Raw genomic sequence first — 72089 nt, 5'->3', positions numbered from 1 at the left:
TTCTTCAAATTTTGCTTTAAGACAGCTTTTTATATTTTTAAACTTTTGTTTTAATTTCTGATATGAGCTAAGAGTTTCTGACAAGCATGATTCTAGATCAGATCGAGAGAATTCAGAAAATACCTCTTCAGATTCTTCATCTGAGCTGCTCCTGGATGTGGTAGCCATAAATGCCACATTTTCCTGTTCATCAGAGTCAGATTCTGATGAGCCAGATTCACTATCATCCCAGGTAGCCATTAATCCTTTCTTTGTTCTGAAGGTATTTTTCTTGAAGCTTTCTTTTCTAGAATTGTCTTTCTTTAGCTTGGGGCATTCATTCCTGTAGTGACCTGTTTCTTTACATTCATAACAAGTAATATCTTTGTTAGTTTTACCTTTTGAGGTTGATTCTGATCGATCCCCTTTGGGTCTTGGTCTTCTGAAGTTGTTGTTCCTCTTTTTCCAGAGTTGTTTAACTCTTCTGGTTAGGAGGGACAATTCTTCTTCATCATCAGAATCTTCTGGTTCAGAGTCATCAGCATCTTCAGTTTCTGCCTGGAAGGCTTTGGTTCTGTCAGATTTGCGTCTTTCAGATCTGGACTTTAATGCTACAGACTTGTTCTTCTTCTGAGGTTCATCTTCCTCTAGTTCTATCTCATGGCTTCTGAGAGAACTGACAAGCTCTTCAAGACTGATATTGTTCAGATCCTTAGACAGCTTCAGAGCAGTGACCATGGGTCTCCACTTCTTTGGCAAGCTTCTGACTATCTTTTTGACATGGTCTGCAGTTGTGTATCCTTTGTCTAGAACCTTGAGACCTGCAATCAGAGTTTGGAATCTAGAGAACATTGCCTCTATAGCTTCATCATCTTCCATTTTGAAAGCTTCATATTTCTGGATAAGCGCCAGAGCCTTTGTCTCTTTGACCTGAGAGTTTCCTTCATGAGTCATCCTCAGAGAGTCAAGTATGTCTTTGGCTGTTTCTCTGTTGGTGATCTTTTCATACTCGTTGTAAGATATAGCATTGAGGAGTATGGTTCTGGCCTTGTGATGATTTTTGAAAACTCGCTTCTGATCATCTGACATCTTACTTCTGGGAACTTCAGCTCCATCCTCTGTGACAGGAGGTTTGTATCCATCTGTGACAATGTCCCAGAGATCAGCATCATAGCCTAGAAAGAAGCTTTCGATTCTATCTTTCTAGTAATCGAATTTCTCTCCATCAAAGACAGGAGGCTTAGCATTATAACTATCCTTTTCATTTGTGTGGGCCATAGTTTTTCTCGTTCTGGATCTCTCTACACTGTTAAGTGTTTGATTAGAAAATCAATAACAGAGCCGGAGCTCTGATACCAATTGAAGGTGAGAAAAACAAGAAAGGGGGGTTTGAATTGTTTTGGAAAAATAAGCGCTTTTTCAAAATGAAAATCACACAAGGATTTTATACTGGTTCGCTTATAACACAAAGCTACTCCAGTCCACCCGGCCAAGGTGATTTCGCCTTCAACAAGGACTTAATCCACTAATCTTGAAAGATTGTTTACAAACAACGTCTAAGAGAAAGATCTCTTAGTCCTCTCAAGTATACAGACTACACAAAGTCACTTGAGGAAAATAAAACAATAGATGAAAGACAATGTAATCTAGAGTGCTTCTAAGATAAGCAAATATTACAATAGTAAGAACAAAGTGTTTCACGTACTAAGCAAAAGCTTCGTGAAGATTGAGAGAGTAAAACGTGTTTATGTGTGTTGATGTTTCAGTAAAATCTTGTTGTGTTCTCAATGTTGATTTGCAGTCCTTTATATAGAAGAGAAGGGTCCGTTGAAAAATCATAGCAGATAATAACTCTTGAATAATAATTAGTGCCATGACTTATGTTGCTTGTTGCCAAAACAACTTTCTCTCCTTGAATGACTACTTTCCAAAAATAGTTCCTTTCCATTTGAATTTGGAGTTAACGTCTCTTTCTGTATTAGGAAATCCATTTCCATAACTTTATTTGAAGTTAACGTTACTCTTCCTTATTTAGCAATTCCATAATCAGAGTCTTTGTGTTTCTGGAGATCTTGGAATCTTGCTATCTAACTTCTGATGTTGATCTCTTTTGAGTTCTGATGGTTTCTTCAGATAGCGCTGAGAATTTCTGGAGTTTGACATACGTTGTTCAGAGTCAGAACTTCTAGAGCGTACTTCTTGTTCAGATGCTTCTGATATTTTGCTGTTTTGCTCAGAGTTAGACTTTCTTGAACGTGTTTCTACTTCAGATGCTTCTGGTCTTCTGATAATTTGTATCTGATATGATTATGTATCTGATGATTTCTTCCTTCTTTCCTTAGAACTCTGCACACTTAGAAACTTTTCGTTAGGGTGCCATTTTTGGTTTCATCCTTTGTTATCATCAAAATCATGGAATCTGTTGTAGAACAATTTTTGTTCTTACACTTCAGACCAAACGGCATGACCTTGTAGCAGAAGGTGCCCCATGGGGTTATGAAGGTTGTCTTCTCCATGTCTTCTGGTGCCATCCTGATTTGATTATAGCCAGAAAAGCCATCCATGAAGGAGAATACCGAGAACTGAGTGTTATCCACCAAAACATCGATGTGAGGTAATGGGAAATCGTCTTTGGGACTAGCTCTGTTCAGATCCCGGTAGTCAACACACATCCGTACCTTTCCATCCTTCTTAGGTACGGGAACGATATTTGCAACTCATGGCGGATAATTGGTAACTGCTAGAAACCCTGCATCCAACTGCTTTTGCACTTCTTCTTTTATCTTGACAACCATCTCTGGTCTCGTTCTTCTGAGCTTCTGCTTGACCGGAGGACAACCCTCTTTGAGAGGCAAACGGTGTACTACAATGTCTGTGTCCAGCCCTGGCATGTCCTGATAAGACCAGGCGAAGATGTCAACATACTCTTGTAGCAATCCAATCAGCCCTTTCTTCACATCATCTTCCAAAGCAGCCCCTATCTTGATTTCTCTCTTGGCGTCCTCGGTGCCAAGATTAATCACTTCGGTAGACTCTTGATGTGGTTGAATGACCCTTTCCTCCTGTTTTAACAGCCTGGCAAGTTCTTCAGGGAGTTCACAGTCTTCATCACCCTCTCCTTTAGATTGAAAGATTGGATTTTCAAAGTCGAAGCGAGCCATAGCAGAACTGTTATCAATAGGATTCGGTGATGTGCATCTGCATGAGTGATGGTATGTGCTTATGAGTGTGAACAGTGAGTGAAAACTAAACAAAACATTGCCAAATATCTTTTTTGATTTTTTGGTTTTTTGAAAACTGCAAAAATAGAAAGATAGTGAACAAAATTTTTTAATGCAAAAAGACGTCCTTTATTTATGATAAAAATGCAGGTAGTCACATAGATGAGCCCTACAATGAGTCATTACGCCCTGGGCGGAACGTAAGACTTGGACATGCATGAATAAACAAAGAAAAATCACTCCTCCAGAAAAGTGACTTGGACAATCTCTTCAGAAGACCAATTGTTGATGACTTCACCCGGGATCCTCGGACGCACCCAGTTGTCAATGTCGCAATCACTATCCCCATCTTCTTCGTTGATTACAGAGATCTGGCCAGCATTCTCAAACTCCTCTTCAACAGACTCTTGGGCATATAGGTCTTCAGCTTGGAGGATACCATTGTCAAGCAAGGCCTGGATACCCTGCTGCAGCTTCAAACAACTTTTGCTCTGTGTAGCACAACCAAAACAACCATTCCCACAACCGGGGAAAACATGGGCCCTCAACAAGTAGTCTTTAATCTCCAACAGCGGAGTCTTCAGCTTCAACACATCTTTGACGGACTTGGCTTCTTCTTCCACCATGTTAACATTTGCACCACCATGCTGCGGCATGGGATTGTTGACGACATTAGGAGCCGGTGCAAAGTTGATGGCCTTCGAATCAATGAGGTCCTGAACTACATGCTTAAAAGCTTTGCAGTTCTCAATATTATGGCCAGGTGCCCCAGAGTGGAAGTTACAACTAGCGTTGGCATCATAACCCACTGGAAGCCTACCAATGGGAGGAGCCAGAGTGCGTAACTGCACAAGTTGTAGTTGTTGAAAGCTAGGAAGCAACTGAGCATACGACATTAGAAGAGTGTCGAAACGCCTGTCCATCGCCTTTTGCCTCTGTTGATAGGCGGGCCTGTTACCCTGCTGCTGTTGTTGGTACTGAGTTGGTTGACGTTGTGGTTGTTGTTGTTATAGTGGTGTTGTAGCCGGAATAGTCACAACCGCAACATAAGGCTGCTGATGGTGATAATTTTGGAAGTTGTTTCTTCTGATACCCCTGCTTTGATATGAAGACAAATAATTGGCATCCCCCTCTCTCCTCTTCTTCCCTCCGATGAACGACTGCTTCACCCCTGAAGATGATCCAACTCCATTCTGGATTTTTCACGTCTTCAAATAGTTCTCCACCCTCTCACCGGTAGAGACTACATCAGCAAAGTTGGAGGCGTTGTAACCCACCAGGCGCTCCAAGTAAGATCCAGGCAGAGTATTCATGAACATGTTGGCCATCTCCTTCTCCAACATAGGAGGTTGAACACGGGAAGCTGTCTCTCTCCAGTGTTGAGCATATTCATTGAAGCATTCATTGCTTTTGAGAGACAGGTTCTAAAGTTGGGTTCTGTCCGGTGCCATATCAGCATTGTACTGATACTGCTTTACAAAGGCCTCAGCCAAGTCCCTCCAGCAATGGATGTGAGCTCTGTCCAGCCTCATATACCATTCCAGGGATGCCCCAGCTAGGCTATTCTGGAAGAAATACATAAGCAGCTTCTCGTCTTCGAAGTATGCAACCATCTTACGGAAGTAGGCTTGCACATGTGTCTTTGGGCAAGAGTTGCCATTGTATTTGTCAAACACTGGAACTTTGAATTTAGGTGGCACCCTCACACCTAGGACCAGCCCCAAATCAGCAACGTCTACCCCCAAAGCATTATGTCCTTCTACAACCTTCAGCCTCTTCTCCAATCTCCTAAACATGGGGTCCATGACATGGCCCATGCCCAAGTCCTCTTGCATCAAAGTGAATTGATCCTCCTGATCATCATGAATGGGTTGTTGATCAGGGTTAGCACGTGGGATCGGGACAGGCTCCGGTCCACTAGGTCCGTTAACTTCTCCAACTGGAGGATCAGTTACCGTCTCTGGTTGATTAGTGGTGGAATTCCTCTGCATCATCTGTCTTAGCTCTTGCTGTCCTTGAGCTACTCCCTGAACCACATCCATGAATTGGTTCATGCGGATTCTCATCTCGGCGAGTTCTGCTTGTAGGCCTTCCATTGCTCTCTGTTGGTTTCTGCGGGTACCGTACCGGTGAATTCCTGAGTCAGCTATCCTGCTAGTGGAACACCAAACAACTAAGAACACTGTGGCGGTACCTGTTATGCAAGACATGGTGATGGATATGCAAATGCAATGACATGTTTATCAATTCCAAAGGGCATTCTACCCCCTTGATTCCAGTCTCACATTTGATAAACAGTGTAAGAAGAAAACCCCGACTAGAATCAAGAAGATATAAACCCCTGGGAATAGATAAACATGTGTTAATTGATATGAATGCAAAATGATGTGATGCAATGCAGTGACATGGAAATCAGGACTGCTGTATCTGCGTGAACATCTGTCCGGTTGCATTGTCTGAAGAGAAACCCACTGAAGAATATAATACAAGATCAAAACTCTGCTCCAGAAAACCGGGTTGGTTGGAGGTTAAGATTTCCTGAATTTAGCCCGCCCCTCACTGGTAGGTTCTAAGAACAGAAGTTTGTCAGCTTCAGCCCTTCAGTCGAATAATATGTTTACCACTGAAGGTTTGGCATTATTACGAGACAAAAGACCTCCACTGACTCCCTTCAACGGGTCATCCTAATAGCAAGTTCCCAGCCTCGGGGTCCTCGGATTGAGCAGCGAGAATGCGTCCACCAGAGCTAACATAAACGCGTCTCGGAGGAGAGGCCTCGACTGAGTTCTCAGGAAATGGTCACCAGAGTCGATAATTCCTAGAGGAACATCTGTCGTTATGGAACTACCATAGGACAGAATATATCCAAAGAAACCTCGTCTGGGTGTGGGTCTTCATGAACGACTTAACGTAGCAACATGCCACGCAAGCCTCATGACTATCCACTCTAACACCTATGTGTACGCTCAAGCCTGGGTAGTGGGCTTATCTCTCATAGAACATCCCATCCCAACAAACAACCAACCCAACAGCAGATACAGCATATGTACATAATGCAATAAGGTAAAGCAGGTAAATGCTGGAAAATAAATAACTGTACAAAAGAAAAAACACCCAACAAACAAGAGACCTACAAAAGCTAGGAGGGAATCGCTTAGGGAAACCGGGTCCCCAGCAGAGTCGCCAGCTGTCGCAACCATGCGAAAAAAAACAACCGGCGAAAAAAGAAAAATGACAGAAGAGTCGCCACCGTGCGTTATTTATCCTAAAGGAGGGAAAGGAAACGCTCGAAGTAAACCTGGAGAAAGGAAAGGAAAAGACAAGGTCTCGCAACCAAATCTTGGGTTCGGGAGTCGATTATGCGAAGGGAAGGTATTAGCACCCCTACGCATCTGTAGTACTCTACGGGATCCACTCTTGTTGTTCTTGTCTAAAGGGTGTGTGTTTATCTAATGTACTATTTACTAAAAGAGGGTCAAAAGAAAATGACTCGCACGGATGTCAAATCCACTGCATACGTATCTCATCTGAATATGAGAATCAGAGTCTTCGTAGCTCGACTACCTATGGGTTAAGGATAAGTATGCTCGGTAAGACGTCGCGTCTTATGCCTACGTATCTCATCTGGGATGAGAATCAGAGCAAACCGTAGTTCGGCTAACTACGGGAACAAGGGTCTCGATTGCAACTAGGGCAAGAGAAATGGAAGTTCTCGATCGCAACGAGGGCGAGAGAAAAGAATCGCAACGAGGGCGAAAACAAGAAAAGATTAGTTGTTAGTTGTTAGTCAAAAACAAAGAAAGAAAAGAAAAGAAAGAACTCGGCAAGACATCGCATCTTGTACCTACGTATCTCATATGGAATGAGAATCAGAGTTGTCGCAGTTCGACTAACTACGGGAACAAGGGTCTCGATTGCAACTAGGGCAAGAGAAAGGGAAAGTCTTAATCGCAACGAGGGCGAGAGAAAAGTATCGCAACGAGGGCGAAAGCAAACAAGGATTAGTTGTTAGTCAAAACTCGGCAAGACATCGCATCTTGTGCCTACGTATCTCATCTGAACATGAGAATCAGAGTTGTCGTAGTTCGACTAACTACGGGTTGCCATCTGAACATGGACTTACAAAGGAGGACACCGGTTGTGTCAAAGGAGAGTGGGCAATGTGTTCACGTCCTAGCAGCAGGTGTCGCAGCTCGCTGAATCGAGTCTTAGGCAGTTACCTCTTTGCAATAGAACAGACTATATGCCACAGGATCGGAGACGCACGGAAAGGTCTAAAGGTGGGGAAGCTCTTCCTTAGAGTTGTCATGCAATGTGAACCTATGTCTTAGGATTTACAAATGGGAACATCTACCTAATGTTAGCATGCAAAGAAGAATAAGGGAATTCTACCTATGTTATCATACAAAGAATGAGGGAATTCTACCTATGTTATCATACAAAAGAATAAGGGAATTCTACCTATGTTATCATACAAAAGAATATGGGAATTCTACCTATGTTATCATACAAAGGATTCTACCTAATGGGTGCTACCTAAACGGAACAAGAATCGACTAATGGAGCAAGGAAAGGAACCAGGGATAAGGGTGGATGGCGATGCACGAAGCAATCGACTTACAGATGGTAGATGGCGATGCATGAAGCAATCGACTTACAAGAGAAATGGCGATGCATGAAGCAATCGACTTACAAAAGGATGGATGAATACGTGTTGGTTCTGTTAAGTTTTGAAAATAATTACTCGACGTTGGATCGAGGTTTTGATCTTGTTTTGAAATGATTATCGTATATTCATTTTAATTCTTGTATTAACAGATGAATAAAGAATGAAAGAATAAGCATTATACATTTCACGGGAGAGGGGTACATTTGTTATGAATGGGGATTGTTCATGGCAATCAAACAATAGAAATATGTGCCTCATACAACATACAAGTAGGCAACAGTTATCAATCAATAAGATAAATAAACAGGTATATAATCAAATCAAATAATCAAATAATGAAATGAATGAGCATTAGACAATGCATGAGAAGTATAAACATGTTAAACATGTGAAAGAATTCTTTAACTTGAATTAACTTTTAATGATAGCAAATTGTGTGATCATCATCCAAATTGGTTGTGCATTGCATTACATGATATATTTGTGTTCTTACTTTGTAATTCATCCCATTCTATTGTTGCATAACCACACATATAAGCCTACATTGAAAATTTCCTTTAAAATAACAATTAAAATGCATTTTATGTCAGTATGTATCAATACATGACCCTTTGCATCGATACATGTAGCCTGTGATTAATCACAAAACAATTCTTGTTCAGTATGCATCGATACATACGAACCATGCATCAATACATGGAAGGCCAAAAACTCTGTGCATCGATACACACGACACCTGCATCGATACATGACTACTTGAGTCAGCCTGTGCATCGATACATACGCATTGGGCATCGATACATATTAGTGTAAAATTCACATGCATCGATACACACGATTCCTGCATCGATACATGATTAATTAATTTCACCAAAAATCTATACAACTTACAGTATGCATCGATACACACTTCTATGTATCAATACACAGAGTTGTTTTAAGTCATAACAGCAACTGTTTCTTGAAGGATATAAATACAGGTTTCAACAGCAGGTGGTAAACACGAATTCATTGAGGGAAAACAATTGAACACAGATCAAAAGCAGTGTTGGAGCAATTGTTTTGTGAGCACATAGAAACCTGAAAGAGACTTCATCTTCTTCATCTTCTCAATCACTCTTCTTCAAGAACATTTACACATAACAATTCTTGTTCTTTGGATTAAAGAAGCATTGAGATAACGTTCAGTGGTACGATCAAGGATCTAGCTGTGGGTTGCAGTGGAACGATCGAGGATCTAGCTGAGTCGAAGATTGAAGGGGGTTTCTAGGAAAAACCTACTGGTTTGTCCTTCAAGAACTGGTGTGTTCTTGAGGGTTTTGGAGTCACATTTGCAGAACAGATTCAGCCGCAGCGTTGCGTTTGGAGATCGGGGGATTTCGCAAGCAGGTCGTGGAACCGGTGAATTGTTTGCAACTTTGTGCAGGAAAATCTTGATCGAGCTCAGATCAAGTGAAGGTTTATACAAGAAGAGGTTCTTGGAGTTTAGAAATTCTGTCTTTGTATCAAAACCTTGTATCAACGGATTCGGCAATAATTGATAATCAAAAGTTCTCAATTTCATTTGAAATTGAGAGGGAGACGTACCCACACGCGAGGACGACGTGGGGAACTTCCTTAACAAATCTCTGCGTATCGTACTCTTACCTTAATCTTCTTTACGTTTCAAAACTATTTTGCAATTTCTGTTAGTGTGTGGTGATTGATCATATTTCTGGACAGCAGTGATAATAAAACCTTTAGTCATACACCATTGCTATTTATCATCAAACACTCACACACCAACTGTTTGACAAAACGGTTAACTTGATTGTGTTCATTGGAAATAGTATTTGAGGATAAGCGCATTCAATCTGTTAAAATTCTGTGTGTATTATTTCTGTCATTCTCATTAAAATCCAGCAACTGTACTTGCGTGTCCGGCTTTCTAGTAGCAGTTCAGAATAGACGGAAGTCGATTCGGGACTGCTTTTTCCGCTGTTTTTGAAAACTCTGATTAAACGTTAAATCCGCTAATTTTAAAGAGGTGATCTATTCACCCCCCTCTCGATCACTAGCCACACCGTCTAACAAGTGGTATCAGAGCGCCGGTTCGCTGGTGCTCTGTGGCTGCCTGTAACAGTATGGATTCTGAACCAAAGGGGGCGTATAATAGAGCGCCTATTTTCAACGGTGAAAACTATGGCTACTGGAAAGACTGCATGCGAGTTCATATAAATTCTGTGGATAGGTTAGTATGGGCTGCCATTGAAAATGGTTCGTTTCAAATTACAATGACTAATGCGGCTGGCGCCATAGTACCTAAACCAGAAGATGATTGGAATGAGAAAGATGAAAAAAAGTGGTCGTGTGATTGGAGAGCTCGAAACATGTTAATTTCAGCACTTGGTGTTGATGAGTATTATCGAGTATCACATTGCACGACAGCTAAAGAAATGTGGGACGCTTTAGAAGTTGCCCATGAGGGTACTACTGAAGTAAAACAGTCCCGCATTAACACACTCAATCAAGAGTTTGAACTCTTTTGCATGAAACAAGGAGAATCCATCTCCGACATGCAAAAGAGATTCACCCATCTAACTAACCGATTGAATGCTCTTGGAAAACCTATTTCCAATGAAATTGCTACTAATAAAATTCTCAGGTGTCTAAGCAGGGAGTGGCAACCTAAAGTTACAGCAATCAAGGAAGCCAACGATCTTACAAGACTTACGATTACAACACTGTTTGGAAAGCTGGAAGAACATCAGCAAGCTTTGGAAAGTCTTGAAAAATATGAGAATAAAAGTAAGAAGGAAAAGGAGAAGAAAAGAGACAAAGAGGGAGAGAAGAAGCCAATAGCTCTTGTGGCTTCTAGCTCTAAGTCCTCACGAAAAGAGCAAAGCGACAATGATTCAAGTAGTGACAAAGACTCGGATGATGAGGAAATGGGACTGTTTGTAAGGAGATACAATAGATTCATTCGAAAGAATGGAGTCAAGCATTCCGACAAAAATCTCATGAAGTTTCGAAGACAATCCATAAATTCGAAACAAGAAGAAAACAAGAAGAGTAGAGGAAGAGGATCATGCTTTAATTGTGGTAAATCCGGACACTTTAAAACGGACTGCCCTATGAAGTATAAGGACCAAAGAAAAGACTCACCAAAAGGGTACAGCAAGCAAAGAAGAGCGTATATTGCATGGGAAAGTGATAGTGATTCATCAAGCACACAAAGCTCAAGTGATAATGATGAAGCTGCAAATCTGTGCCTTATGGCTCACACAAAAATTCAGTCCTACCACAAGAAGAAAAGCAATGACAAAAAGGTAAAACAAGCCTATTTCAATAACTTCTCCTCTATGTCTTTTTCGGAATTAAAAATAGCTTTTGAAAAACTGCATAACGAAGCTGTAGATGCTTTTAAACGACTTGCTTCCGACAAACATATCTTCTCTTTTTGGAAGGTAAAGTAAACAAAGCTGAAATTGATTTAGAAGCATTGAAAACTAGTATTGCAGAAAATTCAAAAACTACTAACATTGACGGATGTAGTAGAGTTAGGTATTGTGACGCTTGTTATGTTTGGCAAAAAGAGGTAAACACTCTTAAGGTCAAACTAGAGAAAGCGCTACAACCTAAAATTACTTATGCCGTTGACCCCAAGTTGTTTAAGAAGTCATTGAATCCTCCATATGCAAAATACTCTTTTATTTTAAAGGATTCAATGAACAAGAAACAACAAACACATCATCATGGTTTATGTCATTATTGTTGTCATGCTGGCCATACCATTGAGAAATGCAAATTTAGGAGATTTCTAGTCCCTAAAGGTATTTATCAATGGAAGCCAAAAGGCAACCATGTTAACACTTACCCTCTTGGACCCAATGAAAATTGGGGACCAACTTCTCTCTTTTGATGTTGTAGGATGAGTGCCTTGCCTCCGTAGATAGAAGGTGGTTTCTTGACAGCGGCTGCTCAAGGCACATGACCGGTGACATATCACTTTTTATAGATTTCAAGGCAAAGAAAAAGGGATATGTTACTTATGGAGACAACAACAAAGGAGCTATACTCGGCAAAGGTAGTGTAGGTAATCCCTCCACCACTACTATTTCAAATGTCCATTTAGTTGAGGGACTTAAACACAATTTGTTAAGCATAAGTCAACTATGCGACATGGGCTATAAAGTTTCGTTTACAAAAACTTGTTGCATAATTGAACATGCTGAACAAAACATTGTGTTTAAGGGTGTAAGAGTAAACAACGTCTATATGCTTGACTTGTTTGATGTACCGTTAACAAATACTAAATGTCTAGTCACCTTGAATGATGATTCTTGGCTTTGGCATAGACGTTTAGCTCATGTTAACTTCGATTTGCTAAACAAGGTTGTATCTAAGGATCTAGTAGTTGGTCTACCAAAAATAAAATTTTCAAAAGACCACCTATGTGACGCGTGCCAAATGGGAAAGCAAACAAGGGTGTCTTTTAAATCTAAAATGTAATTTCAACTTCACGACCCCTTGAGCTTCTCCATATGGACCTCTTTGGACCTTCTAGGACAAAGAGCCTAGGTGGAAACTACTATGGCTTTGTAATAGTTGATGACTACTCTAGATTCACTTGGACTATATTCCTTCATAGCAAAGATGAAACTTTTTCTGCTTTTAAAAATTTTGCAAATCTGTCCCAAACAAAATGAATTCCAAAATAGTTACAATTCGTAGCGATCATGGTGGTGAGTTTCAAAATTATCACTTTGAGAAGTTTTGTGACAAGTATGGCATTGAGCATAACTTTTCAGCCCCTCGCACTCCACAACAAAATGGCGTTGTGGAGCGTAAAAATCGTGTTTTAGAGGAGTTGGCAAGAACAATGCTTAATGAGGGTGGATTACCAAAATACTTTTGGGCTGATGCTGTTAGCACAGCCTGTTATGTCCTAAACAGAATCTTAATTCGCCCTATTTGAACAAAACTCCTTATGAACTTTTGAAAGGAAGAAAACCAAACTTGTCACATCTTCACGTATTCGGTTGTAAATGTTTTGTTTTGAATAACGGTAAGGAAAACATTGGGAAGTTTGATGCAAAAGCGGATGAAGGTATTTTTCTTGGTTACTCAATGTCAAGTAAAGCATATAGAGTGTATAATAAGCGTTTACTTACTGTTGAAGAGTCGGTTCATGTTTCTTTTGATGAGTCTTATCCGAAAAATGTCGGAAAAGGTATTTCTTTTGATGACGCAGGTGTATCTACAGAAGACATACTCAAGGAAGCTGTTGAGGAAATTGATCAGTCCAAAACAGCTGCCCATGAGAAGGAGGAAGATACAAGTCATGAAGAAATTGAGGAAGAAAAGACAGCTGAAGTGAATGATCTTCCAACAGCTTGGAGATCCTCAAAAGACCATCCCATCGACAACATTTTGGGAGACATTTCAAAGGGAGTAATGACCCGGTCTAAGATAAGTAACTTTTGTTCTCACTTCGCGTTTGTTTCACAAGTAGAACCTAAAAATGCCAAAGAGGCCTTGATTGATGAATTTTGGCTAATGGCCATGCAAGAAGAGCTTAATCAATTTAAAAGAAATGATGTTTGGGAACTTGTCCCTCGTCCGCGAGATCATCATATCATAGGCACTAAGTGGGTTTTTAGAAACAAGCTTGACGAAAACAGAGTGATTACTAGGAACAAGGCACGCTTAGTAGCACAAGGATATAACCAAGAGGAGGGCATAGACTATGAGGAAACTTATGCTCCAGTTGCTCGCCTCGAAGCTATACGTCTTTTGCTTGCCTATGCGTGTTCTAAGGATTTTAAGCTTTACCAAATGGACGTAAAGAGTGCCTTTCTTAATGGTGTCATAAATGAAGAAGTATATGTTTCACAACCTCCCGGTTTTGAAAATGCTGAAAATCCAGATCATGTTTACAAATAAAAAGAGCTTTGTATGGTCTTAAACAAGCCCCTCGGGTTTGGTATGAAAGGCTTAGCAAATTCCTAATTGATCATGGATATTCAAGAGGTAAAGTGGACAATACTCTCTTTATTAAACACAAAGGGAAGCACATTCTTTTAGTTCAAGTTTATGTCGACGACATCCTATTTGGTTCAACTAACATACACTTGGTCGAAGAATTTTCTAAGGTTATGCAGGGTGAATTTGAGATGAGTCTAATGGGGGAGCTAAACTACTTCCTAGGACTGCAAATAAAGCAACTTGATGAAGGTACTGCAGTATGTCAAACAAAATACTGCAGAGAACTACTCAAGCGCTTTGGAATGAATGACTCAAAATCAATCGACACTCCAATGCCTACCAACGGAAATCTAGAAAAGGATGAGCACGGTAAGTGTGTAGATGTCAAAAGATTCAGAGGTATGATTGGATCTCTCTTGTATCTTTCTGCTTCTAGACCTGACATCATGTTTAGTGTTTGCATGTGTGCACGCTATCAATCAAATCCTAAAGAATCGCACCTAAAAGCGGTGAAGCGCATATTTAGATATCTTCATGGAACATCTAAATATGGGCTTTGGTATTCTAAAGGAAGTGATTGTAGCCTAGTAGGGTACTCCGATTCTGATTTTGCTGGCTGCAAATCAGATAGGAAAAGTACAAGTGGTACGTGTCACCTATTTTCAAACTCCTTGGTCAGTTGGCACAGCAAAAAGCAAGTTTCTGTGGCTTTGTCAACTGCAGAGGCCGAATACGTTGCAGCCGGTAGTTGTTGCGCTCAGATTTTATGGCTTAAGCAGCAACTACAAGACTTCAACATTCAACTCAAACGTATTCCTATCAAATGTGACAACACTAGTGCCATAAACCTTACTAAAAACCCTGTTTTACACTCACGCACTAAACACATAGAGATTAGACATCATTTCCTTCGCGATCATGTTGAAAAAGAAGACGTTGTCTTTGAGCACGTTGACTCCAAAAATCAGCTTGCTGATATTTTCACTAAACCATTGGCAACGGAACCTTTCTTCAACATACGTCGTGAATTAGGAATCTTAGATCTATCTCATTTGATGTCATAAGCATGTTACATCTTAATTATATTATGCCTCACCGTGTGTGACAAGCACTGTTTTAGATGTCAATTATCCTTCACAAGATCTCTCCAACAGAGGTAATATCAATCCTTTCTACAATTTTCTTATTGATTAGTGATTGTGTATGTTAAAACAAATATGCTTACTCTAGTTGATGTAAAATTTGCTTGAATATACTTCCTGTCTATAATGTGTGTTCATTAACAATCTGATTTCTGAGCAAAATTATCATGACATAGTGCAACTGCATAATCATACTGCATTAAAACTCATTAAAAACCAGTTCAGCATCAGTATGTATCGGCACATACGAAGCCTGCATCGATACATATACTCTGAAATTAAATTTTTTGAAAAACTGCTTCAGTATGCATCGATGCATCTATCGCATGTATCGATACACAAGGCAATTGTAAACACTAGGCATCGACGCATCCATCGCATGTATCGATACACATGACAATTTTGAAATACTTGGCATCGACGCATAACTCTCTGCATCGATACTTACTGCTGTCATCTGAATTAAATGCATTCTTTTCTCTCTCATGCATCGACACATCAGCCAATCATCTCACTTCCTATCTCATTACTTCATCTCATCTGCCCTCAAAAACCCCAAAACCAGTGGCTAACCCTAATCCTTCTCATCTTCACTCTCTCACAAACTTGGTAAAACCCTAAATCTCATATCACCATGCCTCCACGCACCATCCCAGCCAGAGCCAAAGGAAAAGGAAAGGGAAAGGAAGCAGCCGGTACGTCTCAGCAACCACCAGATGTTCCTTCAAATGCCTTAGACATTCTTCATCCTGCCATTGCTGCTGAATTTGAGGAATCATTCAAGGCCAGGTTGGTAATGAAACCTCATATCTTTGATAAAACAGATGTTGTTCATCTGCACCTAAATGAAGTAGTTGAACTGTTACATGCACAAAGACTTGGGTCCTTTCTATCTACAAAAGATGACTATCATGAGGATTTCATCCGGGCCTTTTATGCTGGTTTACAAACTGGTACAGGCTATATGTTCCGGTGTTCTATCGGAGTCAGAACATATACCTTTGAAGCCTGTAATTGGGAAACAGTGTTTCAAATGCCGCTTCCGTCGATGGCTTTCAAGTCCTGGCATGACCTGCATTTTGATCCTGAATTTGACCTGAAGGACTTTACAACTTCTATCCTAAAGATTGATAGACCGTTGAGTGAGGACGAACACGTCACGTCAGGTATGATCAAACAAACTCCGCGTATTCTTCACTGGATCATTACTCACATTCTGCGTCCAACCAACAGTGGCCACTCTCGGTTGGATAGGCCTAGCATACATCTTCTCTACATTCTGCAAAATAAGATTCACTTAAATTGGGCGAACTACTTTGTAAAACGTCTATTTTATGTGCGAGACAGCTCCAAAACTGTGGCGCTAGGGTATGCCTCTCAAGTAATGAAAATTCTCAAGTTTTGGAAAGTTACAATACCTATTGTGCCTCTCCTATCTCCATCTGCAGCTCAAGAATTTGATTCTGCCACTCTATCGCATATGGGATATCGATGGGACAAAGACCGCAAGTGCTTCTACTTTTTTGAAAGAAAATCCAAAACCAGAATTTACAACTTTGACGTGCCTTCGGAACGCATCCATGTTGCTGAAGAACAGCCTGATGAAGAAATGCAAGATGCGCCTGAAACAGATGTGCCTCAAGCTGAGGCCAATACTGGTTGGGGTGAGTGGGTGCCACGAAGGTGGTCTCCCACCAACTACGTACCTGAACCTACAGCCCCTCCATTCGCCGGTGGTACTTCAGCCTCAACACCAAATGCGGACATCACTCACATGCTTCAACAGATGGAAATCGTCAACAAAGAACGCCATGAAGAAGCACGGTACTGGCATGTTCAACAAACTGAATGGCACAACGAGCATCGGGACTGGCATGATGAGCATACACGGATGTATCACAATCAACACGCTTGGCGCCAAGACTTGGTTAAATGGCATCAGGTTTTCTACAACGAAATGTCCGACTTTATGGATGATTGCCGTGAAAACCCTGGGATTATGGACAGCTTTAGAAGCACTGAAGTTCAGAATCGATTTAGGCGATACTCCTTCATGGGCCAAAATCCAGACACAATGCCTCCTCCTCCGCCTCCGCCAAGCTACCGAGATCCTGACAGACATGATGAGGAGTCCTGTGGTGGCAACAATCCAAATTAACCAACCACCCTTTCATCTCACTGCATTTCATCTCATATTGCTCATGTTTTATTTTGTTGCACATTATATGGTTTAGCTTATGTAACTCTTAAACTTGTTCGCACACTTAAAATGCTTTTCAATTTCTGTTTACCTCTATTTGTTATTGCCCTTACTGTTTGAATGATTCTTTGTGAATGATTCTTTAACTTGCAGCTTCTTTCTTTGTGATTGATAGCCTTTTATCCATTTTTGCCATGCCCTGCTTCACTTTCTGCTTGATAACTTTGGTTCTTCCTCTTTTTGATGTTGACAAAGGGGGAGAAAAATGCAGATATGCACAAACTCAGGGGGAGTATCACACATCTTGCAAGAATTTGCCATCATCAAAAAGGGGGAGTTTGTGAAAGAATTCTTTAACTTGAATTAACTTTTAATGATAGCAAATTGTGTGATCATCATCCAAATTGGTTGTGCATTGCATTACATGATATATTTGTGTTCTTACTTTGTAATTCATCCCATTCTATTGTTGCATAACCACACATATAAGCCTACATTGAAAATTTCCTTTAAAATAACAATTAAAATGCATTTTATGTCAGTATGTATCAATACATGACCCTTTGCATCGATACATGTAGCCTGTGATTAATCACAAAACAATTCTTGTTCAGTATGCATCGATACATACGAACCATGCATCAATACATGGAAGGCCAAAAACTCTGTGCATCGATACACACGACACCTGCATCAATACATGACTACTTGAGTCAGCCTGTGCATCGATACATACGCATTGGGCATCGATACATATTAGTGTAAAATTCACATGCATCGATACACACGATTCCTGCATCGATACATGATTAATTAATTTCACCAAAAATCTATACAACTTACAGTATGCATCGATACACACTTCTATGTATCAATACACAGAGTTGTTTTAAGTCATAACAGCAACTGTTTCTTGAAGGATATAAATACAGGTTTCAACAGCAGGTGGTAAACACGAATTCATTGAGGGAAAACAATTGAACACAGATCAAAAGCAGTGTTGGAGCAATTGTTTTGTGAGCACATAGAAACCTGAAAGAGACTTCATCTTCTTCATCTTCTCAATCACTCTTCTTCAAGAACATTTACACATAACAATTCTTGTTCTTTGGATTAAAGAAGCATTGAGATAACGTTCAGTGGTACGATCAAGGATCTAGCTGTGGGTTGCAGTGGAACGATCGAGGATCTAGCTGAGTCGAAGATTGAAGGGGGTTTCTAGGAAAAACCTACTGGTTTGTCCTTCAAGAACTGGTGTGTTCTTGAGGGTTTGGGAGTCACATTTGCAGAACAGATTCAGCCGCAGCGTTGCGTTTGGAGATCGGGGGATTTCGCAAGCAGGTCGTGGAACCGGTGAATTGTTTGCAACTTTGTGCAGGAAAATCTTGATCGAGCTCAGATCAAGTGAAGGTTTATACAAGAAGAGGTTCTTGGAGTTTAGAAATTCTGTCTTTGTATCAAAACCTTGTATCAACGGATTCGGCAATAATTGATAATCAAAAGTTCTCAATTTCATTTGAAATTGAGAGGGAGACGTACCCACACGCGAGGACGACGTGGGGAACTTCCTTAACAAATCTCTGCGTATCGTACTCTTACCTTAATCTTCTTTACGTTTCAAAACTATTTTGCAATTTCTGTTAGTGTGTGGTGATTGATCATATTTCTGGACAGCAGTGATAATAAAACCTTTAGTCATACACCATTGCTGTTTATCATCAAACACTCACACACCAACTGTTTGACAAAACGGTTAACTTGATTGTGTTCATTGGAAATAGTATTTGAGGATAAGCGCATTCAATCTGTTAAAATTCTGTGTGTATTATTTCTGTTATTCTCATTAAAATCCAGCAACTGTACTTGCGTGTCCGGCTTTCTAGTAGCAGTTCAGAATAGACGGAAGTCGATTCGGGACTGCTTTTTCCGCTGTTTTTGAAAACTCTGATTAAACGTTAAATCCGCTAATTTTAAAGAGGTGATCTATTCACCCCCCTCTCGATCACTAGCCACACCGTCTAACAAAACAATCAAACAATAGAAGCATGGATGAAAGACACAGGTATAAAAAGTATCAGATGAATTAGACAAATGCAACTATACACACAAAGAATCACTGAATAATTTAATCGGGAAATGATGCAAGGATCAAATAAAATCAAGATGAATGTCCTCTAATACATAGCATATGAGATGAACAAGGAAGGATCAAAAGATCTCTTCAATTGCCCTAAGCAATCCCTTAAGTCAAACATCAATCATAGAAAAGTCAACTGTAAAGTAAAGTCAACTTAAAAATTATCAAATAAATAGTAAATTAATCAAATAAATTATGAAAAATTAAACTAAGTATGGTGGGGTCAGGACATCATCATCCCCCAAAAAGATTTCAAAAATAAGGAAAATTGGTTATTGAATTAATTGAATCAAAACAAAGGTCAAACCAAAAGTCAAACAACAAGACTAGGTTAGAAATAAATCAAGAATAAATAGTAAATTAATCACAAAAATTATGAAAAATTAAACTAAATAAGGTGGGGTCAGGACATCATCATCCCCCAAAAAGATTTTAAAAATAGTGTGAATTAGTGTATAAATTAATTGAAATAAAACATTAGTCAAATGAAAAGTCAATCAAGCAAACTAGGTCAAAAATAAATCCAAAATAAATTAAAAATGGGAAATAAAATTCCAATAAAAGGTCAGGTTGACCATGAGACATTGGTCAACCCTCATCCCAAAAATCAGAATCTAAAAATAATTTTAAGTCATGAAAATAAAATTAATGAAAAAATGTATGCTTAAAAGAAACACTTGAAATAAATAATTAGAATAAAATATTAACATTAAATAAAATATGAAAATAAAAATTAAATAAATTAAATAAAACATTAAGGAAAGTAAAAAATATTTTTTGGTATTTTTATTAATTAAAAACAAAACAAAATATAAAAATGAATAAAAGGATGGAAATGAAATAAAGTGTGAATAAATGAATTGATGGGCCTTGAGGTGGGGTGCAGGTAGCGCGCAAGCCAGACCCGGTCCGGTAACAATTGCCAGCATGACAGCCAAATATAATGTTCATTTTAATATACTATGTAACGTTGCCTCAATTGGTCAAGTGTTCATTAAACACTAAAAGACAAAATGCAGTGCAGACGGTCACGATTAAAGGAACACACGCGCGATCCAGCGGACACAAGGGCGACACGTGTATATTCCCATGCAGCATGAAAAAAAACGTAAAAGCCATGCACTAAAACGCGAAAACGCAGCCAGCATTCTTCCATCTTCTACACAACATATCTCATGATATAGGGCTCCAAATGAGATGATGTAAAAAGCAAAGTTTGAGTTTGAAACGAGTAGAACACAATGGTATCTTGTTTTATGAAAAATAATGACTTTAACATAGAGAAAAGTGAACAGCAATGGAGACTCATGCACACGGATTCAATAAAAAAAAATGTCACAAACTCCAATTTAATGAACATGCTTCATGTTGAGGGCTTTACAAACAATCATGGTGTGGTATTAACATGGCAAATAAGCATGGAACAAGTCATGGCATAAATGAAAAATAACATGAAATATGGATGGTAAGCATGAAAGAATAGTAATAAACAATGGTAAACATGATGATAAACATGGATATATGGTCATAAAAATGGAGAAGTGAAAGTACCTAGTGGATGCAAGGTCCACTGCCCCTTTGAAGATGGAGGAAAATGGAAAATGAGGTGCTTTGCAAACTTGTGAAATGGAAATGGAATGAGATGGATTTCTTGCTCCTTGCCTTGCTTGCTCTGAACTTTTGCAGCCACCACTACCTCAGATTAGGGTTTTTTGATGTTTAAATATGTAGGATTTGAAATGTTTAAAATGGGCTTAAAGTGTTTGGTTTTGATTATGTGCATAATGAACAAAAAATGTGTAAAAGTGAGGTGTATGAGTAAACTCTAATTGTAGCAAAACTTAAGTGAGTTGACAACAAAAGTACATAAAGCAAATGGTCAAATGAGGAAAAGCAAGGGCTGGTCATTTTTGTGGTCTGACTGGTTTGGCTTGGTCTGGCAAGAAAAAAAGCTCAACAAGGTGACTTTGAGACCTTATAACTTGATGAGTATGTAACCAAATGGCAAGGCAATGCAAACAGTAGGAAGAGGGCATGTAGCTTAACATCTTTCATGTTGAACACAAGTTGAAATGATGAGTGGAAAGAGGTGAAAAATGGCCATAAAGTGCAGGCTCCATAGCTGCAAAATGGTTGGGCCAGTTTGGCCTAAATGCTGTCAAAAAATTCAGTCTATGATACCAACTTTAGATGAGTGTATCTTTCAAACCAATGATCCAAATGGGATGATTCCAAAAGGATGTGAAAGAGCACATAGCAAGGTACAACTATCATGAAGAAAGTATTTTCAAAAGATGCCTTGAAGTGCAAGAAAACTGGCCCATAAGTCTTGACAAATTTTCCAAATTTTGGACTTAGAAAATTTTCTAAGTGTTCTAAAATAATGTCCCACTTTGACCAAGCATAACTGTCTCAATTTTAATCCAAATGAAATAAACTTTATATCTCTAGAAAGCGTGGAACAAGAGGAACAACTTTCATGTTGGAGAAATTTTCAAATGGAGCTTGAATCGTGATGTTGTGCAAAAATCATAAAAACTTGCCCTAAATGGAAAGTCAACTATTTCCAAATTTAGTAACTTTTCAAACTCCTGATTAAATGATGAATCCATGATCCAACCTTGATCAAATTTCACATGTAGGCTCCCTTAGGCATGAATTTTGAGATTCCACTTTCAAAATGTCAGGAGTTGACTTTTCTGGCCCCACAATTGACTTTTCCCAAATTGTCTGATTCTCGATTCCATTGATCAATTGAAGCACCTCTAGTCACTGATGCAGTATGCAATGAGTATGACCTAGTATGATGCTAATGCAATGTGAAATACAATCCCATGCTTCCAAGAAAAATGAATGGTAAATTTTGGGGTATTACATCTCCAAATCCAAATTTACTCTAGTAGCGGTGGAGATATATTTGGCAGTGTTAGGCACACCATCATCATATTCAGTGATCTCGACCATGTTGATCTTGACTGGCTCAACGAATAGAGCTTCCTCCTGGTGGAGGGGGTCAGCATCGATATTTATTTGGCGGCAAACAAATTTCAGCCTGCCTTCTTGAATTGCTTTCTGAACCAGATCCCTAAAAAGATAACAATTAGAGGTATTATGACCAAGATAATTATGATACTTACAAAATCCTCTTTTCTGTCTTTGTTCTAATGGTGGTATTTTAGTACCAGGTGGCACCACCATTTGACCATCTATAACTAACAAATCAAAAATTTCCTCACACTTTGTCACATCAAATGTATAAGTTTTTGAAGGGAATTTTGGATTGTTTTCGACAGGATTTTTCCCTTGTGCAGGAAGTAATAATCGACACTCATAAGCAGATCCTGACTTTAATTCAGCCACGTCAATTTCTAATTCGGTCGATGAGGCATAATCAGCCTTATATATTGGATTTGTCGTGTCATAGTCGACGAACGCTACTTTTTCTTTCTTAGCCTTATTGTGCCTAACCTTTTCTAACCTTAGCCAATTGAGATGTCGAACTCTATCAGCCAATTGTGACATACTCTTTACAAAGGTTAGGTCTATTTTCTTCCTAATGGAATAATCTAACCCCCCAGCAGCCATTTGAACAAGTTCATGTTCTGGTACTTGTGTAAAGCACCTGGCTTTTAATGATCTAAATCTATTCAGATAATCATCAATACTCTCAGCAAACCTTCTCTTAATGCTAGACAATTTTGCCAAACTACTTTTGGAGTGTCCTTCGTAAAACTGTTCATGGGACTTCTTTTCTAGCTTGGCCCATGAATCAATCGAACTTGGGGCCAAAGAAGTGAACCATGTGAAGGCAGCCTTAGTCAGAGAGGAAGGAAAGTTTTTTACTCTCAAACACTCATTATGAGCCAAATCTCCCGACTCTGTTAAATATCTGGCAATATGTTCTATTGTCGACTCGCCAGATTCTCCCCCGAACTTAGTGTATTTAGGCACTTTCATTCCTCTAGGTGCCTCGGTTTGGAGAATTAATTCAGTCAACGGGGAAGCATATAGTGGCTTTTGCAATGTGGCACTCATACCATTCCTAGCCATAATCCTTTCGACAATAGTTATCAAATTATTTTCTACTGCTAAGTCTAATTGTCAATGTGGATCGACAATTTGATCAGCGTTCTGATGTCGGTTAACCAACACCATCTGGTTACGTCCTGCTACTCCTGATTCGACGCCCTAATTTTTTTGGGGTCTATGGATTTGTCCCTCATGGACTGTCTCATCTTATGCTGCCCCTATCTCCACTTGAACAGGAATTGTTTGCTTGACCAGTTGTGCCATTTGTCTAGCCGGTGCCCCCAGAAAGTTACACAAGGTGTCAATTGATTAGCCACCTGCCTATTTATTTCAGCAGATTCCTGTATCACAGGATTAAAGACTGTACCCATTTAATTAGTTAACATATTTACCAACTCATGGTTACTATCATCCATTTGTTGCCTCAACACCGCTATTGAAGTGTTCAACAGCAGCATGGTTCTATTCTGAGTATTATTCCTATTCTGAGCATTGTCCCCTTGCGCTGATCCTTGCAAGGAGGGATTCGTATTTTGAGCATTGTCTGAAAACAATGTTGCATTTGATGTCGACTGATATCCTGGCATTAAGAAATACGGCATTCCATAAAGAGGATATGTGGTGCCAAAGCGAGGCACATAAGGTCTGAACGTCGTTATCATTGATCCTGAACCTCCCGGTGGAGGTAAAGGAATTGATGCTCCAGCCGCACCCGTAGTCGACATCGTTGAGGTTGCACTCGTCATCGGATTCAAAGTTGCAACCTGTGAGACTACTGTTTCCGTAGTGGATAAAGTCAATTGTGGCACTTCATCTGTATTGGAGTTTGACATTTTCACAGTTTCTTGTGGCCTACTATATAGTTTGCCACTTCTAAGTTTCATGCAATTGCGTACCTACACTAGCACTGGTCCCACTGGGCGTGCCATTTTGTTTACTGTTGAAATTGGTAAACAACCGTTGGTCCTCCCTAAGCTTTAAAACTAAGGGTTACTTGCAGGATCGACCAGTTGATCCTAAGACATGTGCTAGTGTGATAGGGTGACTTATTCAATTCGACATACAATTAACTTTGTGAGAAACGGCTTCTGACAAAGTATTGAACAAGCACAGGTTTTTTCCACACGAAATGATAATGATGTTATAGCCTATGGGTGACTCGTGACCGACAGCACTACAACATTCAAAAGACGTACACGACGAACACGCTTTTGGTGAATTCTATTATCGTAATAGAATCAGTGTCGACAGCGTAGACGACAATGTAAAATGATAACTCGAACGTAAATGAAATTAAAATAAAGTGTTCAACGGGAACAATTGAAAAATAAGGAAGTTGCATTGAAATAAATGTGGTGATTCACGTACATAGCACTCTTAAAAACTCTTGCTTCCTCACGCTGGAAATGAGAAGTTTTTTACAAGTGATTATGGTACAAAGTGAACACCCCGAGTCCTCTGTGGTATCTCCCATTTATAATAAACTAAAGAAACTGCCTACAGACAGAACTTCTAAAAATAACAGACGTCGTGTCACACGATCTACAAACTGCTCCATAATTTGGCGCTTATTCTCCCTGTAACTGCTAGTCATTTTGAAGTTCAAACTTCTCTCGCTCAGGTATTTAGGTCGACACCGTATCCTATGTGTTTGACACAACCAAGAATTTCTTAAGTCCCAATATTCAGTTCAGTCGATATAATGGATTTCGACCAAACATGATTCTTCTGTCGGTTGCATCTTCTAGTAACTTTTGGTTTTCTCAGCTCTTGTTTATCTTGGGCTTTCAATCCTTCCCTTGGTGGGGTATAATCCTTAAATCTATAAGGCACTTTCATTGATTACGCCTTCAACATGTCCTATCAATTTCTTGTGGCAATAAAATACCCCCAAGAGATGTCATTTTCGATTGTCGACTTTTTATGAGATAATGGCATCTTTGAGATGTCGACTTGTTCTTTACCGCTTCCACTTCTACTTAGTGGTACACCTGTTTGTCCCACGGTGCTGACGTCATTTAATCATGATAAACATCTCCTTTTTTCCTCGATACACACAAAATCACGTCTCTGTCACTTCACGTCTTTATGACGGAAACGTGTTTACCACCATAACTGCCTCTTCGCCTCCACGTATCTGCAGACGTGGGATAATGGGTGCATGTGTCAAAAAATAAAAAATCAAGCGTTCACTCTTCCTTTTCTTAGGGTTTAACTCTTATAAAACCCTTGTTTCCTCTTCTTCTTTCCTTTTTTCGCCCTCCGCTTCAGTAAACGAAAACAACCTTTCTTCTCCAAACCTCCAACTTCTTCCATGGCTAGCTCAAGCAAAAGCAAAACACTTCCCTCCGCTACGAAGCTCACACAACCACTCATCATTAATGGCAAGGAGTACGTTCCTGAACCTCCCTTTTCTGATAAGAAAGCCAAAATCTGGCGTTCCCAGGTATTAATCCCTTTCTCCCTGTCTGACAAACCTTTAGCATTCTTAGATCCACTTCCAGAAAATCGTCGTCCTGAGATAACCAAGACAAACTCTTTTTTCCCCATCAGTCATCTTTCTGAACCTCTAGTTTCTTCTCAAAAACCTTTCTCCCTCCGTTAAGTCGAAAGGAATTTTAGAACTGCACCTCCCAAGAACTGTCCTAAGTTTTGTGCTTGGATGAATCGTTTAGAAACAGAAAAAATCGACCACTGAAAATAGATAGGTATTTATACCCTTCTGCAGATTGCCCGTTGTGGCCCCCCTCAATCTTGTGGCATGTTGCTGGCTGCCCTCCAATTTTGGGACAGTTCGACCAACTCCTTCCATACCAAATGTGGCATGATTACGCCGACACTCTTGGATATTGCTGCCATTACAGGCTTAAAACCGACCGGCGAAGTCTTCGACTGTGAAGCCGTAGCACCAATCTCTCTAAGGTTTGACGTTGGTGACTCTCGCAAGCCGACATACAATAATTTTATTGATCATCATGCCACATCTTCAGGCCCTGTGACCACTGAAGAACATGTGGCCTTTCTGACTCTTTGGCTGTCTCGTTTTGTGTTCTGCTCTAGATCAATGCAGATAGCCAAACATTTGCTCTTCTGGAAACTCAGCTACACTAAGAGCGTGACATCGCTCTGCGCAAATTAATACTGGCCTCTCTTTATGAGTCTTTATCTGAAGTTGTCTGCCAAGTCAAACTTTTTGACCCTGAGAACTCAATGAAGAAAAATGTCTTGGCCCACAGTCCTTTTTGGTTCCTACAACTATGGTTCAACGCCACTTTTTCTAAAGATATAACGTCTCATGGGATGAGACGGGTTGCGTGTCCCCCAGAAGAATGATACCTTTTTTGGAAGCGACTGATCCCTTTGACGTCCATCGAAAAAACCTCTCTTGACGTCAAGGTGTTTCGTCTCTTGTTTACCATCATGTTGACTCGCGCCGACTTTCACCCTTCTATGGCTCCTTTCAGCAGTCGGACTGAAGGTCCTGAATGGCTCACCAGGGCTTTTCTTTCGACTGAAGATGAGCATAAAAATGAAACCTTTGTTATCTGGAGACGTTTTCTGGTCCCCCAATTTCTGTCGGCTGTAACCTCCGGCACTAACCCTGACCTAGTTGCTTACCAACCCAACTTGGTAGCCAGGCAATTTGGACTTTGTCAGTTTATCCCCAAGTCCTTGTATTCTTCTCTCAGCATACTCATAAACATCCTTTGTGACCAACCCTGCAGTATGATTCAAGAAGATATTGAGGCCCTTTGGGAAAACCGACCAAGGCTCCATTCCATACCATTTCAACCAGCCTTCTTCTGCACCAAGGAATTCGATGATTGGTGGCAGTCATATCTTGCTGCTTACGTTGGTGCTCCTGAAGCCAAATTATCTGAACTAACTCAGGCTCTTGTTTATTTGCAGGCAAAATCGACCAAGTGTAAGGCTCTCCATGCCAAACAAATTCAAGCTTTCCAGAACTATTTCCGAGTTGTGTATCGACCTGATAATCTTCGTCGGACCATCTCTGAGACCGCGTCCGAATTAAAGGAGAAGGTAACCGACAGCTCCCAAAACTTAAAATCCCTAGTTACGCGAAAGACAAGTATCTTTGTGCCCTTCATTTTGGAAACATCAAATTCCCTCCTTTGCCATCTAGACCCTTGGCTTTGGCCTTTGGCAATTCAATTCCAGATTGGTATCATTGTCCCTTTTTAGACGTACAAAATGCTTATAAGAAAAAGGCCGACAGAGTGGTACCGACGAAGCATTATCTGCCCTACTACTCAGGGCCAGTTCATATTGATCCTAAATATGTTAGAGTGCTCGATTCCACACAATTTGGTAACACTTTTCTGGAAAGCTAACATCTCCTTTTATTTGAATTTTGTCGCTTACTTGATTTTCTATGTTTCTTTACAGCAATCCCCATAGACCTTGTGGATCATGTTTCTGCCAATGAACTTATCCTTTCGACACAAGAGACTCAGGTTCGACTCTGGTTGATTTGCCGTTTTCTTTTACCTTGGTATTTATTATTAACTGTCATTCCCACTCTTGCAGGCTACTCCTGAGAAATCTTCTAATGATGATGAGCGACCCATTGCCCAAGTTTTGAAAAAACCCAGTTCTTCGGTATGCGCCTATATGTAGCAATCTCACTCAACCCTGTAATTTCTCTAAGGAAAACAATACGTGGTCTCTAACTTCTTACTTATGTGCAGGGTCAACCACATTTGACAGATCCACCTGTCTCTTCTCAATCCAAGAAATCCAAAAAACATAAACGTTCTGCTGCCACAGGACCTGAGGTATTTCTTGTCGACTTGTCTGATCTTCTGACTAGAATATTTGCTTATAACCTCTCTTCATGTCTTTAGTCGACTCAACCATCTTCTCAACACTCCCACAAACCCAAAGGCCATCAGGGCCATAAAAGGAAGAAGCGTGATTCTCCCTCTAGGAGTGGTGAATCCAAGAAGAAAAAAAACCACAAAGTGCTCACTCTAGAGGCTCCTTCTCTAGACGTCGACACTATTGTGGTCGACACGTCTATCCTTAATAAAGTCCCTGATCCAGCTGTGGGGACTTCGAAGTCGACCAGCCCCCCTGCTGCTGCTGTCTTGGAGGAAGAAATTCCATATGGCGTTCTCCCTACACCGACACAGATACTCACTTATTTTACTATCTTTTTCCTTAAATTACTGGACTTTTCTTACAAACATCTTTTCTCTCTTACAACAGGCTGATGTTTCTGGTGAGCCATCTCACCATGTCGCAAACTATACTCCCTCGTCGTTGGCTTCTTCTCCATCTCACCAAGCACCCTCTGTCGACACTGCTGATGAGTTCATTGGCTTCCCTATCCATATTAGTGATAGTGACCCTGATTCAATCACTTGCCCTGTAACGCACACGGATTCCAGTTCGACTAGTTCTGACTCTAGTCTTTCTTCAGCTTCCTTGCCTTTGTAGGATTCAGACCAGGGGATGTTGGCCTCGCAAAAAAACAGCCTTCTCAAACTACTCCTCTATCAACTACTTCCCCTTCATCTTCCCAGGGGCTGGAAATAAAGCCTTCTGCTCTAGAAGCAATTGCTAGGCTTCGTAGCCTAGTAAGATCACGTGATGTTTCTTCAGATTCTGAGAAGCTTCACCATTCTGGTAAGATGGGTTCTGAAGCGACGAAGGTCAAAGCTCTAATGGACAAGGTTCATTTTCACGCCTTGAATCCAGATCTCCCCCATGTGCTTACGAGTGAACCTGCTGCCGGCCCAGAACTCTTGCATCTGCTTGCCCAACTCAAAGAGCTTCAACTGTCTGAGTATGCTAAGTGTGCAATGGCCACTTTGGAAAAACTTCTGGTTCCCATGCTACGTCATCTCGACGATGTTAGGAAAAATGAACACCAGATTGTAACTACTGAATCCTTTATGAAGGAGAAATGGGAGCTGGTGATGAAGGCCGGCGAAGAAGTCACCAAAATGCTAGGAACGATTGAAGAGAAGAAAAAGGAATTGGCCTCCAAACAAATAAGAACTGCTAAGATACGTCAGTAAATTGATGACCTTCGGCATCAAATTGTTGTTTTGGACAGTGAGTTGGAGTCAATTACTGAGGAGGAATCATGTATTATCGACAAGGTTATAAAGCCTGCCCAAGACACTATGCAGCAGACCACCAACGATGCATTGGCTGTAGCTGAAGACCTTTCCATCGTTGAAAAGAAGCTTGAACAGCTTAAAGTCCACGCCGACAACTTGGAACCTATGTCTCTCCGCTACAACCTTGAGCTTCAATCATTTCAATCTAGATTCGGCCAACTTTAACCGATTTTATTTTTATGTAATATTTGAACAATTGCTTTTTTGCCAATTTTTATGCCATTATTTTATTATTCAGCACTGTGTACATTTAATTTTCTGTGCTTTTATAGCTGGTTTCAAACATAGTTTTCTCCAACCTAGTTTATTCGACAACCATTTAGCCTGTCAAAATCTTGACCTCTTGAAGGAGATGCCTATACTTTTTAAGTATTTTCCATTTACCCTCAAGATTCACCTATCTGGTGCCAACTCTTCGACCTCGTAGGCGTTATTAGAGAAAACCTGCAAAACCTTAAACGGTCCTTCCCAATTTGGGGACCATTTGCCCAAAACTCTATCATTTCTATCCATAGGCAAGATCACTCTCCAAACTAAATCGGAGACAGCGAACATTTTGCCTTTCACCTTCTTATTGTAGGCTCTGGCGACTTTTTCTTTCTGCCTTTGTAGTGAATCCAAAGCTAACATTCTCTCCTCATCTAAATCGACCAGTTCGTCTGCCATCATGCTCCAATAATCTTCGGAAGGTATTTCGTATTGCCTCTAGATTCTGACTGCATGAACCTGAATCTCTACTGGTAACAATGCGTCATGCCCATTTACTAGTCGAAATGGAGTTGTTCCGGTTGCTTCTTTTGGCGATGTTCGACATGCCCACAAAGCTTGATCTAACGTCTTATGCCAATTTCTTGGCTTCTTGCCTACATGTTTCTTTATTAAGCAAATGATCACTTTATTGGCCGCTTCGACTTGGCCATTTGCCTGTGCGTAATAAGGGGTAGAAGTCAATAATTTGATTCCCATCTCTTTTGTAAAATCTTGGACTTTTCGACCAGTAAAAATTGACCCTTGGTCGGTTGTAATTGTTTCTGGGATACCAAACCTGCAAATGATGTGACTTTGGACAAAGTCTATCACAACCTCTTAATCCACATTTGTCAATGCTACGGCTTCGGCCCATTTTGTGAAATAGTCGATACCGACCAAAACATACCTTTGTTGTTTCGACGAAGCTGGTTTTATTTCTCCAATCACATCCAATGCCCACCCTCGAAAAGGCCAGGGCTTCACAATTGTATGCAACTCGCTTGCAAGCACATGTTGTATGCCCCCATGCAATTGGCATTCCTGACAGCTTTTAGCAAATTCAATGCAATCTTTCAACATTGAAGGCCAATAAACTCCTGAGCGTATCAAAAGCCATTTCATCTTCAGTCCCGCTTGATGCGCCCTACACGCTCCACTATGTACACTAGACACAACCACATATGCCTTACTTTCTCCCAGGCATTTTAGCAAAACTCCTTCAGCTGTCTATTTGAACAATTCATCATTCACCAGAACATAGCTGAGGGCCCTATATTTTACCTTTCGATCTGTCGACCTTATAGGGTTACGTAAATAATCGGCTAACAGTTTACGCCAATCATTTTCTCCCCCGTCGTCGACGGTCAAAATTTCAAAATGATATCTATCTACAGCTCCTAACTTTATGATCGACAAATCTGATGGTGATAACAATGTCGCTCGTACCTTCTCTCTTACTTGGACCTCTTCTTCATCCTGGTCTTTCAACGCTTTATACCCTAAAGCTTCCTGTGCCAAATCTTTTGCTCTCTCGTTCTCTTTCCGTGGTATATGCTGGAGGCTTACTTGCTCAAACCTCTTGAGTAATATGATGGTAATCACAAAATACATGATTAAATTTTCTTTGACACACCTATATTCTTTTGATACCTGTTTAATTACTAACTCAGAATCTCCCATAATTTCGACATTCCTTGCCCCCAATTCCAGCAGAAGTTCAAGTTCTGTGATCAACGATTCATATTCTGCTTCATTGTTTATGCATACTCCTTCAATTTTGTATTTGAACTCTGCTGGAATTCCATCTGGAGAAATTATGACTCCCCCCATCCCAGATTCGTTCTTATGCCTTCCACCGTCGAAGTACAATCTCCATGGCACTATGTCTACATGATTTTGAGCCATTTCGACCATTGAATGGTCGACGAAGAAATCTGTCACCACTTGCCCTTTCATCGCTTTTAAAGGCACGTACGTCAGAGAATACTCAGTTAACGCTAAAGCCCATTTACCAATTCGACTATGCAAAATTGGTTTAGACAACATGTTCTTAATAATATCAAAGTGAGAAGATACATACACATCAACAGGCTTAATATATTGCTTTAGTTTCATACAAGAAAAATACAGGCATAGACATAGTTTTTCTATATCACTATACCTAGTTTCAGGATCATTAAGCATTCGACTAAGGTAATACACAGGTCTTTCGACACATTTTTCATCCTCTTGGACTAACATACTTCCTATAGTCGATTCTGAAGCTGCAATATACAACCTCATTGGCCTATTCCTGACAGGAGCGGCCAGTACTGAAGGCTTAGTCAAATATTCTTTAATTTTGTCGAAAGCCTCTTGGTGCTCTTCTTGCCACTTAAAATCTCCATTCTTCAGTCGAAGGAGTGGTAAAAAAGATTTAGTTTTACCACTTAAATTTGATATAAATCTTCTAAGAAAATTTATTTTGCCCAACAAAGATTACAGTTCCTTTTTGGTTGACGGAGGCTTGACGTCCATAATGGCTTTTGTTTTGCTTTGGTTTACTTCAATACATTTTTTATGCACCACAAAGCCAAGGAAGTCACCCGCCTACACACAAAAAGCACACTTTAATGGATTCATTTTCAATCCACATTTCCTCATCCTTAAAAAGGCCTTTCGGAGATGTTCGACATGAGTAAGTCGACCATTTGATTTTATCACAATATCATCAATGTATACTTGCATGAAATCTTCAATAAAATCATGGAATATTGAGTTCATTACCCTCTGATATGTCGCTCCGGCATTTTTCAGGTTGAATGGCATGACAACCCACTCATATGTACCTAAGGCTCCTGGGCATCGAAATGCCGTCTTCGGCACATCTTCCTCTACAATAAAAATTTGGTTATATCCAGAATAACCATCTAACATACTTAAATATTCAAAACCAGCGGCAGAATCGACCAGCATTTCTGCTATGGGCATGGCGTACTCATCTTTGGGGGTAGCAGCATTTAGATCTCTAAAGTCAATACATACTCTTAAAGACCCATTTTTCTTAATTACTGGCACAATATTGGCCAACCATTCAACATACCTTGCAGTTTGTATAAACTTTCTTTTGAGGAGCCTTTCTATCTCTGCTTTTATCTTTGCCATGATATTTTGTGCGAAACGCCTAGGCGTCTGCTTTACTGGCTTTCTTCCAGCTTTTATTGGCAGTTTTAGCTCTACCAAATCGCTACTTAAATCAGGCATTTTGTTATAATCCCAAGCAAAACAATCCTTAAATTCGGTAAGTAAAGATATTACCTCAGATTTTAACTCTTTGTCGATGTTGCGATGATGTATGTTGGCCTTGTGTCGCCATTTTCGCCAAGGTCGACTTCTTCTAAGGGGTCTTTTGGTCGCATCTTTTCTGGCACCTTTGGATCTTTTTCAAACCCTAAAGGTTCATCGTCATAAATGCAGTCCAAACGTTGCATGTTGACGTTTCCTTTATCCAAAACTGGCTTATCTGGAGGCCCTGGCTCAATAGCCAAATTACCTTCTTTCTTTAACACATAGGCTTCGACAGCCATGTTTTCTTCAGCCTCTAGGGCCGATTTTATTTTGTTCTCAGCAATGTATGCCGAAATCCTTTTTAGAGCCTCTAGCTCAGTCATCATCAGTGACATCCCCCCAGCCTGTCAGCCGGATATCTGCATAGGATGGATCATCTAAATGTTCCACATCCCAAATGAAACCATGAGTCTCGTGCAAAGTTAGAGAAATAAAAGCTTCACTCAGATTAGCATACACATCCTCAGCTGGTAAACAAGGAGAAATGTTAGCCATCTTTCTCTCGAATTCCTTCTTGCCGACATTGTTCACGTCAGCCATGAAGTAACCTTGATCAGCTTCGATATTTTCGACCACTCCATCTTCTCTCCAAATCACCAATCTTTGATGTGTTGAAGATGGTACAACTTCGACACCATGGAGCCATTCTCTGCCGACTAGCAAATTGTAACTTGGCTTGGCATCTATTACCATAAACAGTGTCGGCCTAGTTATTGAACCAACAGTGATATTCACCATGATCACACCCATGGTGCTTTTTATCTTGCCCCCGTAGTCAGAAAAGACCACGTTGTTGGATCTAATATCAGTATCATACTTTCCAATCTTCCTCAGCATATGGTGTGGCATGATGTTAACAGTGGCGCCACAATCTACCAACACTTTGTTGATAGTCACACCTTCCACTTTGGCCCTAATCAACAACGGTTTCAAATGATTTTTCATAGTCATCGCGGGCCTTTCAAAAACTTCTTCTTGGCTCTCAGCAGAACCATCATTCAACATAAAGTAACATCTTGGCTTATGTAACACCATTTCTTCAGCGTCGGTATCATTTACCGACTCCTCCACCTCAGTCACACAATTATATTCTTGTGGTAGAATTGACACCATGTTGACTAAGATGTCCAAACTTGCTTCCGATTCTGAATTGGAGTTATCAGTAACCTCATCAGAACATTTTTCAGTTGGCCGACAGACATACTCCCTGATCCATTCTTTTGTTGCCGTGTCGACCTTCACAATAATTTTCTTTCCAGCATTTGCCCCACTAGCCATGCCTTTTCCAGCTATTCCTCTAGCAGCCTCTCTTTCGGCCTGCTTGCGCCGTTAAAAGCGTCACCATTGAGTTCTCGACATGGGGTTCTTCCCCAAGTAATTTTCAGAGACATGAGTCATTTTCTCAGACTTGAACTCACGCCTGTAGTTAACTGCTAAACCTCCTCTGGCAGCAGCAACACTTTGTGGGGTTTCTTGTTTTTCCTGAGGCTTGATCCAGGTGCCTCTAGGAGCACCTGCCGATGGTACGAAGCTCCTAGGCCTCGCCTGAGCATTTTCCACAGCCTTCTTTGGGACTCTTTCATTCTGGCGCTCTCTGTTCAGCCCACTTCTTTTGCTTTTGCCCAATTGCAACTTTTGGAAATTTTCAGTAGCAACTTTGTCGGTGACAGCACCACATCTAGGGAATAAGCAGACTTGGGAACCCTTATTCTTGCAGCGATACATGAAATCTACCAAATCTTCATCAGCCCTTGGGTAGACTTCAGCTATGTCGACATCTGGGCTTTCACCAGTTTGTTCTAGCATGTCGGCCTCATCATATTCAGTGATCTCGACCATGTTGATCTCGACTGGCTCAACAAATAGAGCTTCCTCCTGGTGGAGGGGGTCAACGTCGATCTTCATTTTGCGGCCAACAAATTTCAGCCTGCCTTCTTGAATTACTTTCTGAACCAGATCCCTGAAAAGATAACAATTAGAGGTATTATTGTTGGTGTAAGCCCTAGAGGCCAATACTTTTGGTACTTGTATCGAATTATTTATTAATAATAAAAGGTTTTTTCTTTATTATGTTTGTTTAATAAAGTCCCTAGAATAGCTAGTCCGTTTAATGTATCAAGTATGACTTAATCATGAGATCATATTAAACATAAGGACATTATTCTTAAAGTATCCGTAGTCAAGCTTTATTGTGAAGTGGGATAACATTAAAGCATTAAGACTATTATGTATATAGACTGATGATCACATCTCATGGATCATGGATAAGGAGTTATCAAGTCTTAAACATAGGTATGAATATTAAGAGTAATATTTATACTGGATTGACCCGCTATGAGAATACTATATAGAATGTTATGCAAAGTGTCATAAGTTATTCTCATGGTGATAATGGTGTATACCACCCTTCGACCTGAAACCACTATGGACCCTGGATGTAGAGTCGAGTGCTTTATTGCTGATCAAACATTGTCCGTAACTGGATGACCATAAAGACAGTTGATGGGTACTCCACAAAGCATGCTAAGGGACATGAGTGACCTAGATGGAATTTGCTCATCCTGCGTAACAGGATAAATGTCTATGGGCCCAATATTGAACTGGACAAGGATGACACGGTCTATGCCTTGTGTTCAATATAGACATAAGGGAAAAAGGGTAATTATACACATAAGTATTATCACAGAAGGATTTGTCAAATCACATGACATTTTCGTGTCTTGGGTAGCAGTGATGTGCTACTAGATACCGCTCACTATTTATTATGTTAAATACTGATTTAATATAATTGCCAATGTCGTGAAAACCTACAGGGTCACACACAAAGGATGGATTGATGAGAGATAGAACAACTAAGGAACACTGTAAGGTACGGTGCACTTAAGTGAATTGTAGAACACCGTAAGGTACGGTGTACTTAAGTAGAATGCGAAATATGGTAAGGTACCATGCGCTTAAGTGATTTTGGCATATTATAAGATATGGGCCACTTACACTTAAGTGGGCTTTTAGCTTATAGCCCACACAAGTGGTTCTATAAATAGAACCCTTGTGCATAAGCATTCATTTGCGGTTGCATTTTTCGTTCTCTCTCTCTCTCTCTCTCTCTCTCTCTCTCTCTCTCTCTCTCTCTCTCTCACTCACTCAAAGCCTTCATTCGTAGCAGCTAGCACTGAGATTGAAGGAATCCGTTCGTGTGGACTGAGTAGAGGCGTTGTCATCGTTCAACGTTCGTGACCGCTTCGTAGATCTGCATCAAAGGTTTCAATTGTCATAAGAGTTAACTATTCTATCACTGATTATGCCCATTCGTAAGGATCACTAAAGGAGAAAAAATTTAATTTCCGCTGCGTTTTGGATCGCTATTCTCCTTCAATTATGACCAAGATAATTATGATACTTACAAAATCCCCTTTTCTGTCTTTATTCTAATGGTGGTATTTTAGTACCAGGTGGCACCACCATTTGACCATCTTTAACTAACAAATCAAAAATTCCCTCACACTTTGTCACATCAAATGTATAAGTTTTTGAAGGAAATTTTGGATTGTTTTCGACAGGATTTTTCCCTTGTGCAGGAAGTAATAATCGACACTCATAAGCAGGTCCTGACTTTAATTCAGCCACGTCAATTTCTAATTCGGTCGATGAGGCATAATCAGTCTCATATATTGGATCTGTCGCGTCATAGTCGACGAACGCTACTTTTTCTTTCTTAGCCTTATTGTGCCTAACCTTTTCTAACCTTAGCCGTTCGAGATGTAGAACTCTATCAGCCAATTGTGACATACTCTTTACAAAGGTTGGGTCTATTTTCTTCCTAATGGAATAATCTAACCCCCCCCCAACAGCTATTTGAACAAGTTCATATTCTGGTACTTGCGTAAAGCACCTGGCTTTTAATGATCTAAATCTATTCAAATAATCATCAATACTCTCAGCAAACCTTCTCTGAATGCTAGACAACTCTGCCAAACTAATTTTGGAGTGTCCTTCATAAAACTGTTCATGGAACTTCTTTTCTAACTTGGCCCACGAATCAATCGAACTTGGGGCCAAAGAAGTGAACCATGTGAAGGCGGCCTTAGTCAGAGAGGAAGGAAATTTTTTTACTCTCAAACACTCATTATGAGCCAAATCTCCCGACTCTATTAAATATCTGGCAATATGTTCTATTATCGACTCGCCAGATTCTCCCCCGAACTTAATGTATTTAGGCACTTTCATTCCTCTAGGTGCCTCGGTTTGGAGAATAAATTCAGCCAACGGGGAAGCATATAATGGCCTTTGCAATGTGGCACTCATACCATTCCTAGCCATAATCCTTTTGATAATAGTTGTCAAATTATTTTCTACTGCTAAGTCTTCTTGTCGATGTTGATCAATAATTTGATCAGCATCCTGATGTCGGTTAACCAACACCATCTGGTTACGTCCTGCTACTCCTGATTCGACGCCCTGATTTTGTTGGGGTCTAAGGATTTGTCCCTCATGGACTGTCTCATCTTATGCTACCCCTATCTCCACTTGAACAGGAATTGTTTGCCTGACCACTTGTGCCATCTGTCGAGCCGGTGCCCCCAGAAAGTTACACAAGTGTGTCAATTGATTATCCACCTGCCTATTTGTTTCAGCAGATTCCTGTATCACAGGATTAAAGACTATACCCATTTGATTAGTTAACATATTTACCAACTCATGGTTACTATCATCCATTTGTTGCCTCAACACCGCTATTGAAGTGTTCGACAGCGGCATGGTTCTATTCTGAGTATTATTCCTATTCTAAGCACTGTCCCCTTGCGTCGATCCTTGCAAGGAGGGATTCGTATTTTGAGCATTGTCTGAAAACAATGCTGCATTTGATGTCGACTGATATCCTGGCATTAAGGAATACTGCATTCCATAAAGAGGATATGTGGTGCCAAAGCGAGGCACATAAGGTCTGAACGTCGTTATCATTGATCCTGAACCTCCCGGTGGAGGTAAAGGAATTGATGCTCCAGCCACACCCGTAGTCGACATCGTTGAGGTTACACTTGTCATCGGAGGCAAAGTTGCAACCTGTGAGACTTCTGTTTCCGTAGTGGATACAGTCCCTTGTGGCACTTCATCTGTATTAGAGTTTGACATTTTCACAGTTTCTTGTAGCCTACTATATAGTTTGCCACTTCTAAGTTTCATGCAATTGCGTAACTACACTAGCACTGGTCCCACTGGGCGTGCCATTTTGTTTACTGTGGAAATTGGTAAACAACCGTTGGTCCTCCCTAAGCTTTAAAACTAAGGGTTACTTGCAGGATCGACCAGTTGATCCTAAGACATGTGCTAGTGTGATAGGGTGACTTATTCAATTCGAAAGACAATTAACTTTGTGAGAAACGGATTCTGACAAAGTATTGAACAAGCACAGGTTTTTTCCACACGAAATGATAATGATGTTATAGCCTATTGGTGACTCGTGACCGACAGCACTACAATATTCAAAAGACGTACACGACGAACACGCTTTTGGTGAATTCTATTATCGTAATAGAATCAGTGTCGACAGCATAGACGACAACGTAAAATGATAACTCAAACGTAAATGAACTTAAAATAAAGTGTTCAACGGAAACAATTGAAAAATAAGGAAGTTGCATTGAAATAAATGTGGTGATTCACGTACATAGCACTCTTAAAAACTCTTGCTTCCTCGCGTTGGGAATGAGAAGTTTTTTACAAGTGATTTTGGTACAAAGTGAACACCCCGAGTCCTCTGTGGGATCTCCTATTTATAATAAACTAAAGAAACTGCCTACAGGCAGAACTTCTAAAAATAACAGACATCGTGTCACACGATCTACAAACTGCTCCATACACGATCTACAAACTGCTCCATAATCTGGCGCTTATTCTCCCTGTAACTGCTAGTCATTTTGAAGTTCAAACTTCTCCCGCTCAGGTATTTAAGTCGACATCGTCTCCTATGTGTTTTACATAACCAAGAATTTCTTAAGTCCCAATCTTCAGTTCAGTCGACATAATGGATTTCGACCAAACATGATTCTTTTATCGGTTCCATCTTCTAGTAACTTGTGGTTTTCTCAGCTCTTGTTTATCTTGGGCTTTCAATCCTCCCCTTGGTGGGGTATAATCATTAAATCTATAAGACTCTTTCATTGATTACGCCTTCAACATGTCCTATCAATTTCTTGTGGTAACAGTATGGCATCTTGTTTTTGATCAAATAGAATTTTAGTTAGATTGAAGATCAATGATTTGTAAACATCAAATATGAATTCAAGACAATTACAAACTTATGAACTTTTTTACTACATGATTAGAGGAAAATATGGACTTAATTAATATGACTATGTTTTTTTGGATAGCTTTTAGATTCTCATTACTATTAAATTTTTAAAATATCACTAGTTGTTTTTAGATTACCATGTGTTTTTAGTATATCTCTAGTTGTTATTCAAATTCAATATTATTGAAACTCAATAGTATTCAAACTAGTTGTTATTCAAACACAATATTATTCAAACTAAGGGTTATTTGTAACCTTATAAATACTTTTAACATGAGTGATAAGCTTCACAATATTTTCCAACTTATCTTCCTATCTATTTAATATTAAACTTCTCTTCACATGAATCCTTCCAATCATTCACAAATTATAAAGATATTCTTGAATTATGTGCAAGAAGAAATTGTGAACTCCAACACGCCTAGAAGTCAAAGAACGAATATAGATAGGAATCGTGAAGAATAACTATTTTTTTAAGAACCATCAGGGTACATAGATGAGCAGTTTCGTCGAAGATATCAAATGTCTAAACATGTCTTCATTCATATAATTGAAGCTCATGATCAACATGATGATTATTTTTTACTTAGGATTTATACAACTACAAAAGTGCACTTTTCGTATGTTGGCAAATAAAATATTTGCCGACACTTTGGATGATTATTTAAAATTTGTTAAATCATTATACAAAAATGTGTCAATAAGTTTACAATTGATGTGATCAGTGTATTTGGGCCATACTATTTGCGAAATCCAACTGCTAAAGATATCAAATGCCTACTGTAGATGGGAGAGCATTGATTGTATGTATCGGGAATGAAAAAATTGCCTTGTTACATTGAAAGGTAAGTATGTTCGAGGCGATCACGGTAAATCCATTGTTATGCTTGAAGCGGTTGCTTCACAATACTTATGAATTTGACATGTATTCTTTGGAATAACGGGTTCAAACAACAATGTTGATGTGTTGACTGATGTCTTCAACGATGTTATGCAACAAAATGCTCCTAAGGTTCATTATTCAATCAATAATATTGAATTTGGCATGAGTTATTATATATGACATGACATTTATCCTGAATGAATCACATTTGTGAAAAGCATCTTAATATCATAAAGGGATAAGAAAAAATTATTTACCCAACATCTAGAAGGCATGAGAAAGGATATTGAACGAGTATTTGGAGTTCTCCCATTCCAATTTGTAATCCTACATAGCTAAGCTCAATGTTGACACTTTGATGCATTGAAACATATAATGGGCACATATCATATTGCACAACATCATTGTTGAAAATGAATGTGACACATATGGTAATAATTTATTATTATTATTATTATTATTATTATTATTATTATTATTATTATTATTATTATTATTATTATTGTTATTATTATTATTATTATTATTATTATTATTATTATTATTATTATTATTATTATTATTATTATTATTATTTGGACAATGACATGACTGCACCACTAGACAATTCTAATTATGTTTTTTAAGAGCTCATGCGTAAAAGACATCATGTTCGTGATAAGCAAATCATTGATACACTTCTATTATAAGACTATGGTGATACACTTCTGAAGAGATGGAAGAATGACTGCAAACACTTTTATTTTTAATAAAGATCTTTTTATGAATACACTATGGTGAAAGTTTAAATCATGGATACCAATAATTGACATTTTTTATTAAAACAACTTTAAAATATTTTAGATCTTTAGTATATTTTTATTAGTAAATTATTTCAACGTTTATGAATTATTTTAATGTATTTTCATATAACTTATTTGTTATGTGGTATTATTTATATATTTATATATATTTTTTTTGAATATTTTAATTTATTTTAAATATATGTGGTTTTCTTTTTAATATATTTTGATATAATTAAATATATTTTTTTTAATTATATATTTTATATATTGATGTAAAATGTAAATTTGATATATTGTGAGATATGTGGTATGAATATTAAAAAAATATATAATTGAATTGTTTAAATAATTAAAAAATGTAAAATAATATAATATATTAAATGATCAAATTGAGTAGTATGCATGTGCGTGCTTTGGATATATTTGGACCGATGAAATGTGACAGAATTGAGTAGAATGGGGAATAATAAAATTATATTGTTTAAATTTGTAATTAATTGATAGAATAGAATAAAACATAATGAAATCCATTTCATCTCATTTTATTTAATCAATTCATTTTCTTTTCATCTGATTTGAGATGTATGCAATTGAATGAAATAATTTTAATAAAATAGTCAACCAATTAAGTGAAAAATATATTTTATTCCATTATGATCTATTATGTTTCGCTCCATTATGTTATATTAATTCAAAGATAGTCTAAAAGTCCAAATAGAACTAAACAAAATAATCAATCCAAAAATAGCTTGAAGCTCTAAATAGGACTAACCAAAATAGACAAGTAAGCATTTGCAAAAATAACATTTTCAATTAAAATAATATAACATTTTATATTCTATTATTTGTTTTTTTTTAAATAAACATATTAGGATTAGATCATAGTCTAATATCATCTTAAAATTTAAGTTGATCATCTTAGAATTTGAATTTAATTTAACTTATTCTCAAAATTAGATTGTAAGGTGCAGATTTATTCCTACCAAATCAAATTGTAAGAATTTGAGTTTAATTTAATTTAGTTTCAAAAAATAAATTTCTTTTTTATATTCTTAAAAATGAATTTTATAAAACTAATTTTTAAAATATTAAAAATTCTTTTATATTCATCTTTTATAAATTAAAAGATTAATTTTAACATTCTATAACATAAATGCATGTTCATAATTTTTTTTTAAATTATATCTCAAAAATAAATTATAAAAAATTATTTTAAAATAATTTTTTAAATTTTAATATAAAAAAAGAAATTTAAAAAATAATAAAATATTTAAAATAACATTTTAAAAATAACTATTTAAATCAAATTTTTATTAAAAATTCTATGAAAAGTTTTTTTTAATTTTTTACACAATGTTACATTATAAAAATCATAATCCATTTTCCCAAATTTATTAACATAAGCTAAAATTTTAAAAATAAAACAAACAACATGCAAGAAATTGTATCCAAACAAAGTATTTACCGAATTCTCTGCAATTCCAATCAATAACACCAAACAAAGTGTTTTACCCTAGTCTCTGCAATTCCAATCAAGAATACTTATGTGTATCTAACCATTTCCTCTGAAATTAATTGAAAGGACTTGTAATCACAGCCGAACTATATCCTAAAAAAAATTGAAATTTAAATTACAAAGGTTTGAACCATTGCCAACTGTGGTTCTACTAAGCTTAATGGAGCTTATACAATAAAATAAAATTTTAAAAAAAAAATGAGTATTTGCATTCTGTATAACTAATTCACATGCTGCTAAGAGCAGAGGAAGAACATGCAAATATTTGTACTCCCACCCTATTTCTCATTTGTCAAGGCTGCAAGGGAAAAGGCCTTGCACCAGGTTGGTGAATAATATGCTAAATCTTCTCGATAAGAGCTCACTCCTGTACACAAAACCTTCCATGAGCTCAAAATATAATCAGATAATGGCTGCCAAACCGACAACATCCCCATCATTAACATTATTGGACTCGGGAGCATTGGCTGGGCTACGTTGTCTCACTGCACGGCAGAAGCAGAACATATTAGATTTTTAACAATATTACTACGAAGAATCAATATGTTCGAGTAACAGTTAAGAAGCATAGCAGTATATGGAAACTACCGCAATCATGGAAACCCTCACAGGTCTTGATATGTTTTCAACTTATCACACAATTAAATACCAAAAATTTAAAAGTTCTACTATGTACACACTGCAGGTATTTATTGATAACATATGATAAACTGCTCATTCAGAAGTTGGACAAGTAAAAATACAGAGGGAAAAAGAGGCATTAAAAGTCATTGCTTACTTGAAACATTTGTAATTATGTTTACACTTTTCTGTGCTGCGAGTGCTTTTAATTTGTTGCCAGTTGCCATCAGAAGCAAGCTTTTCATGTGCTGCTTTTGTTCCTTTGGACTCGACGTTTTCGATAAGGATTCCTCAAAGGCATGTAAATCACGAGGAGTAATAAAGGGGAGAGACTGCAAAACCTAAAAAAAAAAGTGAACGCGAATTAGTATTATGAATGCAAAACCTATCCATGGTCTAGGATTTTTGGCAAGTGTATTCCAAAACTTAAGTGCACAAAGAATAAAACTAACCAAATGACGGAAAACAACTAACCTGCCTGGGGGCTGGGTGTCTATCACAGAGATAAACAAATATCTCTCGGCAAATGGCAATCAGATCAGAACTGATTATCGCATTTGATTCTAGGGATAGACTTTGAATAACTGATGTAAAAAGATCTCTAGAAACAAATTCTATGAGTTCAGTATGGTTTGTTACAATTGAAAGAACTACCGTTGCAGAGCAAAAAGAAGAAATCTTTGTCACCGCTTCACCATCCGTCCATGTAAAAACTTCTAAACACATTCTTAAGATTGGAAGGGCAAGGGCTTCGTGATTTAGAAGGAAACTGTCACATTTAAAGACATGGTGAGATGAAGAAAAAAAGCTTCCAAACTGAAGTTAGAAATAGGAAAGAACAACTACAGATGAAGCATGTTCCATAACAAGTTGAAAGCGTACCCAACCAAAGAGCTTGATGCAACTGCATCCAAGCTTTTCACAGAAGACATGTCGAAACGAATAATATGCCCAGACTGTTCCAAAGAAGGGATTCCAGTATTTAGTGGAGGAGAAGCAATCACGGAGAGGAGTGAACACATTTCACGGGTGAGATCCCTCAAAAGTGTTTCCTCCATCACTTCTACTTTCAGGTCTGATCCACTAAGAATGCCATGAATATCAGGAACCTTTGCTCTACCATCTTGCAGAAGACCAGACCAGGAATGGCTAAGAGCTTGCTGAGCATGAACAAACAATGGATGCAGAAGCTTTTCCAGCCAAATCTCCCTCATATCCACAGGACAGTGTTTAACCAAAGGAATCAAAATAGAATGAACAAGCTGCCTCAAATGCCTGAACTCCATTGACTGTATATTCTCCATCAAGGCAACAACAACGGAGTGTACATCCAAATTTTTGAAAAATGAATCCCCAATGGTTGTTGACAAGCCCAATACATTATATCTGTTCATATAGACCAAGCAGTTAATAATGTATGGAGACGTAAATAAAGTACAATAAAGATGTCATAGATGCAGAATATTCTTATTTTTAACTAGGAACTTCATTTGGTCTTTATTGATATTTGGTGCAAAAACAAAATTGAGAAAGAGATTATAAGATGTAGATAAGAAATAAAAACGGGATATGCATGCTTACCCACTGTCTCTGATGCCTTTAAACCAATTTCGTATATCTGATTCATTTGGTTCACCATATACATCCTTAGGGTTCTTTGACAATTTAGGGTTCTCTTCTCCAAGAAGACCGAACCTCTCAACATCACTCATGGCCATAGCAGATTTGATCTCTCCAGGTAAAGTTTGACTTATAGATGGAGACCAAAGAGAATGTAAGCCTCGAAGTAGCTGGAAATTAAAAACATACTACATTATTAATAACTGTAAGAAATAAAATATAAAACCATTCTCGTGTCTTCACATAACAGTTTAAACTTTTGAAATGGTTAATGCCTTTGTATAAGAGCCTCTGTGATCAAGTTGTCTTGAATTCAAGTGTAGCCACCCCCATTATTTTAATAAAAACTTCAATTTCAACATATAGGATTGTGCTCTTCAAGCCCAAAAGGACCTTGAGCGAGGGGACATGTTACACATATAAGATTAAAAAAAATCGCATGTCTTCATCAAATAACTTAAGCTTCTTGGATAGTTGGTTCACGGGAAGAACTAAGTATTAAAAGTACAGGATTGAAAACAAAGCAACCATTTTGATTAAAAATACTAGATGAATGTGCACAGCCTCATCAGGGAAGTATGCATACTTTCAAGAGAGGATTTAGCATCCATGATACATGAAAGGCCATTGGATTCAAAGGGGTTGAATCTGATGTTGAGCTGTTTTCTAAGTTCCCTTGAGCTTTCTTCATTCCACTCCTCTTAAGCGCCCTCTCAAAGAATGTAACTGTGTGAAAAATTGACCACATTACTGGTGCTTCTGAGCACAACTGAACCAAACCATGTGGACTAGACAGATATCTATCCTGCCACTCCAGTTGTGTCCACTTCTGGCTCAAAGGTTCTAGTAGCCACTTTAAAACTTCTTGCTGCTGTTGAATCCTGTGCCAAATTAAGAAATAATAAGTGAGATAATATTAAATAAAATTGTTAACAGAATATGACAAACAAATCATCAACAAAATTATCTATTCTCTTGGATGGTTACCCAGCAGAAGAAGCCATAACAAGAAAAGCTTCGCCTATAAGATTATGCTCTCCCTGAAGCAAACGACCATCCCTTTGCAAACAAGCAATGGTATCAGCAATGCCCTACATACAAACTTGCAAAGGTAAATATACGCAATGTTCTCCCAAATTACATTCTAAGCAAGCAGGACACTTTCGATTTGTACTCTAGTGTCTAAAAAAACTGAAGCCCAAACTGGTAAGAACAAAGCTACACCAACTACAAATGTACAAGACTTTAAGGTTCCCTGGGCTATTTATATATCTTTCAATAATGCCAATTTCACATGATAAAAGTACCATAGAGAAAACTACGCTGTGTCTTTCAAAGATTTAAATTTATAACCAGTCAAGGTTCCTTGAGTTATTTACATAATCATTCAATAATGTCATTTTCATATGACCCCTAGTAGCTCCAGTTAATTCAACATGACCCCTAGTGGCCGATTTTTTTTATTATGTTATGACTCAAAACTGGCTTAAATAATATCTATTTCATAACTAGATCAATGTTAGTTATATAGCTAAAAAACTTTCTCATCCAGTGTAAAATCTGTGAATATAACCAGCTAATTGTGATTGCTCAACGATGGATGTCTTAACAAATGCACCTTCATATGAGGCAAGATGCTTTTGTCAGCAGCTTTTGCTATCCGAATAAATGATGTACAGATCTGCAACCTTGCATGCCGAGCACTTGATGTTGACGTATCCTACAAAGATAATATATAACTTTAACTTCCTAGACAATTTCTCAATAGTTAGAAGAATGAAAAAGGGTTGTTTAGGGAACCTTCATTTCAAAAGGAAGAGATGTTAGAAGTTCAAATAGTTTATTGATAACACTGCCAGCTGCATCCGGGAAATACTTCAAAAAGAGGCCCATTGCATCCAAATAGTGAACAAGTACTTCCACAAGTGCAGGCTCCGTCCATTTCAAGGAAATAAATTGTTGGAGCAAACCTTCAAAAGACAATAACCAGAATTATTACAAAAGTCCGGCTAGGAAAACTCTAAAACAGCAAAATATGAAAAATTAATTCAAATAACCTTCAAAAGTTCTACATAAAGCAAACTGCACTTCAGCATTGGCCTCGGCAATATCACTGGATCTGTCAAAAACAGCATTTACAACGTTCTCTAAAGCCAACTGCATGCTTTCCACCACAGCTAAGTCCTACAATGAGAAAAGCAGAACCCGCAACAGTCAACACATAGGCATGAAGTGATGGTGAAGCTGACATTTTTAGAGACTAAAATCAAATTGAAAAATAAAATAAAAGGAATTTAAACCTGATTTGGCGCTGGTGAAACCAAGAAAGTCTTGATTATTGTATCAACTCTTTCGGAAACTTTAGCAGCTGCTATCAGGGGTTTGTACGAAGCAACAAATTTAATCAGCTCCAGCTGTTTTTAGAAACCACTCATCAGGAAAAAATATTTCAAAAAGGTTAATTCAAATTTAAGATAAAAATAGAAATAGAAATAAGTTTTGTTGTTATTTCATAGCTCTGTGCAGCTATAGTTACAATTTACAGCGGGCTCCTACCCTTTTACCTCTATAAAGAGAGTAGGGAGAGTGTTTGCATATTTCACTTTACACACTCAAATGGTGAATTACATAAACAATCTCTTATATTGAACTGTTATATGATCATTAAATATGGTATTCTTTTATTTTATTTTTAAATCTTAAATATATATTAAGATCTATCCTAGCCCTCCCAAACCTTCCTAAAAGATGTCCCATTACAGAAATTACTTCTTTAAGAAAAAGGGAATAATAGTTTATACGATGACAACAATGTATAACTTTATATATGTCTATACATACCAGCCTAGAACGGTACTGGCCGAATTTCGCCTTATCCTCAAAATCATCACTCCACAACTCCAATGCCCCTAAAGAAAGTGCAGTTCCAGGAAGAATTTTCTCTTTTTTGAGCATCCGAGGGAAAGAAGTATCCAATATTGCACCACAAAAATCATCATTTACAAGGCTTAGAGTCTTCTTCTTTGCATTCTCAGAACCTGAGCCACTAACAGACGAACTGTCAGCAGCTGAGTGAGAAGAACTTTTTGGCTTTGACATTAAATCCCTCATTAATGCCTGCAAGTAAACATTTGAAGCAAGAAATGGGAGATATGACATTATGATGCAAAAAGGAAGCACCACCGGACAATACTTTTGAACAACTGCAACATACCAGCCAGAATTGCATGGACTGAAAATGAATTGCAAACTTGTAATTCTTGAAAAATCCCAGCATCTGGAGAGAAAATAAAATGAAATGGTTAAGTGAAATGCAATTTACACATGTTCGTGTAAAAATGAAGTAAACTGTAACGGTAAAACTTTCCATCCATGCATACAATAGCAACATGAGTTGAACAAAAGAAAATCAGCTTGTCATTTGACGAACAAGTTGTGTAAATTTTTTTTGCTAGATCTGTTGTGTAACTAAGGTATTCTATCATCTGCAATTATCTATAATCATCTATCCGATGGAGCTCAACCAGCACTGAAGCCAAAAAGATAAATAAATCATATTGAGATTAAAAGGAAAACTGTAACAAAATTGCCAAAGAGAAACCAAAACCACTATTAATATACGGCATCTTAAGCCAAACTTCCCTGACCCAAGCTGCACAATATTACACACTTAGTATTACTATTATTATACTATTATACATTAATTACCTGTTCTAGGTAGAGTGAAAGTATGGCACTATCTCCAGCAATACTTTGCAAGTTAAAGGAACCCAGTGACACCATACTTTCACATACGGATTCAACAAATTCATATTCACCCTCGTCAATAGAGCCGGGATCTGTACCAGATTTGTACAAAAACTCCCTAGATATATTCATCAATAATTGAAAGATCTCCCTCATAACTTGGTCAATTTCAGAAGCAGATGCATCAACAGATCTCTTCCTACGATAACAATTCAGAGATGTTATTCATCAACAAAAAAAAAAGTCAACACTGAATATGTCAATCATTAGAGCTCTATAATGCATACCGCGAAGAAACAAGTTTGAAAAAGTCAGAAGCATGAAGACGAAAGTCTGGGGCAGATAGTAGGAAACCACAACTGTTGGGAATCGATAGAAAAACAAGGTGGGCAGAAACAGAAAACCAGCATGAGTATATAGCAAAAATATACTAGTCTTGAGCTAGATGATAAACAAGGTAAGATACCTACCCATTAATGATACCAGACTTAGCAAGATCAGTCAATGGAGCCCACTCAGCATATGCAATTACTGCATTTAAAGTAGCTGTTACTGCAGCAGCATGCAGTTTGGCAATGTCGGTCTGTTTTCTACTTGCTTCATTTAGTGCAGCTACAAAGTGTCTTTCTAGCAACTGCACCAAGCATCACAACATTAACGATAGTAGTGGCAAAGAACTTGTATTGAGGTTTGCGGCTGATACATACAGTGTATAATAGTGGCAAAATTTCAGACAATGATTGAGTTAGCCCGCGCAAAAGTAGCCTCCGGCGGTCCCCTGAAATACCAATATTAAAAGTAAGGCCACATAACATTTCACATACATAGAATTTACTCAATACTAAATACAAATTAATTATTTATAAGTGCAAACAGTAATATTCGGCTAGTGCATGTTATGAGTGTCGACTTCGGAATTCATGTTTTGTAATTTACTAGCACAACCAAGTTAGTCAAAATCAAGATTTTATTTAGGATCGGGAAGGGCAGTCAAAATCGTATCATTAAATTAATGGTAAATCCTATAAATTCAAACAACGCGCCCACACGCGCGTGTGTTGTGTGTGAGTGTAATATATATAAAATAACATTTTCCATAAATAAGAAAATAAAATTAAATCATACAAGTGTTTAATTAAATTCAAAATACAGAACACCTTATATGAAAACTTATTTTTATTAACTTTACCCATTCCTTTTATTACTTCATCTCACACAGTCTATTTTTCTGGTCCAAATAGTTTAACTCTTCTCTCGCTAGCCGAAAGCGAAAACTTAAACGGGCTCAAACCACAGGCCCATAAAAACCCTAATCCCAGATCTAGTTAAAATATAAACAAACCACAGCAGAGGAAAACACAATAAGTGGCCACGTGTGGATTTCGGCGGTGGAGTCTAAAGTTCACATCCAATGGCAACAGGGGCGGAGGGAGACTTGCACGCAGCATCCATGGCAGGCTGTGCACAGCAGATGAACGAACAAGACAACCAGAGGCAAGCAACTTCAGCGCAGCAGAGACCAACCTTCAATCGCAGGTTTTTCAAATCAGAAACCCTTTTATTAGGTAAACGGTCACAGAGCAGACCCAGAATCAATGCTTGATCAAGATCGCCGCTTTTACGGGTTTTTCAATCTTGAGTGGCAACCCTACTTGATCCTGGCTGGCCGCAACTTTGCATAAAATCTGGATGGTTGGGGCTGAAATAATTGTGAAATCGTGCGATACGATCCAAATCACAAATTTAGGTACTATGGGTACAAAACCTATTTCATTAGTATAATATGTAGACAGGGAACACGATAATCACCAAGTTAGCACATCCCATACCATCCAGTAACCTCTTCTTCACTCTACATATTCTCTGTTTCCTCACTATTCACTTACATACAAACACATTCATTTTTCATGGTATCAGATGGAAAACATTTCAGATAGATATGTAATAAACAAGCCATACTAATGTGCCCCATGCCCTTGCTGTGTGTTATAAATATTGGATGCCCAAACTACAACTAGAAAATTTGTATTTCTCAATTGCCAAACACAGTTGAAGCAAGTTTGATTATTTCTCAATTTGTATATACCAGTCTCATTTACTAAAACCTCTGATAAAGCTCAAGACATTACAAACCTTCTAAGTCTTCATTGTGAACTGTAATGTCCTCAGGAAGCCACCGCAGCATCATTGAAACCAACTCAGCCTGTATGTAATTTCTAATCATTAAAAAACAGTGTATAGAAATGGCATAAACCAAGCATGAAAATGACACAAGAGGGGAAACTTGAAATTTACTTGTATTGGACCCTTGTTGGATAGAGTAACCAAAGATGGAAGCATTTCTTGCCATAGATCAATACCCTCTCTTCTAACTATCTGCGAAAGTACCACAAACCAAATGTAGTTTATACCAAGCAAAATTGCAATTACGACAGAGTAAGAACCTATGTAAATAAAATGAACATCATCATAATAAAAACCTCGGCAACAAGGGCAGCTGTCTGACTTTTAAGAGCCCAATCTTCACAAGGATCTGCAATCTCATACATTAAATCAACAGAGAGCTTTGCAAAGTTCTTGTGCTCTTCCGGGCTTAACTCCTCCCACCTTAACCGCACCAAATGCTGTATACAAACATACCCTCACATAAGACACAAAGATAAACAACTAAAAATACGTATGCGGTCAAAACAAGATAAATCTCCTAAAAAATGAAGTAGAAACAGCATCAGAACTCAAACCTGTAGCATCTTAAAAGCATGCAGTCGGATTTCAGACGACCAATTCTTTTTCACCAAAAGGAACAATGTGTTCGCTAATGTCCGTATATCACCACTTGCTTTCATCTAAAGAAAATTTAAACAGATTAGTCTTCAAGCAGATATTCAAATGTTAATCAATCATAACTATAAAGTATAGCAATAGTAGTAAACTACTACAATAATTACTAGTAGTAGTTAAAACTAAAGTATAACATAACAGCAAATACTGATTGATTGATTGATTGATTGATGGCAAGTGATTAAACTGCACAAAATTATTTGGAAATAAATCATCAAGTAAACTCAATTAGGTCATTATCATCAATATTAGAAGAAAAAAAACTTATAGCTTAAATTTTAATTTGACGATTGTCACAGTACATAACAACAATCAGGTTGAAATTTTGAGAAGGTGTATCTGCTAGTGCTAGTACTAAGTGATGCGAATGTGAATGAATAATGAGCAATTGAGAACGGTCACGATCATGGTGAATTCAAGAATTAGCTATGTTTTAGAGTGATTAGGGTTTGTTGTGAAAAAAGAGTTGGGAGAAAGGAAATTACGGAATCGAGAAAAGAGAGAGCGGCTTGACGAGCGTGAGGAGTGGAAGACCAGTTGAGAGCGGTGGAAATGGCTTGAGCAACATTGTTGATACTATCCGCCATTGTTAGTGCTGCAACTGAGAGAAAACGTTTCTTAGGGATTCGGTTTTCGTCAACAAAAGTCACGTTGGGTTTTGAATGAGTTAACACTTTTTCAATTTGTTCATCGGTTTTATAACGCTGCTGGTGCTTGTGTGTTACGCGGTTATGCTACTCTTTCTGGAAAATGTATTTTTTATTTTTAATTAATATAGTTATTCATAAATTGGTCCGAGTGAAAATCTTTTAATGTCATTTAATTGATGGGCTATACTGCAGATTGAATTAATGTAAGGCTTGTTGTGTAGTAGAAATATACACTTTCCACTATCAATTAGTTTTATTATTTCAAATGTGCAATCAAAATTAAAAGATTGTACTAGTACTTGCTAAAAAGTACACAGCAACTCATAATTATAGCATTGTGAGAAGTGCTGTATACTAATGTTTTATGAATAAGTTGGATGTATTCTCTCTCCTTAAGGGTTTGGGTATTTTATTTATAGAAATTTTTTAGGTCTAGATCTTAGAATCCAATAAAGCTTTAGGAATGTTTTCCTCTCTCAAAAGCGTACAAAATAAGTAGTTACTAATTTATCTTTATTATTCTTGAGGATATGGTTTCCTTCTTTGAGAGTCTCTCACTGTCAGAAAGAATGTCACTTCTCATGTTCTCATGAGTTGGTTTTAAAGTTCTTGTATTGAATATTGTACAGCACATGTTATTAACTTACCGGTAATGTTTAACCGACTATAAAATAACAATAAAATCTACACTTTCTCGATCACCCTCTCTTCTTCTTTTAATGTATGCAATTGTAATTTTCCATTTAGTTAATTCCTAAAATTCTCTTACATATCATGTCAGTCGCCTAAATTTACATGTGAAATTAGATTGAATTGTAGTGTATTTTCACTTTGTCGTTGTCGCGTGTCGTCCTCTCCTACCAATAATGTAACTCTCGGATCTCAAGTCTGCCAGCACACCTTAAATTAATCCTTTCAATTGGTTAGTACTTATCATAATCAAATATAAAATATTTTTCAATTATTGTAAATACAATTGTGTTATCATTAATTATTAATTATTAATTATTACAATTGTTACCAATACAATTTTGAGTTTCCTACTTTCTATCAACATTCATTCAAAGCTATCTCGTTATTCATTTCTGCTACCCCACTTTGTAAATTTTCATTGACAAAATAACAATTTTAGGTGAATAATACCCACTTTAAAACTCATTCATGCTAAATTTTTATCTTTATCTTTATAGTTTATCATTAACCTTTTGCATTGGACACCACATCTCACATATTATCGGCTCACTCAAAACACGTAACTAAGGCTATAAAAAATAATAAACAAATATTATATTGAATCCCCTTTACTTCCTCTTTCAATATACACAATTTTAACATTACATCTAGATAATTCCTCCGATCCTCTCACACGCCCTTTCAGTCACCTTAAGTTTACATGTAAAATTATAATTGAATTGTAGTGTATATTCATTTTGTTGTTGTTATTTGTTGTCATCTCTTATCAATAACGAAACTCTTGTGTCTCAAGTATGTTGGTACATCTTAATTCTTTAAATTGGTAATCACTTATCATCCTCAATTGTAAGATATTTTTCAATTATTACAATTGTGTCACAAAATATTATCAATTACTGCGATTGTTAAATACAATTTTTTTGTTTCCCCCGATCTACCGACATTCATTCAAAACGAAGTGGTCACTCGTTTGTGATGCTACACTTTGTAATTTTCTTGCCAAAATCACATTTTCAGTGAATAATATTAACTTTAAAATCCACTCACACAAAATTTGTATCTTCGTTGTTATAATTTATTGTTAAGCTATTGCATTGGATACCACACCTCACATGTTACTGACTCACTCAGAACGCGTGATAAATGCTATAAAAAATAATAAAACTCACATTTTCTGTAATCTCCCTCTCTTTTCCTCTTTCAATATACACAATTTTAACTTTAAATTTAAGACACCAAAGAAAGAAATGGAAGTGGGGTAATTCAAGAAGTTCATAGAGATGCTTACAAAAATACAGGTTGATATTCCATTATGTGAAGCTCTCAAAATAGATGCAAGTTTATGCAAAATTTATGAAAGAGCTATTATCTAGAAAGTGTAAATTTAAGTATGATGAGAACATGTATTTGGGGAAAGAATGCAGTGCTATAATTCAACGCAATCTTCTACCTAACCTCATTGGTCCAGGTAGATTTACTATTTCATGTTATATTGATTTAATAAAAATTGGTCAAACATTGTGTGATTTATGAGCAAGCACTAATCTGATGTTGTTGTCTATGATGAGGAAGTTGAAATGCGGGGAACCAAAACTAACTCAGATGACTCTTACATTATCTGATCGATCTATCCCTTACTCGTACAGAGTTCTTGAAGATGCATTGTGAGAATGGATGATTTGTTGTTTCTGGCTAATTTTGTGATCCTTTACGTGCCAGAAGATTCTAAAACACCACTAATCTTAGGAAGACCGTTCTTAGCAACAGGTAGAGCTTTAATTGATATGGAAATAGGATAGTTGATATTAAGATTCAACAAAGAACGTATTATTTTTAATGTGTTCGAAGCAATGAAACATCAAAAAGAGAATCCTCGGTGTTATAGAATTGGTATAACGAAACATATTGTTCAAAAAGTAGCGATAGAGGAATCATCATCACCACCAATAGACTGAGTCATTTTGAATTCAATAAAAGTAGTTGAAGATGAATTTGATATGGAGGTAGCATAATGTTTACTCATATTGCAAGCAACGCAGTTTGAGAAAGCCACGAGAAAGATTGTAGAATTAGGTGGTAGTGAGCAAAAGAGTTCAAAAAAAGTCTCAAATAACCACTGCAACCATCAATTATCAATAGTTCTTTATCTGTTTTGGAAGAAAAAGAATTGTTGAAGTCCTTAGAGGTAATAAGAAGGTACTTGGTTGGAGTGTTAATTATTTGAAAGGGATAAGTTCATCCCATTGCATGCACAAGATAAAACTTGAAGAAGAATTCAAACTAGTAGTGCAACCTCATCGAAGATCAAATCCTAATATGAAAGAAATTGTGTGAAAGGAAGTGTTGGGGCTTCTTGAAGAAAGTATGATCTATCTTATTTTTTATAGTTCTTGGGTGAGTCCAATGAATGAAAAAAGGGAGGTATGACTGTCGTTTGAAATGACAAGAACGAGTTGGTTCCAACTCGAACAGTTACCGGATGGCATATGTGTATTGACTATCAGAGGTTAAATCAAGCTACTAGGAAGGATCATTTTCTATTACCTTTCATGGATCAAATATTGTAAAGCCTAGTAGGCCAAGCTTACTATTTCTTCTTAGATGGCTATTCGAGATACAATTAAATTGTTATAGATTTTGAAGGTTCAAGAGACACAAGAAATGGGGGTTTGAATTGAGTTTTTAGATTTAAAACTTTTTGCAACCCAATAACTCAAACAGCAAAGGTAATACAAAGATAAACAACACGGGTATTTTTATACTGGTTTGTTGTTAACGAAGTTACGTCCATTCCACCCACCTGAGTGATTTCACCTTCTCAATAAGGACTTAATCCAATAATAAAAATGATTACAAAAACTCAAAGAAAACTTGCATAAGACTTCTTGAGAATTCCGACTATAACTTAGTCTCTCAAGGAAATACAACTCAAAGACTAAATTTCAATGACTTCTTAAGAATTCTGACTACCTTAGTCTCTCAAGAAAGTTAACCAAATGTTAAGATAAACAAGGTTATGTTTACAAGGTGCTTCTAAAAAGCATATACATAAGATTAAAACAAATATTACACTTAAGAAATATTTTCAAGAAGATGTTCTAAGTGTTAGAACGTGATAGTGTTCTTAGCGTGAAACACTTTTCTTTTACTTTCTCACCTATGAGTGTATGTTCAATATATTTTAGTGTTGTGTAATGTTCTTCTTGTAATGTTTTTTTTCAAGCTTTAAAGACCTCTTTATATAGGTAAGAATATATTAGTTGGAGTGTGAAGTTGGAATATCCTTAATATAACAGTTGTATGAATGTCACTTCATTTTACAATATTAGAGTGTCACTTGCAGCAGAGAGTTGGTGAGGATGATGGGACGTGAGGGACTTCGTAGGTATATAGTACAATCTTTTTCCTGATTTTCAATGAAAAGGATATTTGCTTTTATACTTCTGTTAGTTCTTTCAGTCGTTGACTTTTAGATATTAACTTCCAATCAGTGGATTTGTATATAAGTTGATAAAGCTTGAAAAGAGTTCAGAGTTTGTCTTCAGAATCTGGTGAGAATAAGACTTTAGAGTCTATAGAGTTTATAATCCTAAAAGACTTTCAGAGACATTCTAGATAGGTTCTTTTCATAAGCGTTGACTTGTTAATGCATAAGCTTGACTTTCATGTAAACACGATTTTGATTAATCCTTTGGTTCAGAGTGCGTCTCCAGTATAGAGTTTGATATTCCATAGTTGACTTCTTCAGGGTCAGAACCTATTTTCTATGATTTGCACAATTAACAAAATTATTAGAGTACAAAATTCTTCTCTATACAAAATGGATGGTCAAATCTATAAAACACCAGAGTTAGGTTTGTAAGCTTCCCCATCCCCCCCGAGTTTTATGCTTATCAAAATTATTCTTAGTTTTTTTAGTGTGAGTTTGTAAGCTCCCCCCGAGATTAAGACTAGAAGAATTTTAATTTTTCAAAAGGATTAATTAATAAGTCTCAACAAACAAATTCAAGTCATAATATAGCATGTTTGGGATTTATTATGGGTTGAAGATATATCAAAATCATATTATTTTTCTCTCCATTTGTCATCAATAAAAAATGATAAAGTAAATGCAATCAAAGTAAAAACGAGAATAACTGGAAAAAAAACTTCATTAATTAAAAAACAAGATACAATATAAGAGAAACAAAACAAAAAGGAGGGAAAGGAGAAACTAGGGGCATTGGGTCCAACACCAGAAGTGTCTTCATCTACCTCAAGCTTCAGGGTCCAGTGGGTCTCAAGAGCCTCAGTTAAACCAACATATAGCACTTTCTTCATAGTTCCTTCTTGAACAAGAAGTTCATAAAGAACTCGTCCAAAAGGAATGAAGAAAGGCATTCCCTCGTGAGAGGGAATTATATTTTTCCACATAAAGTTGAAGATAATGAAGGCAGGTTAACTTTAATCCTAGGCAATAAAAAGAAAAGAAGATGATTGTCATCATAAGTGAGCAGGTCCAAGTCTTCTTCTCTTGGTTGAATATTTGACATTAATAGTTGATGTCATATCTTAGCCATAGGAAGGAGAAAGAAGACACTTCCAATCTTATTGAGGTTGGCAAGAATCTTCGGAGGAATGTCGTTGATGAAGGAACTGGTCTTGTTGTACATATTCATGTAAACACCATTCTCCTTACACTTTGTTGCCTTAACAATGAGAGAAAGAGTAATGACAATAGGAATACCAAAAACATTGCAATGGATACTCGAAGCATATGTGAAGTCAAGCCTTTAATGAAGATGATTTTGATGAAGACAATCCATAGTGAGAAGACGTGATCAAATTCTAAAGGATGGAAGAAGCTAATCAAATGGCTATATGATGGATGATTAAAAATATTGTAAATATGGTATTTCATACTTATATATAACCTAGAGTGCTCAAACCATCTAAAATCAATTTATAACATCTCATAAAAATTCATGTTTATTCATTTGGTACTTAGAAAATTTTGCATAATCTTTAAAATAAAAAAACCAATTTTTAAGCAAGAGAATCGATTGCATGGGAACATCAATCAATTGTCATCAGTCAATTTTGCAGAAAAATTTAGGCCAACAATTGATTGCATGGGATGAGCAATCAATTGTCAATTGTTAAAATTTCAATTTTTTTAACGTTTTAAATGATCAATTGATCGACCATCCATATCAATCGATTGACACTGGTGATTTTCGGGAAAAATACTTTTACGAGTTGCATCTTTTCATGACACATTCATATGCATCTTTTTAATTTAGAAACATACTTTATCATATTTTATCAAGAGCTATATCTTGACTCAAAAGGTGTAAGTTGCGATATAAATAGAAAGTATTTTCTCTGAGAAAACTCACCTCTTTCAAAATTTATTTCCTGAGTATTTCTGCATCTCCCAATTTCCAATCTTCAAGAACTTGTGTAATATTTTTCATGTTCAAATAACATGAAAGTCCTTGAGCCCTCAAAGTTATATTGTGATATACCATATTTTAAAAGGGAAGAAATTCTACAGTTAAGATTTATTTTATCCTACTACTCTAACATTTATCTGTATCAAAAACTCAAACATTTGTGTCTATGTCGTGTTGTTTAGGATTGTTGGAAACAAGAAGGTTGGAAAAAGAAAGTGTGTTTTTGTTCCTGTGTTGTAAAATCACAAGGTGGTTTGCCTTGGTGATTAAGTTAGGAGTTTGTGTATAAAATCTAGGTTTATGCTTGTACAAATTTCTAACAATATTGAAATCTCTTACAGTATGTAAAAGGACTAGACATACTCTTGGATTATGAGGGGAAAGTATAATTTCTGGTTTTATTTACTTTCTACACTTTACTGCTTTCATCACCTAACCATAAACCAGAAAATAAATAAACACTCATCTCTAAAAACAAAACAAAAATTAAAGTACCTAATTCACCCCATCCCCCTCTTAGTTGTACTTTGTACTTATAATTGGTATCAGAGTAGGTTAAGGTAACATGTTCCTAAAATATCCATAATGGCTTTCACAAATCCAATTTTTAAAGACAATGGTGGCAAGAATAAGCCTCCATTATTTTGTGGTGAATACTTTGATTTCTGTAAAATACGCATGAAAGAACATCTAGAAGCACAAGGAGAAGAAATTTGGGATGCTGTAGAAAATGGTTTGTTTGCTCCTACAAGTTTTGTCGACGGTGTTGGGACATCAACGGTAAAAAGCTCATGGTATGAAAATAATAATAAAAAGGTCATCTACAACAACAAAGTAATCAACTTATTCCAAGCAGCTCTAAGCATGGATGAATTCTTCCGTGTCTCTCAATGCACCACGACAAAAGAAATATGGGATACATTAGTGGAAACTCATGAAGGAACCGCTGAATTAAAAATATAAAGATTAAATACCTTAAGTCAATAGTATGAGTTGTTCATAATGCAGCCTGGAGAATCATTCCATGACTTGCATAAAAAGATTGTACACTTAACCGATCATTTGATTGCTCTCAGTAAGACTTTTACTAACGATGAACTTAATCTTAAAGTGCTTAGATCTTTAACCAGGGAATGACAACCAAAGATGACATCAATATCTGGAAAAAAATAGTCTATCTACTATGATATCAACATCTTTATTCAGAAAACTTCAAGACCATGAGATTGAACTTGGGAGACTAGAAAAGAATGAGATTCAAGAGAAGAAATCCAAAGACATCACTTTAAAAGTTGACTCAATGGAAGAACTAGAAGAAGATGCTCCAGATGAAGATGAGAACTTCATGGTTTTATTTTTCTGTTTAAGTTTCTTTTTTTTTGGATTCGGACATGGAAAGTTGGAATTTTAGGTATTTAGAATCCAAGTTCTCAAGAACAGCATCTTGGTCATCATAGTACATATGGTCAACAAGGTTGGCCCAAGAACTAACCAAAAAGTCTTTATGTTTCTTAGACTTGGCATCTTCCTCCAACATTAGTCCAAAATCATCCATAAATTCATACTCATTTGAACTTATGACGTCGAAATTTTTAAGTTCAGGAGTTGAACTTATGTAGTAGATATGAGGGTTTTCCAAATTTGGTGACTGACTTCCAGACAAAGCAGGATCAGGATCATGATTTTTAATAGGATAACTACAAGTTTCTAAACATGTGGAGAGGTTTTCAACAACATGAGTTTGGTTGTGAGTTTCTAACATAGGGTTTATATGAATAGTCTCCATACCATTTACTTCAAGGATAAAATTAACAGGTGAAAATTTTATTGCTAGGGTTGGGAATTTCCATTGGTTGTTTGCCCTTGACAGTGTTTGGAACAACTATATTAGGGAGCATAGTACGAGTGGTGGTCATTTTCCATTGGTTTTTTGGTGGGAGCATCTGATTTAGGAACATAGTCAGTACTGAGCTTACAAATCTCAAGGTAATGACCTAATGTCTTGCAAAAAGAGCAGAAGTGAGGGAGGTTTTCATACTATAAATATGTGAAGAAGGAAAATCATTGCCTTTCAACCAGAATTGTATATCTGGTTTCAGAGGATATATCCATATCAACAAGAACTTTAACATAGTGACCAAATGTTTTATCTACCATACGCTTGGTAATGGCAATGTCCGAGAAAATAGAATTCCCAATGTTGCTTGCAATGGTGAAGAGAATCTTAGGGCACCAATATTCCTGGGCTAGAAAATAAAAACGTACCCAAACCTGGAAAGTTTTTTTAAGCAAGCCAGGGATAAAATATTTAGACCAATGAAAGATTTTAAGCAAACTTGGTGTAAGATTCCAAGAACCAGATGACCTCACCCTTTTCACATCTTTCAGTGATGAAAAAGTGAACTCAAAGAAGCATGTGCCCAACAAAATGATGCCCCATTTACGAAGATATTTCCATAGCCCAACTTTGAACGAATAACTTGTATCGGTAATGGGTTTGTTCCTTTGGGCCATAGAATTCGAACATGAAGGTGAAAGTGAGAAAAATATACACAATAAGGGGGATTCGAATTGTGTATGGAAATTTTACTTCTTTTATCAAACCTGTTTCAAAATCTAACATGCCAAGCTCAGATTCAAATCCAAGTAAGAGTCTGAATCATATCAGAGTCTGGCTTTAGAGTTTGTTGCACATCAGAATGTAAAGGCAGAAGTAAATAAAGATACACATAATATATATTGGTTCCTCTCAACCCAATAGTAGTCCAGTCCTCTTGTAGCACAAGAGATATTCATTATAATCAATATATTACATTTTTCTCAATCAAACTAGAAAGATACTTTTGCTCAAGCCCTCAAGCAAGAGAATTTATTTCCCAAACAACTTGTTTAGGACTTCCTGCTTAATCCCACGGAAAGAGACTTCTTGCTCAATCAAACCCTAAAAGAGACTTCCTACTCTGCCCTCAAGCATAAGACTTCAATGTTCAATCACATTGATCGAGACTTCCTTGCTTCGTTCTCAAGCATCAGACTTCAATGCTCAATCATCAGAAAAAGACTTCTTTGCTCAAGTAATCAGCAAGACATTTCTTTACTTAGGAACTCAACAAGAGACTTTTATATATTTCAAATAGTTGTTTAGGATAGTAAATACAAATGTACTTGATACTCTTATCAACGGTGCATAGTTACAACATATATTCTGATGTCTTTAAGATTTCTAAGATAAACAATTATAAGAAATCTTAAGACCCTATTGTACAAGCTAACAAATATACAAAAGTGTTCTTGCTTATATCATATCCTTTTTGTGTTGTGTGGTTTTGTTGACAGCTTATTCAAAGACTTCCGTAGTATTTGAATCTTTAACACTTTCATATTTTTCAACAATAGTCAACGAACCCATATTGATCAACTTGACCAACATATCCACACATTTCCACGCTTACTTCTTTATATCCTTAAACTTCCTTTTATAGGACTAGGAAAATAGTCGTTGGAGGATTTAAACATAACGAGCAAGCTTAGAGAAGAAGTATGCCAAGAGAGACGTTGGAAGCTAGCATCTGGTCTGAAGCTTTGTCCACTAAATAATAACAACTTTCTCAGTACCTTTCAAAGTACTATATATCTACCAAAAGGTATAATAGACTGAAGATGCCACATCTCTATTTCTTGAGCCTTGCAAAATGAAACCCTAATTGACCTTGTCCAAAAAACTAGGGCTTTGATAAGACAAGACTACTTTGGTACAATGTACGAATCAAATTCCCTTCAGCCTTTCAGAATCTGAGTTGTCATCAGAAGTTGGGTCGAGACTAGAGTCTAAACCTTCAGAGTCTGATGCCTTTAGATGCTGATGAACTACTACAGATTCTAATCAATTAGAATTTGTTTCACTTCTTTGTGGAACTGAGTCTTTTGATAGGCTTGAAACCTTGATACAGTTTGACTTCAGAACTTGCACACTTGAACAACTATTAGCAAACCCTATTATTCTTTAAATACTTTATTATCATCAAAATCTTTTAAGGGCATAAACAAATCTTATTTCAACAGAAGGTTGTGCTTGCAATCCTCCACTCCAACTTGATATTCATCTTCTGGGATAATGATTGATAAATTGTCCCCTTTTAGAATCGGTTGAGGAAATGTAGGAATGTCACAGACACCATTCAGCGCTTGGGCAGAGAATTTTGTGAATTGCTTCATTTTTTGCTCTTCTTGAGAAGATTTGGTTTGTACTAATGATGGCTTTGAGGCGAGACAAGTCAAAGGAAGGACTTACAAGCATTGCAAACGGTGGTGAATAGTAGTTTCTTTAGGGTTCCTTGTGTTCTCCATCCTAAGTAACTTTCTTCTATGTAAATAAGTATTATTTTAACATGAATCACTTTAATAATACTTTATAAAAAATATATTGTTTTAAAAACCTTAAATATTATCTGAAAATGAATATTATTAAAAAGAACAACAAAAAAACTGTTTTGAAAAAACAAACATTTTGCTGAGATTTGTTTTGACAAGGGAAATTTTAAAATATTCAAAATATTTTAAAATTGTGATTGAATATTTTGAATTTTTTTAAAATAACCTATTTTTTCAATTAAAAATCTAAAATAACTATTTTTTAAAAATATTTATCAAAATAATCACTTTTCAAAAACACGTCTAACCAAGGCGTCAGTTGCATTGGCGCATCCAATGAAAATGTTATTCATTGGCGCCACATGCAATGACGCATGCATGTGTAGACCATGTGTAGGCACCACATGCAATGGCGCATGCATATTGCACTTTATGTGTGCGTAAATGCATATGGCTACTGCTCCACCACTCTATTTATAAATATAACATCACCCTTCCATAATTTTTCACACAACTTCTTACCCTCTCCTTCCACCATTTTTCTTCAATCTCCTTTAATTTTCTTTAAAATATCTTCATATTCATACTTGTGTCCTTATATTCACAAGAGAAATGCCGATTTAATCTTTTCAGCAATGCAGCCTCAGACGAAGATCCGACTTTGGAATGTAGATACGTTTGAACATCTTAACAGGACCTTGAACCATTGGTTAGATGGAGACAATACAGATGGTGAAAGGATCAGAAGAATTCAATGGATTGATACGACGTTCAACCAAAATGGAGAAGTTTGTTTATAGGTCAATATTAAAACTGACAGAGACGTTTGCAAGATGATGTATACTTCTCACTAAATTGTTTTGTTGGTTATAATCGCATAGTTATGTTGTTTATGTGTTGTATTTGTTTGTGATGTTATTTTATTTGTTGTAGTTTCTTGTGTTGTTGTTTAATTATTGTATTTGTTTTGCTTATCATATGAAATTAATGTTGTTTTTAATATAAAGCGAAAGAGTTACAATTAAAATTATCTTGTTGTGCTTGTTCCAACACTGGGACCGTTAGTACGATTATGACCGGGCTGACGACATGAACTACATAATCTAACCATTTTGTTCGTCGTATCAATTTCGGTTCGAATACGGGTACTGTTTGGGCAACCCTTTTTCTTTCTTCGCATTATTTCATTGTGCCAAAGAGTGTCCCCTTGATATGCAGGCCAGTAATCCTCCTTTGCTACCACCGAAAAGCTAATTTTGTAAACATTATAAAGGTTTATGACTCTGTAAACATCGGATGGTAAGTTGGAAGGATCATGTCAAACCTTGAACTTGCCGCTATGACATGGGAGCAGGGATTGTAACCTTAGAACCTTTCAATGATCCTTGAATTTGCACATAAGGATTGTAAAATATATCTGACGAAGGTTCATCTGCACCCGAATTCAAGCTTGTCATGTGTTGAGGTGAACAATATACATGACTATATGGTAATCGCTCTTGTTGGTGGTCGACAGTTTCATCGTTCACCATTTCATCAACCAATAACTCATCTTCTTCTTCTTCCTCGTCAACAACATCGATTTCAACTTGTTCGTCGTCATCAGTTTCACAAAACACTTATGACAGATCAAAGAACTGAGACAATTGATTTTGTTGTGTTAATATATATAACTCAATATCATTGAACCCAGATTGTTCATGACTAAGAAACATATAGTGAACATCGTCATCATCTCAAATCTTCAACTGATAAAACTTTACTTGGTTATCTGCAAAAAACACCAGATTTTTGTAGATGATTTGTCCCACCTTACTACATTATAATTTCTTTTCTATTCTTTGTTTCAAATGTGAAGATTTTGATTGTCTATTTATTGTAAACCGAGTTACTTTTGTGTTACGAAAACAAAAACCAAATAACTGACACTCAAATATTTCATCATCGGTATGGGCATTTATCATGTAATGTGGTGATGAAGACATTTTTGTAAGATGAAAGTTTAGTGTTTGATGGTGAGTTCATTTATCACGTATTAGCATGCAGTTAAATAGGGTAAATGATAAAGAACCATAAATCAATGTATGCGCCAAAAGGACTGACGCATGCTATATGGATATAACTTAGGCGCCATTTGCAGTGGCTTATACGAAGAATCTTGCATAAGCCTAGGGTTCAGACTACAAGAATCTCTGTCATGATTCCATGCATACGCCATAACAAGACAAGGCATGCGCCTTACATGATTCCCTGCAAGATTCCTCTGCCCTTAAAGGACAAACACATGCGCCCTTATCAATGATGCGTGTTCACATATCACATGCAAAAAGACATTCATGCGCCCTTACCAATGGCGCATGTTCACATATCACATGCAAAATAGTTTTTCCCGTGAATGCAACTTACTCTCAAGCTTACACTCAACTTACTTTTTGATCTATAAATACTGTAACACTCAACATATATGCAACACTCAACCTATCTGCAACACCCATCCTATCTACAACACTCATCATATTTGTAACATTCAACCTATCTGCAACAATATGTCTCTATTGACCATGGGTGATGAACCACCACTAGAAAAAAAATTATTAGCGTCGGCCATTTTAAGACGCTAAAAGTGAAAAAACAGACACTAATATGTGGTTAGCGTCGGTTTAGCGTCGGTGTCGGGCCTTGAATAAAAGTTGCGAAGCTACTGGGTAACGTCAGCTAGAGATACACCGAGGCTACGTAGCCTCGGTTAAACCGAGGCTAAGGTGACACTAATGGGACCGACGCTATATTGTTTCAAAACCATGAAAAGTCAATAATTATGCTTAGCGTTGCCCTGTCCGACTCTAAAGTCAACAAACAAAAGTCAACATTTTTTGTTAGCATCGATCGACTGGCATTAAGGTCAATTTATAAAACTCAAGAAAAAAAATATAGCGTTCGTGTCACCGACCCTAAAGTCAACATAGAAAAGTCAATAATTATATTTAGCCTTGCATACACCGACTCTAAAGTCAACAAAAAAGGTCAATAAATATGTTTAGAGTCGGGTTGCAACATGACTTCAACTTCAAAGAAAATCAACCTCACTCAAACAAATTTTTTCAATCCACTCCCTCAACCGAACAATATCATATTTATGGTAAAACATTTGGAAACAATCTCAAACATTCGTGAAAGAAACTACAAAAATTCGTGCCATATAATCGTTTCATTTATGTCACTTTCAAAAAACATACACAAAAAGTAATCACATCCGAGATTAATTCGTTCTACTAAAAGTACAAGATCAATCTTCATCTAATGACTGATCATCCAAATCGCCATCATAATGATGAGAATATGACACAATAGTTGAAGTGTCAAATTTCTTCATCATAAATTCCTTCCAAGCATTCATCTCCCTCTCCATCCTTTGTGCAGTCTCGGTAGCAGCTTTTGCAGCCTCGGTAGCAGCTCGCATAACTTCGTTAGCCTCTTGTAATCGGATTGTTGCAGCCTCGGCAATTTGTTTAGCTCTAATTCTAGCTGCTCTTTCAGCTTCTAATGAAATCCCAAACATAGAGTGTTGAGGAGTTTGAGATTGTTGGGTAAAACTTTTTGATCCACGTTTTAGATTAATAGCTAAATCTGCAGCGCCATAAACCCGACCACGCTTACGGCCCTCAGCAGCCTCTGTCCATAGCTGATTTACACGCTCTCCATCTAACACTTGAACAACCTCTCCATTCCCTTCTTCAGTTGGCTGAAGTTTTGCATCAAATTTCTCTTTAAAAGTCTTCTGTATAATAGAAAAAGTAAGGAGTACTTAACAACAAGATAACACAAGCAATTGTATCATTCATATATGTACTTTCTATATACTACATATTTAATTACTGTATCATTCATAGAAAAAGTAAGGAATACTTAAAATACAAGTAACTGTATCATTCATAGAAAAAGAAAAAGTAAGGAATACTTAAACATACATTTCTGTATGTATTTACTCAATGCTACATAATATGTTTCAAGCATGTTTATATCATTCTGAATATTTCAATTTTTTCTAATTGTGATATTTACCTATTAACATACATTTCTGTCATGAGGAGTAATATTAACTCATTACCATGTATTATTTAACGAATTACTTATGACTAATCTATGTACTTATACTTTGTGATATCACAGATACCCGTGGATGCAAATATTGATGCAGTAACATTTACGAGAACTTACGTAAGTAGATGCAGCACAACTGTCAACCCATTCACCATTTTTCCTCTTGCGTGTTTTTAAAAATAACTCATCGGGACGCAGATCCCTTTGAAGTTCACGTGACTACAAATAATCAAATAATCCAATAATCAATACAGAATACGAGTAAAACTGTCAAGATATAAAGAATCTTCATAATAATAATAATTTGTTAGGATTTTATTACTTACAAGTTGAAGTGCAACATCAATATGAGCCTTACGCCCTGTGGTGTGGACTGCTCCGCCTCTTGCGGAAGCTCGATTGGTCTTGTTTTGAGAAGACACATCCAAAAACTCGGTCTTTTTCCAATAAGTTTGAAGTTCAATCCAAGCATCATCACCAATCCATGAAGGTCGAGTCCCTTTTCTCCTCGCCTTCCCCAACATGTCGTTTAATCGTTTTCTTCCTCTTTTTTTCAAATGCGCTATAGACAAATGCATGATCTAAAGGATCCCACGAAACCTTCTCCTAAAAATAATTAAAATCACATAATTAATATTAATAACCAATTAGTTACTTTTTTAAATATAATTTGATCAACTTAAGTGACAAAAGTCAATAAATACTTACTCCAAACAACTTAAACCAATCAGCTTTCGTATCAGGATCGAGTGCAGACCAATGATGTATAGGTTTATAAAATTGTTTGCGTATTGCATAATTAATGGCACCTGCAACTTCTTTGGCAGGAACTAGCCTACAAAATATTGAAAGATTCAACTAAATAAGACTCACTAGCTAGCTTAATATTATTGAAAGATTCATGATGCAGACTGTAAATAAGATATGAACATCACTAAACGCCTTGATAATAACACCAGCAACAAAGTTAAGAATCATATGGATTGTAATATTGAAAGACTATGTCAAGTATACAACCTACATTAAGAATCATATATATTGAAAGACTATGTCAAGTATCTCAACTTGCTTTATAATAACTTTCCCAATAGCTTTATAATAACTATGTCAAGACTATTGAAAGACTAAATTATTAAATTATGAGAATATATATGACTTACCCAGTACCAGATGGTTTTATAATAACTTTCCCATTTTCATCTATTATTGGCACAAGAGGGGCAACATTTTCTTGACCCACCGCCTCATCCTCATCAGCATCCACATTTTCCTCGTCTGCCAAATTTGAAGGGCTAGCCATTGTTTGAAGGTTTATACTTTGAGGGCCAGCCATTGTTTGATGGCTTAAAGTCGGAGTAGGCATAAAACTAAATTTCTCAGAGGTAGTGGCATGAACAGGTACTACAATTGGAGCTGGTGTTGGCATCGACGATGCAGCCTGCACGGACGATGCTGCCTGAGCTGGTGTTGGCATCGACGATGCAGCCTACACGGACGATTTTTTCGAAGTTGATGTTAGCATGGACGATGCAGCCTGCACGAACGATGATGCCTGAGCTGGTGTTGGCATCGACGATGCAGCCTGCGCAGACGATTTTTTCGAAGTTGATGTTGGCATTGATGATGCAACCTGCACGGACGATGCTGCCTGAGCTGGTGTTGGCATCGACGATGCAGCCTGCACAGACGATTTTTTCGAAGCTGATGTTGGCATTGACGATGCAACCTGCACAGACGATGTTTCCTGAGCTGGTGTTGGCATCGACGATGCAGCCTTCACAAACAATGTTCCCTGAGCGGGTGTTGGTGCCGATGATGCATCCTGCAAAGACAATGTTGCTTGAGCTGGTGTGGGCCCCGACAATGCTGTCTGAGCTGGTACTACTTTATGACCAGTTGTCCAAACGATATGCTTCTTGTTAATTATGCGATTTCGTTCTTCTTGAAGTTTTCCTGGTGCTAATACCTTAGCTTTTCCACCTCTTTTAGTCATCTGTTGTCATAAAAATAAAAGGATTAGTCAGACTCCCACTCTTAACATAAAAATGCCAATTAATAAACAAGAAAAGAAAGAAAATCTTCAAAATTTAATACAATGTTCAGCACAAACTGACTTGATTTTTAGGAAATAGAGAAATAAAGAAAAATGATAGAGCAGGCCAAAACAAAGTTAAAAGTAAAAGAAAAGAAACAATTTTGTTTTTGATAATTCAAATGCACTTGCCAAACATTATCATAACAATGTTGTTTTTGATGACGTTGGTGATGCAGAAAAGAAGATTCAGTTCTGCTTCACCCTTTTGTTTCTATTTGAACCCTCATTCACGTCACAACACGCTTATCTTCATCAATGCCCTATATCTGCTTCACTAGTAGAACAATCAAAAATCTCTTCAAACACATCTAATTGTGAGATGTCACGCAAACAAGATATTGCTTCAATTTTTACATTGGGTAGCGCAGGTAACATCCCATCAGATTGATAAGGTACTTCATCCTCTATGTTGTCAATCTCTACGCGACCCCTTGGTTTTGTGGTGATTGCCGCACACCATCCATGCATATCTCTACACATTTCTGGATATGGGACATAATACACTTGTCTTACATTTTGCGCAAGGATGAAAGGATCATAAGGACGATAATGTTTATCCATCTTAATATCCACAGTTTTATATTGTGGATGAACCTTTGTGCCCGTATTCTTTGTTGGATCAAACCATTCACAATAAAAAACTGGAATCTTATGCTTCAGAGCAAAGTAATCTAGCTCAAAGATATGTTTGATTATTCCATAAAAATCAGTATTTCCTCCTTCTGCAAGACTTTTCACGTGCACACCATAATTGCTAGTTTTTCTACCTTTGCTCCATTCTTCAGTATGAAACTTGTACCCATTGATAAAATACATGTTCCGTGATATGGCCATTGATGCAGGACTGCGAGACAAGGCAATTATATCTTGGTTAGTAACTCCATTTGTCTCCTCATTTACATATTTCTTCAGCCATATGGGAAACTCTATATGTATGCGCCCAGATGAATCTTCTATATCTAGAGAGTGGTTCTCTAAGAATATGCTGAAATAAATCACACGATTCATAAGTAAATATCTATTATGATATGCATCAATAATTTGATTGAATATATTATGATGCACACTTACTCAAGATATGGTTTAACCTCATCATAATTTATCAAGACATGCACATGTGAAGACTTCCATTCCTTATCAGATAGAAAATATTTTCGTGACTTCCCACTTGGTCGACCGCCACTTTGTAGAATGGACATTGTAGGTAGAATGTCATCATTGTCTAAATGAGGTTTATTACTAAGATTTGTGGTTGGCAACAAACGGAAAGAGTTGAAATAATGAGAGCAAAAGTAATTTGTCTCGCGATGTATATAATCACTGCATATGGAACCTTCAACTTTAGCCTTATTTGTCACTGCCCTCTTTGAGACTCCCATAAATCTGCACATTTAATCATTCCACATTTATTAATTTATGATAAACATGCAATAACTTAATAAAATCAACCACAACAATTACCTTTCGAATGGATACATCCATCGGTACTGTACTGGACCACCTAGAATTGCTTCTTTGGCAAGATGGATTGGAAGATGCTCCATTGAGTCAAAGAAATCTGGTGGAAAATTCCTTTCTAACTTGCATATGATAATTGGAATATTCTCATCCAACTTAACTAAGTCGTCCATCCTTAACGTATTGCAACAAAGATCTTTAAAGAATCGACTTAGCTCAGTTAATGGTTTCCAAACCAAATCTGGCAATGAATGGAATGCAATTGGGAGTAAACATTCCATGAAAACATGACAATCATGGATCTTCATCCTATGCACCGTACCCTTTTCTACATTGGCACACCTACTGAGGTTTGAAGCATAGCCATCTGGCATTCTCAATTCCTTAAGCCATTTACAAACCAACTTGGCTTCAGATTTGGTTAGAGTGTAACTAGCCTTTGGTTTACCATTCATTCCGTTTTCTAAGGGTTGGAGCTCCAAGTCCCCGCGAAAGCATAATTTAGCCAAGTCTTCTCTTGCCTTTTCGTTATCCTTTGTTTTGTCCTTAACATTCATGATAGTGTTAAATATATTATCGAAGACATTTTTTTCTATGTGCATCACATCGAGGTTATGCCTTAACAAGTTATCCTTCCAATATGGGAGATCCCAAAAAATACTTCGCTTTTTCCAATTGTGATCCACTTCATACCCTTCGATTTCTTTCCATTTCGCCTCCCATCTAATTTCAGTAACTTTTGGAAAATTACTTATTACCTCCCATATATCTTTCCCTGTGGAAATGGGAGGTGGCTCATTGGTCACAACCCTATTTTTTAGGAAACTTCTTTTACTCCTTCTGAAGGAGTGATTAGATGGCAAGAAACGACGATGACAGTCAAACCAGGAATTCTTATGGCCACTTTTCAAGGTGAAAGCATCAGTGTGTTCCATACAATGAGGGCATGCCAATTTACCTTGTGTTCCCCATCTAGATAACATACTGTAGGTGTTTAATTGGCTGCATTATATGGTAAAACACTAGTTGGTTACTAATGTCTTGACCGATGTCATGACATGTATGTGTGACTACATTGTAGTTACTGCAGGACTAGCTAACACAGGATTTATTGAATGTCAAACTGGATGCTGTGACATTCATACCTGTCAGCAGATACTAAGGAATAGAACAGCTGGTATTCTGTTAGAACTTAGTATTTATTTCCAGTCTGGTTATCAAGGAAAGACCAGATCTGGCATAAGGCCTACTGAATGTCAAACTGGATGTTATGACATTCATCTTTGACAGCAGCTACTGAACATTAGACAGAGTGGTGTTCTGCTATACTTCAGCATGTCACTTAGTTTGTTCTTCAAGAGAATAACAGAACTAAATTAAGGCCAAATGTGTAAATGTTAAGTTGGACACTTTGACATTTATTAATGTAAGTTGTTACTGTAGTATGGTCATTTTGATCATGTACAGGTCAGCAAAATTGTACAGTCTGTTTTCTGGAAAAACAGACTCAGCATATGGACCTTGATGTCAAGCTGAATGTCGTGACATTCATGCCTGACAGCATATGCTATATTGTAGGTTGTTCAGTTTTCTGTTTCAGCTTTTTCTCAAGCTATTCTTCAGGGATTCAACAACTGAGAGAAAATCCAGGAAATCAACAACCAAGCTACATTCAATGAACCTAACAAATAGCCTATTTGTTAGTAACCTAAATGTTGAATTTATGGGAACTCGCGTGACCTTAAATTCAGGAGAATACAGGTGCAAAAGCCCAGGATACTGCAATATAAAAGGAAGGCGTTCCTTCATTCAGTTTCAGGGATTTTGAGGCGTGAAGATTAAGTGTGTCCATCATACTTCACTGCTGTATTTTTGTGAGTCTTGTATTAGACGTATCTTGTAAGCCAAGCCA

General features: G+C 37.3%; 2 protein-coding genes across 2 annotated transcripts; both read right to left on the bottom strand.

Annotated features, from left to right (window-relative positions):
• Positions 1–42471: 42471 nt before the first annotated feature.
• LOC127132310 (protein HASTY 1) lies at positions 42472–52123 on the bottom strand. Its single transcript, XM_051061226.1, has 22 exons — positions 51860–52123; positions 51275–51379; positions 51014–51157; positions 50829–50909; positions 50667–50736; positions 49241–49311; positions 49004–49167; positions 48821–48892; positions 48495–48732; positions 48001–48063; positions 47628–47903; positions 47087–47200; positions 46844–46970; positions 46587–46756; positions 46405–46506; positions 45774–45877; positions 45373–45667; positions 44748–44956; positions 44049–44552; positions 43641–43935; positions 43324–43507; positions 42472–43030 (listed from the first exon to the last, which is right to left on the bottom strand). Exons 1-22 carry the CDS (start codon positions 51959–51961, stop codon positions 42948–42950), a joined length of 3573 nt encoding a protein of 1190 aa, XP_050917183.1. The 5' UTR covers positions 51962–52123; the 3' UTR covers positions 42472–42947.
• A 16848-nt stretch (positions 52124–68971) lies between these two features.
• LOC127129505 (uncharacterized) lies at positions 68972–71160 on the bottom strand. Its single transcript, XM_051058673.1, has 3 exons — positions 70181–71160; positions 69791–70102; positions 68972–69704 (listed from the first exon to the last, which is right to left on the bottom strand). The coding sequence occupies exons 1-3, from the start codon at positions 71158–71160 to the stop codon at positions 68972–68974; spliced, it is 2025 nt and encodes a 674-aa protein (XP_050914630.1).
• Between the last annotated feature and the right edge of the window lie 929 nt (positions 71161–72089).

Source organism: Lathyrus oleraceus, chromosome 3, assembly GCF_024323335.1.
Source record: "Lathyrus oleraceus cultivar Zhongwan6 chromosome 3, CAAS_Psat_ZW6_1.0, whole genome shotgun sequence".
Lineage (NCBI taxonomy): Eukaryota > Viridiplantae > Streptophyta > Magnoliopsida > Fabales > Fabaceae > Lathyrus > Lathyrus oleraceus.
This window is presented reverse-complemented; position numbering and strand designations above follow the sequence as displayed.

What these genes read in the sequence shown, in the direction of transcription:
- LOC127132310 (XM_051061226.1), bottom strand. Translation starts at nt 51,961, where the DNA reads ATGGCGGATAGTATCAACAATGTTGCTCAAGCCATTTCCACCGCTCTC. An exon ending in TTTTGCCACTATTATACACT is followed by an intron (nt 49,168 to 49,240) that starts GTATGTATCAGC and finishes TGCTTGGTGCAG; the next exon opens with TTGCTAGAAAGACACTTTGT. An exon ending in GCCAGTACCGTTCTAGGCTG is followed by an intron (nt 47,201 to 47,627) that starts GTATGTATAGAC and finishes TTCTAAAAACAG; the next exon opens with CTGGAGCTGATTAAATTTGT.
- LOC127129505 (XM_051058673.1), bottom strand. Translation starts at nt 71,160, where the DNA reads ATGTTATCTAGATGGGGAACACAAGGTAAATTGGCATGCCCTCATTGT. An exon ending in TGGATGTATCCATTCGAAAG is followed by an intron (nt 70,103 to 70,180) that starts GTAATTGTTGTG and finishes TTAAATGTGCAG; the next exon opens with ATTTATGGGAGTCTCAAAGA. An exon ending in GAGGTTAAACCATATCTTGA is followed by an intron (nt 69,705 to 69,790) that starts GTAAGTGTGCAT and finishes GATTTATTTCAG; the next exon opens with CATATTCTTAGAGAACCACT.